Raw genomic sequence first — 72,089 nt, 5'->3', positions numbered from 1 at the left:
TGACCTACTGGTCACATCTGATTTATTCATCCTCAGTGCTCCTTCTCTGTGACATTTTTTCAGATATTCCCTTGTATTATTTGCTGCCTTTTCTTTTCAAACTAATGTTCTTATCTGTTGTTAATTATTCTGGATACTTATACAGCTCATTATTTTTAGTTAAAAGAGAGTGTGCAGTAAATTGAAAGCTAGGAACAATTTCTTTTAGACCTACTGCTGCTCTCTTGTAATGATAATGACATCACAGAGTTTTCATTTCTCACTGGGTTTAACTGCTGGGTGGTGTTGTCATGGCTCTGACCCAAAGGTTTGCTCCTCTGCAGTGCAGCACTAAACATCAGTTGAGTCGGTTTGTGCTCTGAAACATGGACCTATGACTTTCTAACTCTTTTGCTACTAACTGAACCACTGCTGATGTATATTTAAAAAAAAATGTTTTGGTATCTGAAATATTTATGTTCATTGGGTTTTGATTACCAGAGAAATTACCAAAGGCCTATTTGTGCAATGTTAAAAATGGCTTTAAAAATTCAATATTGTTTGGATAACACAAGGCTTAGCTGCAGCACGGTAAGAAGCATTGTACAATATATTTTGCATTTTGCCCATGCACTTATGGAGTTTCATCCCTAAAACAGATTAATGATATATAGTGAAGTCATTGTACATTGAACAAGGTCAGAATTGACCCACAAATGGGATTGATTAACTCTAGAAAATTTGTTCTAAGCATTTTGTATTCATTATGCTGCATGCAGAATTCCATAACCTACTATGTACATTTGAGAAATATGTAATAAAAATGAAGTGCCCATATTTCATATTTGCTGCCCTCAAGCCCATGGCTGTGTTTGTCCTGTACCTCTCTTATGGAAGTGTTTAGTCTGGTGCTTCTACATTTTACTAGAGAAACTTATTCCTAGGAATTGAGGCGGTGGCAATCAGAATGCTGTCATAACTTCACCACACCATTTATTTCTGCAAGTGGGAAGGGTTTTCTGCACTGCTCAGAAATTAAAAGTATAGTACTAGATGAAGGAATAGGAGGGAAATCAATCACTAGGTTCCTTCTCATGCTATAATTTCCAGGATCTTGATGCACCTTTCATCTCTTAACTAGAAAGTCAGACACTGCTATAATAGCATTAGTTGGGGCTGTAAAATATGCCTCCTGGTGCGATTAGTTCTTCCCGATGCATTGCTAAGAAAGGGTTAAATTAGATCAGAAGCTAGCCTTAGACATCTGCAATTGCACCAGTTTCCTGCCTCTCTTTAGTCTCGTACATTGTGGCTCATTCAATATTTGATCTTGTATGAGGTCTTTACTGCCACATCAATGGAAGAACCCAGCTACCAAATGCCAATGGAGCCTTCCTCCTTATTCTATCCAACTTTTAAGCTTGTCCCAAACCCCTTCCTTGTTCTTATATTTTCCCAATATTTCTGCCACCAATATAAAAAGCACAGATTTTATCAACCCCTTCCCCTCCCCTTAGCCATAGACTCCTTGCACTTCCATCACATACTACTGGGATTGCCAATGCTTCTAAACAATCTGACTGTAAAGTTTGCTTCTATAACTTCCACCACTCTGCTAACAACCCTATGCCATTGGACTTTCACTATTTAAAAAGATGACCAATTGCTTACAGATGCTTGTATTGAGGAAGAGCTTCAGAGAAATGCTGTTCAGTCTTTGGCTCTCTGTACAGTTTCAGAAGTTAACAGGGAGTGGTGTGCTGAAGTTAGAATAATAATCTTCCCCTGAATACTTTAACTAAATGTGGCTGCTGCTAGACCATGGGGTAGATGAAGGCCATCTCCCTTGGTCTTAAGCAAATGTAGGGCCACCTACTCGCAACATGAGGAGATGAAGCAGGAGAAGGGTTCTCCACAAGCCTTATTTACCAAGGACGTATGTACATTCCAAGAAGTTCCGCGGCTTGGGCTGTGTTTCTGGGATCTTGCTTTCAAGAGAGAGAGAAATCTTAAAGTTAGGGAACACCTAAGTTTTCCTGGTGACTCCTGGAAGGGATTTCTGTTTGTTATAGTACAATAAAGAAATCAAAAAATCTTACCATCATCTGAACTGAATTCTACAACAGAATATCATCGTCTTTCACTTATGTTTCAAGTAAAGATTGATGAAGGTATGGTAGTAGACCTTGTCTGTATGGACTTCAGTAAGGCATTTGTCAAAGTCCTGCATGTTAAGTTGGTCCAGAAGGTTAAGGCACATGGGATCCAGGGTGAGCTGGTTAATTAGATCCAAAATCGGCTTGGTGATAGGAGGCAGAAGGGAGTGGTGAAAGGTTGCTTTTCTGATTGCAAGTCTGTGGCCAGTGGTGTACCTTGAGATTGGAGCTAGGGCCCTTGTTGCTTATGATATATACTAACAACTTGGATGTGCACGTAGGAGGAAAGATTAGTGACATGAAAATTGATTTTGTTAGTGTTACGGACTCAGTGAAAGTCCCTTTAAGATAGAGAGTGTGTGTATGTGTGTGTGGGGTGTGCTTACGTCAATAGAAGATAAAGGACGTAATGACGTTGTTGAAGAAGGAAGAAGAAGAAGGAGAGAGAGAGAAGGGAGAGAGACACCAGCCTGCTTGTTTTCTCTATCGATGGATGAGAAACAATAACTGTGTTTGCCACTGAAATCCATGTATGGAAGTTGGAAGTAATCCGGTGGAGTTCACTTTGTTGCTGACCTGTAGAAGGAAACAGGTATTTGTATGTGGACGACCACGGTTCGGATGCTTTTCGGGGTGAGGAAGTCACTACCGAGTAAACACTGAAGTGTCGTTTGGGTTCCATCGTGGAACATTTGGATTTCGTATGTACTCTCTCTAAGTTTTTCTACATCTACATCTTATCTTCAGACAACGGTGGTTGTTGAAGAAGCCCTTGCTCATGTTTCACCTTATGGCTTGCGGAACTGAACTTTAAGAACCATTCAGGAACTGGGAGTTTTGGACTTTGTCACACACACACACGAAGAGTTTAGTTTTGGGGTTAACGTTCGAGGTTTAACATTCTTGAATTCTAACATACTAACATTTTTACTTTTATTTTACGTATTATCAATAGTAGTGATTAATAAAATAGTTTTTAACACTGAATCATGCTCAGTGTGTTTCTTTTGTTGCTGGTTTGTGACAAAATTGGGGGCTCGTCCGGGATAGTTCCCAAGGTTAACGAGTGTCGTCTGGGATTGTACCCCAGATTGACGAGATTTGTTCGAGATTCAATCCAAAGATTTTTGAGGGAGCTCTGATAAATTCTTTTTAATTGGCTTGTGTGTGTGGAAACCAGCAGCAATGGATATTAAGGCATTTTTGGAGTCACCAACCCAAAAGGGATTGGAGGTGGCGAAAAAGGATGATCTGATAAAGATTGCTACAAGGCTAAACCTTACAGAAGTAAAGCAGTCTATGAGAAAGGCAGATATTCAGAGACTGATAGCTGGCCATTATGTGGAAAAGAAGGTGTTTGAGAAGGAAGTGTTAAAACAGTTTCCTGGCAGTGAAATAGCAATTTCTGAGGCACAGGTGCAGCTGGCAAAGATAGAAGCTGAACGAGAACAAACCCAGTTAAAGATAGAGGCTGAACGAGAACAAAAGAAATTAGAGGCCGAACGAGAGGAAAAGAGATTAGAGGCCGAACAAAAGCAAACTCAGATGAAGATAGAGGCTGATCTAGCAATGAAGCAGATGGAATTGAAGAGGATGGAGCTGGATAACGAGGAGAAAAAGAGGCAGCATGAGTTACAAATGAAGCGTAGGAGTTCGGAATCTGATTCTGATGATGGTTTTTCAGCCAGCAGGGAGGTTCGATTAGTCCCTCCGTTTGAAGAAGATCAGGTTGATCAGTATTTCCAACATTTTGAAAAGGTTGCTGTGAGTTCAAACTGGCCAAGGAAAGGATGGGCTCTTATGGTACAGAGTGTGATTAAAGGTAAAGCTCAAAAAGCTTATTCTGCTTTGTCTGTTGAGGATGCAGCTGATTATACCAAGGTAAAACAAGCTATATTGAAGGCCTATGAATTGGTCCCTGAGGCTTATAGACAAAAATTCAGAGACTTGAGGAAATCTGCAGATCAGACTTATATGGAATTTGCCAATGGAAAGAGAATATGTTTTGAACGATGGTGCCTGGCTAAAAATGTAGATGGGGATTACGATAAATTGACAGAATTGATACTGGTGGAAGACTTTAAAAGATGTGTTCCAGCTGAATTAACAACATATTTAAATGAAAAGGCAGTGGAAACTTTACAAGAAACTGCTAGGTTGGCAGATGATTATGCTTTAACCCATAAATCCAAATGGGGACAACCTAAAACCTTTCAAAGGAGTTACAAAGACAATCCAGGGAAACCGGAGATTAAATTGGGAGGTAATCAAAAAGGAAAAGATGAAAAGAAGCCAGGGCTGGAGAAACCTGTTGAGCGTACTTGTTATTACTGTAGGAAACCTGGCCACGTGATATCTAATTGTGCCCTTTTGAAGAAAAAGAAGGAAGCTGGGCCCAATGCTTGCTTTCAGGCAATTAAAAATCAAAAAGGTTCAGGAGATGCTGTTAAAGATCAGTCCTTGCAAGAGGGAAAAGCGGAAAAGTTGGAGGAGGTGAGAAAAGAATTCCGTTCGTATGTATCAGAGGGTTTTGTTTCACTGAATGATGAGTCACCCCAGGTGCCAGTGAAAATTCTTAGAGATACTGGGGCTAGTCAATCTCTCTTGCTGGACAGTGTTTTAAATTTTGGTGAAGAAAGTGACACTGGTGAAGTAAATCTAGTACGAGGCGTTACAGGTGAGACCATGTCTGTCCCTTTTCACAGGGTGATTTTAAAGTCAAAGTTCGTAGAAGGACCAGTCGAGATAGGGATAAGACCTAGTTTGCCAGTGGAAGGAGTTTCTTTGTTATTGGGAAATGACCTTGCAAATGGAGAAAGTGATCCTGTGGTACGGTTAACAACCAAACCAAGGATTGATGAGTCTGAGGATGATTCAGATGTTTACCCATCATGTGCGGTGACTCGAGCTAGAGCTAAAGAATTAGCCAAGACAGACAGTCCGGTGCAGTCTGATGTAGTTCCTTGTGACAGTCCTAAACAGGAAGAAAATTTTGATGCCTTATCTGAGACTTTTCTGTCTTCACTGGAGGATCAACATCCTTACAGTGAGCCTGAATTTAAAGATTTGTCTTTGTCGAGGAAGGATTTTATGGTGGAACAGACAAAGGACCCTGAGTTGACAGAATTGAAAGAAAAAGCACTCTCATGTGAGGAGATTGAGAAAGTGCCAACTGGATACTATGTCAAAAATGGAGTGTTAATGAGGAAATGGAGACCTCCTCATGTTCCTGTTACTGAGGAATGGGAAGTTATTCATCAGGTTGTTGTTCCAAAAGTTTATAGGGATGAGATTTTAAACCTGGCCCATAGTATGCCTTTGGGTGGTCATTTTGGTGTGAATAAAACTGTAGGGAAGATCTTGAAACAATTCTATTGGCCTGGTTTGAGAAAAGATGTGGTGATGTTTTGTCGAACCTGCCACACATGTCAGATGGTAGGTAAACCAAATCAAAAACCCCCTGTGGCTCCTTTGAAACCAATTCCTGCTTTTGGTGAACCCTTTTCGAAGGTGATTGTGGACTGTGTTGGCCCCTTACCAAAGTCTAAGACTGGAAATCAGTATTTGTTAACCATCATGTGTGCCACTTCTAGATTTCCAGAGGCAATACCCCTTAGAAATATTAAGGCCAAGACGGTGTCAAAGGCTCTTGTAAAATTTTTTACCTTGTTTGGTTTGCCAAAAGAAATCCAATCTGATCAAGGTAGTAATTTTATGTCAAAAATTTTTCAACAAATAGTCTATGAGCTGGGAGCAAAGCAGATTGTATCATCTGCATATCACCCAGAATCTCAAGGAGCTCTGGAGAGATTTCATTCTACTCTCAAAAATATGCTGAAGACTTATTGCTTTGAAAACACCAAGGATTGGGACGAAGGTATCCATTTACTTTTGTTTGCCGTTAGAGAATCGATCCAGGAGTCAATCGGATTTAGTCCGTTTGAGCTTGTGTTTGGACATAGGGTGAGAGGACCTTTGGAGTTGTTAAGAGAGCAATGGGTTAATGAGGAAGTGCACTTGAGTCTGTTGGACTATGTCCAAAAATTTAAAACTCGGTTGGAGAGAGTCTGCCAGCTAGCGAGAGAGAATCTGAAAACAAGCCAGATAAGAATGAAGACATATTTTGATAGACGTGCTCGGCCTAGGACATTCGCAGTGGGGCAAAAGGTGTTGGTATTTTTCCCTAGCCAAAATAATCCCTTGCAAGCTCGTTTTTCTGGACCCTATGTTATTGAATCTCGAGTGACTGATCTAACATATATAATCAAAACACCAGATAGACGCAAGAAAACACAACTCTGTCATGTAAACATGCTAAAACCTTATTATGAGAGGGATTCAGTTGTGGCCTTGGTGGATGGTGAAAAGGTTGTTTCTAGAATGCCTGATGTTGATGTTGAGGAAGGCCAATTTAGACCAAATATTGTTCCATCGAAACTGAAAAACCAAAATATCATGGAGAACCTTGAAACGAAGTTGGACCATTTACAAGTTTCACAAAAACAACAGATGAGAGAATTAATTTTAAAATTTAAAAATCTGTTCCCAGATGTTCCAAACAGAACATCGATAATTACCCATGATGTTGATGTTGTGGATGCAAAACCAATCAAACAACACCCATATCGAATGAATGTGGAAAAAAGTAAACTTGTTGATCAGGAAATCAAATACATGTTGGAAAATGATATTATTAGACATTCTACTTCAAATTGGAGTTCGCCCTGTGTTATTGTACCTAAACCTGATGGAACTGTTAGATTTTGCACAGATTACAGGAAAGTGAATGCTGTAACAAAGTCAGATGCTTACCCTATTCCTAGAGTGGATGATTGCATAGACAGAGTGGGAAAGGCAAAATTTCTTACAAAGATTGACCTATTAAAAGGGTACTGGTGTGTTCCATTAACAGATAGAGGAAGGGAGATTTCAGCCTTTGTAACCCCTTCTGGATTGTATGAATACAATGTTTTGCCATTTGGAATGAAAAATGCTCCGGCAACATTTCAAAGAATGATTAATTCAGTGATTCATGGGTTAAAACATACAGATGCCTACATTGACGACTTAGTGACTGGGAATGATACTTGGGAAGATCACATCTCTGCGTTAGAAAGGTTGTTTGAAAGACTTTCCAAGGCTAACCTTACAGTTAACTTGGCTAAAAGTGAATTTGGCCATGCCACTGTGACGTATCTTGGTTATGTTGTAGGTCAAGGCAAGCAAGCTCCTGTTCAGGCAAAAGTTCAAGCAATATCTGAGTTCCCTATTCCCACAGGTACGAGGACTGTTAGAAGATTTTTGGGAATGGTTGGATATTATCGAAAATTTTGTAAAAATTTTGCTGATATTGCTCTTCCCCTAACTAATCTTCAGAAGAAGGGAGTAAAGTTTGTTTGGACAGATTCTTGTCAAGAAGCATTTGAGAAGCTGAAAGCCATTTTATGCTACCATCCTGTGCTCAGAACACCTGACTTTGAAAAGCCATTTTCATTAGCAGTAGATGCCAGTGATGAAGCTGCAGGAGCTGTGTTGTTGCAGAAGGGTGACCTTGATGATATTGACCATCCTGTAGCTTACTTTTCAAAGAAATTTAATGAGCATCAAAAGAATTATTCCACCATAGAGAAAGAATTACTGTCGCTTGTTTTAGCCTTGCAACATTTCAGTGTATATGTTTGCACCGCTCAGAAACCATTGACTGTGTATACAGATCATAACCCATTGGTGTTTCTGAGCCGAGTCAAAAACAAGAACAGAAGGCTGTTAAACTGGAGTTTAATTTTGCAAGAGTTTGATCTCATGATAACTCACATTAAAGGCAAAGATAATGTGATTGCTGATTGTCTTTCCCGATGTTAAATGGGAAACATGTATCTGTACTAATCTGATAGTCTGTAGTTGTGTAGCATGATAATTATTAACATTATTAACTGTATGCGCGGTTAAAATTTTCTTGGAAAAATTTTTTTTTTAGGTGGGAGGTGTTACGGACTCAGTGAAAGTCCCTTTAAGATAGAGAGTGTGTGTATGTGTGTGTGGGGTGTGCTTACGTCAATAGAAGATAAAGGACGTAATGACGTTGTTGAAGAAGGAAGAAGAAGAAGGAGAGAGAGAGAAGGGAGAGAGACACCAGCCTGCTTGTTTTCTCTATCGATGGATGAGAAACAATAACTGTGTTTGCCACTGAAATCCATGTATGGAAGTTGGAAGTAATCCGGTGGAGTTCACTTTGTTGCTGACCTGTAGAAGGAAACAGGTATTTGTATGTGGACGACCACGGTTCGGATGCTTTTCGGGGTGAGGAAGTCACTACCGAGTAAACACTGAAGTGTCGTTTGGGTTCCATCGTGGAACATTTGGATTTCGTATGTACTCTCTCTAAGTTTTTCTACATCTACATCTTATCTTCAGACAACGGTGGTTGTTGAAGAAGCCCTTGCTCATGTTTCACCTTATGGCTTGCGGAACTGAACTTTAAGAACCATTCAGGAACTGGGAGTTTTGGACTTTGTCACACACACACACGAAGAGTTTAGTTTTGGGGTTAACGTTCGAGGTTTAACATTCTTGAATTCTAACATACTAACATTTTTACTTTTATTTTACGTATTATCAATAGTAGTGATTAATAAAATAGTTTTTAACACTGAATCATGCTCAGTGTGTTTCTTTTGTTGCTGGTTTGTGACAGTTAGTGCCAAGGACCTGTTGCCCTGCTGTATAGTTCTATGACTCTGTGATGGTGTTACGGATAGTGAGGAAGGTTACCTAAGGCCTCAGCAGGATATAGGTCCTGATAAAGGGTCTCGACCTGAAATGCCGACTGCTTATTTCTCTCCACAGATGCTGCCTGACCTGCTGAGTTCCTCCAGCATTTTGGATGTGAGGGCACAAAGGAATGTTGATGAAGAGAGGGACCTTGGGGTTCAAACCCATAGTTTCCTGAAAGCAGCAATACGGGTAGATAAGGTGGTGAAGAAGGCCTGTGGCATGTTTGCCTTCATAGGTTGGGGCACGGAATATAAAAGCTGGGATGTTATGTGAGTCTATGGAATGAGCTGAGAGAGGAAGTGGTTGAGGGAGGTACAACGGTGTCATTTAAGAAGCACTTGGATAGGTACATTCAGGGGCAGGGCTTAGAGGGATATGGGCCGAACGCAGGAAATTGGGACTAGCTGGGTGGGCAACTTGGTTGGCATAGACTCATTGAGCCGAAGGGCCTGTATCCATGCTGTATTGCTCTATGACGCTATGTTGCAACATTACAAAACACTTGTTAGGCCACACTTGCAGTATTGTGTGCAGTTCTGGTCACTACAGGGAGAATGTGATTGCGCCGGGGAGAGAACAGTGTTGGTTCAGCAGGATGTTGCCAGAATTTCAGGACTTGTTCTGGGGAGAGATTGGATATATTGGGCTTGCTTTTCTGGAGCAAAGGAAGCTGAAGGGTGACCTGATAGAGGTGTATAAAATTATAAGAAGAATAGATTGGTAGATAGTCAGATATTTTTTTCTCATGGTAGGGGGTCAAAAGCAAGAGGGCATAGGTTTAAGCTGAGGGGAAGGAGTTTTAAAGAGGGGATCTTTATTTTACACACAGAGAGTGGTCAATAACTGGAACTTGCTGCCAGAGGAGGAGATGGAGACACTTAGAAAGGCACTTGAATAGACAAGGCATAGAAGGATGTGAACTTAATACAGACAATAGGATTAGTGTAGATGGGCAAAAAGGTTGGCATAGACATGGTGGGCCAAGGGACCTGTTTCTGTGCTGTACACCTCTAAATGGAAACTTTCTCTATGGTAGTCTATCATCAATTGTACCACAGACATAGCAGAAATAATGATACAAGATAACCAGGTGACTCTGTCTTTTAAGATAGCAAGAACTTAGCAAATTTAAGGTAGCAGTTTCTTTCATAATTAACAGATACAGTATATACCACACTTTTTTTTTCGGGCTCTTCGTACCTGATCTCATCTGATTTGCTTCAAAACTGTGATGATGGTAATTGGTGGGAGGCAGTGGGGATGGGCTTTTGGGTTTCTGTAAATTATGGCTGTTTCTCCACTCACACTACACACACAAATTTATCGGGTCCTGATGAAGCACAAGTAATGGGAAATCCTATTGGCTTTTGGGGAGGCCGGTTAAATTTGCAGATAGATGAAGTCTCACAGTTTTAGGAAAGCAAGTAAATTGGTACGTTTTATTACGTAGTTACTAGTTTCTGTCAAGAATAGATAGTTTAAAGAGTGCATTTGGGAACATGGTATGCTGATGTGATAAAGATTACTTCTCACATGGAGAAGAATCACAAACATGCACTGGTTAGTCTTAACAGCTTGATTTCCTTGTCTAATTTGTATATAATTCCCTGGTAAATTCAGATTCTCAGTATAAGGCAGTGCTTTGAGCAGAGCCGATGAAAACTATCAGCAGGAGTCCAGAGTGAACCCCGAAGCACTAAAGAGATTGACGTACAGGGATAGCAACACCACACTTCTGTTCCAGCACTTGCAGTGTGCTGTTGAATGAAATATCCAACTAGGATAACTTAACCATCATTCCTGCCACACATTAAAAAAATAGTCAAAATAATGTGGATCAGATCGGAAGATAAGGTTCTTCCTTCAAGTGGATATGGGGAGGCAGCCATCATCCCTCAACTCTATTTAAAAAAGTCTGGTCAGACGTTTTACTCCATAAGTGTCTCCTTAACCGGTCAACAACAAAGAGTAATTCAAAGGAAAATATAGCTCTTCATGTCAGTATTGCACAACCCCTCTCAAAGCCCTGATCTAGCCCTGCTCTGTCATTTTCCTAATTATCCAACAATTTGATATTTCACGTCAACAGGTATATGCTGGCAACCTTCTTGTGGTAAAGGTTTAGGGTTTATTAGAGGATGTTTGACTATTCCAAAATCATTTCGACATTACATTGTTAGAACAACCACACTTAACGGGACACAAAATGGTATCCTGGGATAGTAAAACACTGCAGTTATGTGAAGGGTCAATGAGTCCAAGTCGAAATTGCCCAGGGAGGAAGATTCATTAAAAACGTCCAGATAAAAAAAAGCCAGATAGACCTATCTTTCACCACCAATGAAATTCCTGTTAATACCTTTAAAGCCCAATTGTTTAAAGTTAGCAACAATTTGATATAAGGAGGGACTATGAAACAAGAGATGCTATTTTCAATGTTACTGTTTTGGTAAGAACATAGTAAATTTTATAATGGGTGCTCCACTGTACCAGGATCCCACTCAAATAATAACATTACCACCTGTTAGCCACCCTAATGGATTTGCAGTAATTGCAACTAAGAAATGAAAATGAGAGCTTTTGCCATATTTTAATCCAATTTTAAAGGCAATGGAATTTACAGGGTTTCATCATGAGGCAGTAACTATTTTGCAATCATAGGTTAAAGGCAATATTATGCTGAGATTCTGTGTTTTAGCCTCCTACGGTATGAGAGAGTTTTGACTGTAATGTTCTGAAGTAGATTGACGTCAATTCATTTCACCATAGCGTGGTCTCAGAACTCTTGGGATAAACAGAATATATAATGTTCACAAGTTATTCCCAATAGCAGGTCAGATCTGATCCACAAAAGATTACTGAGCTAAAAATGGCTTCATTTACAGAATATTTAATAGTTATGACAGAAAACTTTCTGTGATGAGTGAAGCATGGCATTTAGTGACATAGACATGGTGTAGCATAACCCAATCATCCAAATTGAAATTAGTTTTGGTTGATAACCTCCTCAGGCCCGCAGGAGTCTTTTGATTAATTTATGCAAGAACGTGACATGGTGATAATTGAGAAAACTATTCAAGAAACTTTTGAGTTCTTTTAACAGAAGACTAACTTAATGAATTGGGGAATGTAAATGAAACTCTTCTCTCCTTGAATGAGGCGATGGAGTTTTCATGTCACTGGAACAAGGCAACAACATGTCATCGTAACTTCTCATCTGAGAGTTAGTTAGTATCATCGACAACATAGTCCTCCTCCAGTATAACAATCCTTCAGCCTGGATTGTATGCTCCTCAATGTAATCATAAAAATCTAATATCAAGTATTAAGAACATGATAAGGGCTATAACAAGTTGAAGTCAGCAAAAGAAAGTCATGCCAATGAAAGTCATTACTTTTCCCGGATGCTGCTGTAATCACGTGAGCAAATGAAAATATCACATCGCTCTTTCTCCAATAATCCCAGACAAGCACAGTGGCACAGCTAGTAGAACTGCTGCCTTATGGCTCAAGTGACCTGGGTTCAATCCAGACGTCCGGCATGTCTGCGTGGAGTTTGCACATTCTCCCTGTGGCCTCATGGGTTTCCTATGGGAGCTGTAGTTTCATCCCACAATCCAAAAATATACTGGTTGCTAAGTTAACTGGACACTGCCCAGTGTATGCAAATTGCCCCATGTATGTAAGTTGGTAGAATCTGTTGGGGGGTAGGCGGCAGGGGAATTGATGGGGATGTGGGGAGAATGAAATGTAATTAGTGTAAACTAGTGTTGTTTGGTCGGCATGGTCTTAGAGGGCCAAAGAGTCTGTTTCTGTAGCAACACACAAGGAGCTGGAGGAACTCAGTGGGTCAAGCAGCATCTATGGAGGGAAGTGGATAGTCAACACTTCAGGTCGAGACCCTTCATCTGGACTGCTTCATCCAGACTTCACCCAGATGAAGGGTCTCAATCCAAAACATTGACTGTCCATTTCTCTTCACAGATGCTGCAGAAAGAAAAGGGGAGATGGCCAGTATAAAAAAGTGGGAGGAGGGGGAGGGGGAGTAGCAAGAGCTAACAGGTGATAGGTGGATCCATGTGAGTGAGGTGATAGGCAGGTGAGGGAGGGAGGAGAGTGGGAATAATATAAGAAGCTGGGAGGCGATAGGTGGAAGTGACAAAGGGCTGAAGAAGATGGAGTCTGATAGGAGAGGACAGTGGACCATGGAATAAAGGGAAGGAGGTGAGGAGGGGATCCAGTGGGAGGGAGGTGTGGGTGATGGGGAGATCTAGAGGGTGGGGGAGGGAAAAGAGATAGGATGATGGGGGCCAGTGGGATCAAGAAAAAAAGGGAAGGGACAGAGGGGAGTGGTTACCAGAAGTTAGAGCAACTGATGTTCATATCGTCAGGTTGGAGACTACCAAGGCGGAATATGAGGTGCTGTTCCTCTAATCTGTGTCTAGCCTCAACTCGGCAGTGGACAGACATGTCAGTGTGGGAAAGGGAAGTGGAATTAAAATAGCCGGCCACTGGGAGATCCGAGCTGGTATGGAGGATGGAGCAAAGGTGCTCGACGAAGTGGTCCCCCAATCTGCGCCAGGTCTCAGCGATGTAGAGGCCACCACACCTGATGCAATAAATAACACTGATGCATTCACATGTGAAGGAGCCAGTGGGTTTGTAGAAGATATCAGTGGATAATCTGTCTCCTGAGATGGAGGCAGAGATCAAGAAAGGGAAGAGAAGTGTCAGACATCTGATTCTGGTCAGATGTCTGTTTCTGTGCAGTATGTATGATTCTATGATTAAACCAGGCAAGTGTAAGCAGAATATTCCAACAAAAATATCCAGGCTGGATCATTAATATGAAGTGTCTTCCTTTTGTGTCGGTGGTTGTTTCACTGACAAAGGAAGAAAGTGAGGAAGGATAATTTCTGTATAAAACTGGAAATAGGGCATTTTTGGTTAGCGTAACGCTTTACAGCGCCAGTGACCTGGGTTCAATTCTGGCCACTGCCTGTAAGGAGTTTGTACATTCTCCCCGTGTCTGCGTGGGTTTCCTCCAGGTGCTCCAGTTTCCTCCCACATGCCAAAGACGTATGGGTTAGGAAGTTGTGGGCGTGCTATGTTGGCGCCGGAAGTATGGCGAAACTTGCGGGCTGCTCCCAGAACACTCTATGCAAAAGATGCATTTCACTGTGTGTTTCGATGTACACGTGACTAATAAAGATATCTTATCTTACTGCTCTTCCTGCTGCCTCACATACGTTTTATATTTAGTGACTCTGGCCCTCAAGAAAGTCAAAGGATGCAATGTGCCCTTGGAAACATTTTATTTCTTTGTGTGTGTGTGGAGGCTACCTACATCATTAAAGGGATGCTTTCTATACTTTGGCAAGGGCAGAATTTTGCAGGACTTGGCAATGGTTTGTCCCTTGCAGTCCTCTACTTAAGATGTGATATTACAGGAAAACTAATGGGAGAATGAGATTGCTCAGATGAACTGGCAGAGATTCAATGGGCTGAAGTAACCACCTTCCATGTTGTAAGCAAACATGGAAAAAATATGGTGGCTCTGGGGCAGTTCACAATGCAGAATAATTGTCACCCATGAGAAAGTGAAAGGAACAAGTGATAGATGGAAAAGAAGAAAGTTCTTATGGCAGATGGAATTGTAAAACAAAAATGAGGTGACACTGTGGCTCCTATTCGCCTTCTGGTAAAGTTATCGATACATTTTCTCAGAGCTTTGCAATCAGTGCTGCTGGCATTAAAATTGCGTACATCCTATTGGCCCAATTGTTGCGGTGACCCTAGAGCTACACTTGGAAATTGCATGTTTCTCTAAAGATTCATTTCATACCAACAGCTCAGCTAACTACCAATGAAACAGTGTCAGTCGTGTGCACTAACCCAAACACTACACGGACACTTCTATGCATGGGCCCATAAGTACAGGAGTTGATCTTTGGACTATTTGATGTTTGGATGCAGACTGTCCTTAGATCATTAACTGGATATTTAATATAAGCCTCACTCTGGCATACAAGATAGATACTTTAGCTGTGTGAAATTGCAGTAGAATATATTCAAATTATTAGAATGAAAGAATTCAATTTGATCATTGACCTTTGGGGATGGTTTCCACAGACAATAATAAAACATAGGTCAATGAAATAGAAACCTTCTGGACTGAAACCCCTTACTAATAACAACCATTAAGCTTCTAAATCATTTTTTTCCCCAATTTCTGCTTTATGCCAGCACAGCTATCAGCGCTGACAACTGGTTTATTCCAAGTGTGCATTCAACTAAGGTACACAGTTAACCCAAATTCCAACGACTTCACATGACATAATGGCCCAGAACTTACTACTGACCTACTGGATATGAAAATGGTTACTTTTTAGAGATTTGCCAGTGTCCACTTGCTGGCTCGTGGCATCGTGATTTTAACTGATGAGGTCCCCAGTGGTGGCAAGCTGTTGCAAACTGTAAAGCTGTCATACTAGCGATTCCGGGGAATAGGGTTGGTGGTGCAGGGAGCTAGAAGTGAGGTGATAATTGGGTGTGCCTTGGTGGGGAGGAGAGCACAGAACAAGTTCCACCAATGATATAGCTGAAACAAAATTTACAGTGACTAATCTTTTAGATTAGCCAGCTGTCAAAACCTGTCAAAGATCATGATTATTTCTGAATGCCCAAAAAGTTCAGAACATTAACAAACTATCAAAATCCACAAAACAATTAAACAATAAAAAGTCCTTTTTTTAAAATTTGAAATATTTAAACACTTTTAAAAACATTAAAACAATGAAGGTATTCAGCTGTTAATTTAAAGGTATCAATCAATTAATAATCACTCATCTGTCATTACATAAGTGCTGGGAAATTGCAGAATGTGAGGATTACCATGTGAGGGTACAGTCAAGAAGTCTCTTAACAATACGTTTGAACAGTAATCCTGAACTTCTAGGTACTTACACAGAACAATACCAATAGTTTAGTATCAAGCATGTTCTGGCTCTTTGACCTCACTTGAAAATTGATGTATTACACAAATATTGCATTCATGATATTAATAAAACAATTTTAAGTTGCTTTAATATTAATTTAAATTAGCAGTTAGGAAGCAATGTGTTAACAGTTGTAACACCTAAATTGATTGTATCCTTTCTTCATTTCATTGTAATATTGGGAGGGATGAAATCATGTTCTGAACCCACAGTTCACAGTTGTGCAGCTTTACTTTTAACACTGCATTTGCTGAGGAAAAACATGGCCCACTTTGATGATTAATCCTAATACCTTCTGTGTCCAAGTAATATTATTTTTCTCTATTATTTTAATTACTTTTTAAGTGGTTTCTAGATTCATTGATGTACTATTATTTGAAAAGTTAATTGCTCATTTGTGTTGTGTTTACTTGCAGCTTTTTCTTCAGGCAGTGTTGTACTGAAGGCCCTGTTCATTCTCCTATGCTTCCTCTTTGTTCATGATCGGACTATTTGACTAATGGGTTTCATGTTATTAATTTCCCTTTTCAGCATTCCGAGTGAACCGATGCAATGTCTTGCCACGTACCTCACCACTTCCTAATATTCCAGGTCCCAATCATTATTTCCAGGTATCGGTACTTCCTTCAATTGAGTAAATGGTAATTGCTGTCCATGATACGGCCTCCTCTAAGCTGAGGTCAATGAACCCAGACTGAGTGACTGCTCTGTGGAACACCTCCATTCAGTCTGGAAGTGAGACCCCAAGCTTCTGGTAGTCTGTCCCAATTGTTAATTGGGAGTTGAAATCTGGATTTCATTGTGGCATTATTAAAGGTCTGAAAATTCATCCCACACCTACCCCATTAAGGCATAATTGTCAGAATCAATACATTGATGACTTTTGATGCTTTACCTGCCAAAGCATATGAGGTTAGGAGAAGGTTATCTTTTTTAATATTTTCTGCCTGCCACCTGTGCCACAGAAAGTAGATCTCAATAGTCAGCAAAGGAAGGGGCCCAAAACCATGATGGATAGGGCATTACTGGTATCTTAGAACAATTATGGAAGTGTGCACATTGATTAAGGCAGTTTTTGGAGACCTGGCCAATTTCTACATCTCGACCAAAACAGATAATGCTGGAAGCACTCAACAGGTGAAATAAACTCAGTGGTGAAAGAAACAGATTCCATGTTCCGTTAAGGACCCTGCATCAGAACTGAAAAAGTGAGAAGACAAGCATGTTTTATGTTGCAGAGGGAAATGATGGAGAGAGCAAGGGAATGACTGTGATTGGGGGACAGACTAAGATAATAAATACTTCAAAACGTTGCTGTTCTCAAAGTAATTGTCACCTTGACAACTTTGTTCTGCCCCCTAGTACAGATATATATGGAGAGGAAGGACAAAATTAGAACACTGGAAGAATCCAAAGCATCGATTTACACCTTTTGCCTCCACAGATTTTGCTTGACCCACTGAGTGTTTCCAGCATTCTGTTTTTGTTCTAGATCCCAGCATCTGCGGTCTCATTTGTCTAGTTAGAGGAAGAATGTGCTTGCACTGGGGGCAGTGCAGAGAAGGTTCACTTAGTTGATTCCTGGGATACAGGGGTTAATGTATCAAGAAAGGTTGAAATGGTTGGTCCAATAGTCATTGGAGTTTAGAAGAATGAGAGGTATTCTTACTGAAACGTTAAAGATTCTGAGGTATTGACAGGGTGGAGGCCATATACATGTTTCCCTTGTGGGAGTTAGCTAGATAGAGGATGCAGAATTTCAGGATAAGGAATTATCCATTAAGGCGGAGGTGAGTAGGAATTTCTTTTCTGAGAGTCATGATTCCTTGAAAATTCCTACCTCAGAGGCAAAGTTATGGAATATATTGGAGGCGGAGACTGACTGACATTTAAAGTACAAAGAAGTCAAAAGGTATGGGGCTGGAATGAGAAAATGGCGGTTGGATCAGCCATGATTCCATTGAATGGAATTGCAAGCTCGAGGAGCTAATTAAATTGTTATGAATTCCAGGTCCCCGTCATCCTCTGGGTGAAAAGTACTCACTGACACGCTTTTCCTCTCCTGCAGGACAAGGAGACGTTTATGTGCAGGCAACAACAACTAACTGGCGAAGGACAATGTGGCTGCATCACTTAACACCTGTGTAGGAGCAAGTACCCTCTACAATTGTCATGTCTATAATGGAATTAAGGCCAGCAGTAGTCTGAACCTATGCAAAATGAGAGTCTTTCTCACAATCCACTCTTTCCTTATCCTGGAATTGCTTTTGATTTACAAAGTGCAGATGGAGACAGTGTTTGCACACGCTTCTCACTTTCGGCTCTGACCACTCTTGCCACCACCACCACCACCTCCCATTTGCCATAAAACTAACCTTGTGCCTTTCTTCTTTCAGAGAGCCAAGCAACCTGACCAGACACCAGCAGAAAAGTGAAGATGAAGACATACTGTCACTTGACTTAACCTCCCAGCCACCAGCTCATACAACATCACTTTGTCTTATGTAACAGTTGGCTTAGCAATATGACTTGTGGTGTAATACAGGCATGGTGGTGTAGCAGTTAGCGTAATGCTATTACAGTGCCAGCGACCTGGGTTCAATTCCACCACTGTCTGTAAGGAGTTTGTACATTCTCCCCGTGTCTGCATGGGTTTCCTCCGGGTGCTCCAGTTTCCTCCCACATTCTAAAGACGTACTGGTTAAGAGTTGTGGGCATGCTGTGTTGGCGCTGGAAGCATGGTGACACTTGCAGGCTGCCCCCAGAACACTCTATGCAAAAGATGTATTTCACTGTGTGTTTCAATGTACGTGTGACTAATAAAGATATCTTATCTCTTACTGTACAGGAGAAATGGTATTGCTAGATCTTAGCAGGCCAGATTTGTACACGAGTATTGATCCAGAGGACAGATGAGAACATGGATGGGGCTGTCTACAGATGAAGGTTGATATATGCAAAGTACGTTGGCAGACTTACCAGAAAGTTTACTGAAACCAAATACTAGGGGTAGTACAAGTTATTTCTATAGTATTCATTTAGTATTAACAATCAAAGATAACTATCTCCCTTTCTCTTAGCTCTTCCTTTCTCTCTTCCAATCATATGTCTATTTGAGCAACTTAATGTGTCTTTATCTTTGGCATAGTTCTCATGCCTTTGGAAAATCCAGATGAATTATATCTCATGTACTTCTTTTGTCTAATGGGCCAGATCTCAAGACATTGCACAAGGCCAGATCTGGTGCAGGATCTTATGATACATTGAACTCCATGGGAGTTCTCAATCTGCAGATTAGAAGGCAGGAGAGAAGGTAAGTAATTTTATGTCATTGTTTTCATTTGACATTTTAAATTAGTTATGAGGGTTAAAATAGTTCAATGAATTTTTTTATAGATTTTAAATGTCCTTGAATGGCAGGGATATTTAAAAAAAAATAAAGCTTTCAGATCTGGAACCCACCCCCCCCCCCAGCTGCTGTGAAAGCCTATTAGGATGTTTCAGGCCTTCAATTCCACTACTCATTGTCTTCTCTCTGTTTGGATCATACTCTGGACTCAAGGTCAGTGAGATACCTGAAACAGAGGTAGAGGGCCTAAGAGCATTTGTATGGGTATTTTTACCTGGACATTTGCCACTGAATTGGGAGCTCTGAACGTGCAATATGTTAAAGTTGTTGTTGTGTTGTACTCCGTTTTCAAAAGCAGGCACCATGCAGCACAATCCAACCCAAACTATTATTTCTACAAATAATTCTGTAAGGTTGTTCAATGAAAATTTGTGTTTGAGTAATCCATGCTGATTGGCTTGGATTAGCTCCAGGTTTCTCCAAGCATTTGGTAAATTCGAAAACATCATGTTTATTGTTTTCATTCCCAACAATTTTTAAAAAGATATAGTCAGATTCTCCTCTTTTCCTTCCCTAGCTTCCGATGAACTGGAAGTAAAACCCTCAGGTCATGATTTATTTCTAGCTGGCTCATGAAGATTAAAATCAGAGCATGCCTTCACACTCCAGAATATTTGCTTAGTTAATTTTCATTTATCAAATATGACTTTAATTACCTGTATAAATATCACTTAATATTGCCTACCATAATGAATCAGTACAGCATCTCCAGTGGAAAATGGCTCCAGTATTAAGAAATTAAGTATTTTTACCTCAATTTGGCACTGAATTTGGAACACTAAACATGCAATGTATTAAAGTTGTTGTTTTGCATTGTACTTCATTTTCAAAATGTGGTTCCATTGATGGAACTGAATTTGGGAAATAGAATGCTTTGTAGATCACTGCTGATCTGAGGTTCTCTTATACTTTAAACATTGCATACACTTTGAGTTTAGATGAAGACTGCAAAGGCCACCTTTTAAAATCTGTATTAGCAGCTTGACCCAGTTCTAAATCAAATATACTGGAAATAAAGATGAGAAAGATATCAAATATTTATTGTCAGAAGTCTTTAAAGCTATTCATGATATTGATTATACTGAGCACAAATTAAAATTGATTTCTCTTTACATGAATCTTTCCATAGATCTACATTTACTTTTATTTGTCTACTTGTGTCTGATCTCAAAATTGGCTTGAAAGATCAGAGCCCATGCTGGAAATCACAGAATCACAATGCTTTAACCAGCCCTCAAGCTGTACGAAGAAGTTCACAACAGCTGGGGTAATGTGTGTTCCCAGGGTGAAATGATTATACCTTAGCTCTGTTACATTTCAGTTTTCATCAGCATGCATTTGTTTCCAGTTTCTAGAATGAATTAATTGGACTGGAGCAACTTGCCTCTGGAAACGGGATATTCAGTTTACTTTCTGAATGTCAACCTCCTGTAGTTAAATCAGAGAGCAACTGTAATAACATTAAGGGAAAATCATGAATGTTGGGAATTTACAATCAAAATGAAACATATCAAAATTATACAGTATTAGAACATAGAACAGTACAGCACAATACAGGCCCTTCGGCCCACAATGTTGTGCCAACCTTTAAACCTTGCCTAAGACTATCTAACCCCTACCTCCCACATATCCCCCTATTTTAAATTCCTCCATATGCTTATCTAGCAATCTCTTGAATTTGACCAATGTACTTGCCTCCACCACTGCGCCAGGCAGCGCATTCCATGCCCCAACCACTCTCTGGGTAAAAAAACCTTCCTCTGATATCTCCCTTGAACTTCCCACCCAATACTTTAAAGCCACACCCTCTTGAATTGAGCATTGGTGCCCTGGGAAAGAGGCATTGGCTGTCTAGTCTACCTATTCCTCTTAACATTTTGTACACCTCTATCATGTCTCCTCTCATCCTCCTTCTCTCCAAAGAGTAAAGCCCTAGCTCCCTTAGTCTCTCCTCATAATGCATACTCTCTAAACCAGGCAGCATCCTGGTAAATCTCCTCTGCACCCTTTCCAATGCTTCCACATCCTTCCTATAATGAGGCAACCAGAACTGGACACAGTACTCTAAGTGTGGTCTAACCATAGTTTTGTAGAGCTGCATCATTACCTCGCGGCTCTTAAACTCGATCCCACGACATATGAAAGCTAACACCCCATAAGCTTTCCTAACTACCCTATCCACCTGTGAGGGAACTTTCAGGGATCTGTGGATATGAACCCCCAGATCCCTCTGCTCCTCCACACTACCCAGAATCCTGCCATTAACTTTGTACTCTGCCTTGGAGTTTGTCCTTCCAAAGTGTACCACCTCACACTTCTCCAGATTGAACCCCATCTGCCTGTAAGTGCAAGATACTTCATCCATAAATGCAAATTTAGAATGCAAAGAAGCTAACCACCTACTCAATGGGCAACTGGAGGTGGTTGTGCTAGAAGTTCCCACACCTTGAAAAATAAATAATTCAAGACTAAAGATGCAAGAGACAGCAGATGCAGAATCTGGAGCAAAAAACCAAACTGCTGGAGGAACCCAGCAGGTCAGGCAGCATCTGCGGAGGGAAAGGAACGATTGACATTTCAGGTCGAGACCCCGCACCAGGACTCATGATGTAGGGTCTTGACCCGAAACATCGACTGTCCCTCTGCCCCCACAGATGCCGTTCGACCCACTGAGTTCCTCCAGCAGTCCGTTGTTAATTGAAAAGTAAGGTGGAGCAGTAGTTCTGACTCAATTGCAAAACATTTAAAAGATAAAAAGCAAAGAATGGCTTTAAGTAAGGCATAAGTTATGGATCTATATATAGAACTTTTCACATCCCCTACAAAATTTCCTAAAGATTTTTTATAGTGAATGAAATGCAGTCATTCTTGTAAAGCAGGAGACGCAAGGGCCAATTTGCATGCACCCAGGTCCCACAAGCAGTAAGTAGCATGATAATAACCAGATGAGAAATGTTGACATGAAATCTTCCTCCTTCGAGAGCACATTTGGCCTTAGTTTAATGTCTCAGCTGAAAGACAACCTTAACACCAACAGTAGGGTAATCACTCAGTGCTGTCCTAGAAGGTCAGCCGAAACTTCTGGGCTCCTATCTCTGATTTGGGACTTACTATGAACGTTTAGCAGCTCACGTCTGGTATTTAGAACATTCATTCAAACAACATCTGAAATAAAAGTGGTTAACATTCCTGAGTGTGACCATTCAATAGAAATATTAATCTGTTTTTATTTTCAAATGCTAGTCAACTTGGTATGTATTGAGTACAGTTTCGCAGCAGAATATAACCTGTATATGCAAAATTAAACAGACCAGGGAATGTCCAAAGATTTAACCTGCCATAAGGCAAACAAGTTGCTCAACAATTTAAACATAACTAGCATATCCTAATTGGAAGGTTCAGAATACTAACTGAATATGACACTTTGGAGAAAATACAAGATGTGACAGTACATAATAAATATTCATATCATAATTAACAAATATAATGTGAAATTACATACTCAACTGCTGGGATAAAATCACATTGCCAACCAAAGTGCCATTTATGATTAAGGTGTTGGATTAAGTTGCAGACACAATATCACCCAAGCATCCATCAGTAAAAGAAAGTATTTAACTCTGCTACCTCTGTGACATGCATTCTAGAGCCCTCAGCAAAGGTAGAAGACTGCCATTGCTCTTATTGGAACCCCCAAGATGCTTGTGACACGTGGTTTCTGAGAGCATCAGACTTTGAGGGCCTGGCTCCTGACTACTATCTGGCAGTTAAGATCAACTAACTTTCTGGGACCATAGTTGATATTGGCTGAAAGAGTGTAGGAATAGGCACTGAAATGTGTATTGTTTTCTTTGTGGAGCTGTCACCATGGGAATGGATCTGAGGATCTTCACATCCAATGATCTGCAGACCAGACTGCAGAGGGTAAGTGAATTCTTGAAATCTCTTATCTACTTGCCCCATCAATCTGTGCAAAGTGGAGCTGAGCCTTCATGACAACTGTTGGAGCTTCCACCAAAGATGAAAAATGAGAATGCATTAACTCAGTTTGTGAGCACTAGCTGTGTCCCTGCTGAAAGTAGTCATGGCTCCTGAAATGAAGAGTGCTTGGCGTTCAAGATAACACCACACAAACTTCTACACTATGATGCAAAAACAACTGGGCAAACGCACCACTACCTGTTAATAACTACCTGTGAGAAATAAGTTTTCTATTCAAATTTTCAATTCATAGCTGGAGACCTGAAGTCCACAGGCAAGGTTACACAAGCACTTCTAGCACTACGTGAAAGATCTTAATCAGAAAACTCTTCATTAAATGCAATTGGCAACTCAATGCAGACATGGGAATTAGTGGTAATAATAGTTCCATGCATAAGATGAGGGCTTAGGGGTGCATATCACAATCACTGTACAGCTTGAATGATATTGCTGTTGCAATAATCTAGCTCAAATATCCACTACAGAAATGGTGAGGCCTTAAACACAAGAGCAATTCTTCACTAAGAAGTGAAGACTATTTCCTAATGAGTTAAAAAGCTCATGCCTGCCTGAGCCACTGTCATGGAGTCCGGCAGTGGGATGATGCTTTGAATTCAAAGGGAAGTCCCCAATGTCTCCATCTCCCAGTTTTTTTCCAGAAAAGGGCCATGACATTGACAATCCATGCCCACCTTTGACAGTACAATGTCCTTTCATCTGTTGGGGATATATGATTCCAGTCTCTATCATCCACACACAACAACATTAACCTGCCTCAGAACAGCCCATTGATGGAAGTAAGAACCAGACTTTAAGAATTCCTGCCATTGGAAGAGATTGTGCTGCAAAGTTCATGCTGAAGCAAAATGTAAAGAATAAAGAAATGTTAGGTGGTAACAAGATAGACAGGGTAGTGCAGGCAAATTCACTGGGGGCTTTTAAGAGGGGCTTGGATGGACACATGAATGAGAGGAAAATAGAGGGATATGGGCATTCTGTAGGTAGGAGGGGTTAGCTATGTTGGCACAACATTGTGGACTGAAGGGCCTGTTCTGTGCTGTACTGTTCTATGTTCTAGACAGAGAGAGAGAGAGAGAGATAGCACAGAAACAGGCACCTTGGCCCACCAATCCAATACCAAATATCTTCTACTTATTTACACCAAACGTACATTAATCCCATTTTGTTATTTTCCCCACATTCTCATCAACTCCCCTCAGATACTACCACTTTCCTAAGGGAAATTTACAGTGGCCATTTAACTTACCAACCTGCACATCTTTGGGATGTGGGAGGGAACTGGAGTACCTGGGGGACACCCATGCATGACAGGGAGAATGTGCAAGCTCCACACATATCGCACCCGAGGTCAGGAATGAACCTGGGTTTCTGGCGCTGAGAGGTAGCTGCTCTACTAGCTGTTCCAATGTGCCACCCTACACAAGATCTTGGCCATTGGTAAATAACATTTTTTTCTGATGTGGGCACTGCTGGGAAGACCAACATTAAATGCCTATCGCTATTTGTCATTGAAAAAGTGGTGGTGAGTTACTTTCATAAAGCTTCAGTCCTTGTAGTGAACATACATGTATGATGCTGTTGGCGAGGGAACTTCCAAAATTTGCCTCAGGAAAAATAAGGAATATATTTCCACATCAAGAAAGCAAGAAAGGAACTTGCAGATGGTGGTGTTACCATGAACCAACTGTGCTTCTCTTTCTGGATGGAAGAAATTGCTCTTTTAGGAAGTTCTGTCAAAAAAAAACCTTGTGTATTTTGCAGATGGTATTCAGTGTTGCCATGGTATGGTGGTGCTGGAGGTAGTGAATAGTGAATGGGATGACGATCAATAACTTTCTTGAGCGTAGCTGGAGCTGCAGTCATCCAGCCAATAGAGAATGCTTCATTGCTCTCCTGGATTGTGCCTTGGAGATGGAGGAACGACTTTGGAGAAATCAAGAAGTGAGTCAATCAATTTAGTTCACAACATACCATGTGTTGTCAAAGCATGTTGAATAATTGATGAGGTTAATAAGAAGTTATAACTAATAAGCAGACATGCTCCCCAGCTTCATAGTCCCCATATTCTTATAGTTTTATCTGGGTTATTAATCTTATGATTCAATTTTGGAGTATTTGATATCGTATATCTCTGCTGACCTTGCTCCTTCCCTTGTAGTTATGCTGTGTTGTCCTACAGAACTATAGGATGTGAATTACTGAATAGCTACTGTAAACTAAGTTGAAGGGGTTTACACATATTATATCTGGGTAAAGTCCCAGTAGGAAGACATTGGGAGGGGATGAATGTACATCCGAGTTTGTAGAATAGGGTGAAGGAGTGCTTGGAAGAGGTGGCAGTTAAGTGAGGTAAGTGACATGATAAATGAGTGCTGTTAGAAATGGATCAAAAAGGTAAGTGGCTTTTGAGTGAGAGAGAAGTTAGAATGGTCTTCCATTGTTTGCTGAAGGATGTGAGGGAGGAAAGGAAATTGTAATGGGAGTGCGGAGGGGACAGTGGTGGTGAAAGTGTTGTTGGGTGTTATAGAGTCACTCAGCACAGAAACAGGCTCTTCAGCCCTACTCATCCATGCCGACCAAGGTGTTTTCCTGAGCTAGACCCATTTGCCTGTATTTGGCCTATTTCCCTCTAAACCTTTCCAATCCATGTCCCTGTCCAAATGTCTTTTAAACAATATAATTGCACCTGCCACTACCACTTCCTCTTGGAGAAATAGCAGTGCTTCCTCTTGTTACTGTTGAAATTATTGAAGCACTTTCTATATTAAACTGGGTGCTGGAGGTGATACAGTCAAGACAGACATTCTCAGCTACTCTGTTCAGATCTTTCAGATAGTTAGCCCCGGTGTTGCTGGGAAATAATCCTTGCCCTCACCTCCATCACCTAGACCTACAAGTAGACATCTGAAAACCTTAGGTGGCCTGAAACTTTTTTTTCTCAGAATCTCCGCCTTGAAGTAGCATGAGAACAAAATCTGAAAACAGGAAATACAACCTCTCACATGAGCAAAACAACTTGCATTTATGTAGCATCTTTAATATGGTAAAATGGCCTAAATTGCTCCATAGGAACAATGTGAAACATTATTCAATTTTGTTTGGTAAAGAACATATTAGAACAGAAACATATAAAGGAGAGAGAGGTAGAAAGATGGAGATACATTGAGGAAATTGTTTAGTTTAGAACATATCCAGCTGAAGGCATGACTAACAGTGGAACAGTTAGAATAACAGATGGACAAGGAGGTTAGAATTAGAGGGTTGTAGAAATCTCAGTGAGTAGGAAGGCTGGAGGACTTGGCTGTTAAAATTAACCTTATCCTGCCAGTCAGGATCATGTGTCTCTTAACCAACTCAGTCACCATTCCAAATTAAAACAGTATCTATAAAATTACACGATTGGTGCTTTGCTACTTCTGTGAGGTAAACAGTAAAATACCTTACCAAATTCCAAATCATATATATAATCAAAGGGCAATTACTTTTACAAAAGCAATCTGTTTTGAATGCCTAAAGGCTGTTGGAATTGAATTGTATCCATTTTGCCCAAGGACAACAGATCTCTGTGCATGTTTATCAGCTGAAAAATACCTGTTCGATTTTAATACTTGGAGATAGCTCTCAAGTAAAAAAAAAATTTTAAAAGGACTCATTGAACATGTGAGTCTAAGAAACTGCACTGTATTTGAATCAACAACCTATGTACTTTTCCATTTAATTTGAAATCAATTGGGTTGGAAGGTGATTCAGTAGCCTAAAATTAAACACATTATGATCATTTAGTGATAGGTGGTGTATCAAAAACTGCACCTGCATGCTTCATAAGTTACTTAACACAAGATAACATTCATTTTAACTGTAACAAGAGCATCTCTAACATCTTTCTATGACAGTTTTATTAAAAAATACTTTTGAACAGTAAATTGGCTAAGCTGAGTAAGCATATTATTTGAGCACTGCACTATTGCAGCTCCACTTGAAAGGAATACAAATTTTTTGGTGCATTCAGGAGATTCTTAATAGTTTTATCACATCCTTAATTCTATCACTACACTCTAGGGTTTTCAACAAAAAATAAAAGTTTGTTGCTCTTTGTGTACCAATTCTATCTTCAGTGCAAGATTTTCACACATACAGTAGGTATACCACATATATATACATTGTGTAGAAATATTTCATTCCATTTTGTTTGGATATTATTTTTAAAAAGAGACTTTTTGTTATATTGTATCCCAATTTTTGTTTAATAGTTTAGGAGAAGCATGCAAAAACATGAGTATTTCCACTATCATGAAGTGCTTTGAGAGGCTGGTCATGGCACACATTAACTCCAGCCTCCCAGACAACCTTGACCCATTGCAATTCGCCTACCACCGAAACAGGTCTACAGTGGATGCCATCTCCCTAGCCCTACACTCAGCTCTGGAGCAACTGGGCAGTAAAGACACCTACGTTAGACTATTGTTTATTGACTACAGCTCTGTTTTCAACACTATAATTCCAAGCAAACTCATCACCAAACTACAAGACCTAGGACTCAACACATCCCTCTGTAACTGGATCCTTGACTTTCTGACCAACAGCCTGCAATCAGTGAGGATAGGCAGCAATACATCCAGCATGATTATTCTCAACATTGGTGCCCCACAAGGCTCTGTCCTCAGCCCTCTACTCTACTCCCTATATACTCATGACTGCGTGGCCAGATTCTGCTCTAATTCCACCTACAAGTTTGCAGACGATACCACCGTAGTAGGCTATATCTCAAATAACGATGAGTCGAACATAGAGAGCTTGGTGACATGGTGTCATGACAACAAACTTTCCCTCAATGTCAGCAAAACAAAAGAGCTGGTCATTGACTTCAGGAAAGGGAGCAGTGTACATGCACCTGTCTACATCAATGGTGTTGAGGTCAAGAGGGTTCAGAGCTTCAAGTTCCTTGAAGTGAACATCACCAATAGCCTGTCCTGGTCCAACCACATAGACGCCAAAGCCAGGAAAGCTCACCAGTGCTTCTACTTCCTCAGGAGGCTAAAGAAATTTGGCATGTCCCCTTTGACATTCACCAACTTTTATCGATGCACCATAGAAAGCATCCTATCTGGATGTATCACGGCTTGGTGTGGCAACTGCTCTGCCCGGGACCGCAAGTAACTGCAGAGAGTTGTGGACACAGCCCAGCACATCACAGAAGCCAGCCTCCCCTCCATTGACTCTGTCTATACCCCTTGCTGCCTTGGTGAAGCAGCCAGCATAATCGAAGACCCAACACACCCGGGTCTTTCTTCTCTTATCAGGCAGAAGATACGGGAGCCTAAGGGCACATACCACCAGGCTCAAGGACAGCTTCTATCCCACTGTGTTAAGACTATTGAACGGTTCCCTTATATGAAGAGGTGGACTCTTGACCTCACAATCTACCTTGTTATGACCTTGCACCATATTGTCTACCTGCAATGCACTTCCCCGTAGCTGTGACACTTTACTCTGTATTCTGTTATTGTTTTTACCCTGTACTACTTCAATGCACTGTGTAATGAATTGATCTGTACGAGCGAAATACAAGACAAGTTGTTCACTGTACCTCAGTACAAGTGACAATAATAAACCAATACCAATAATTACACTCAACAAAGTGCATGATAGCATAAATGGTTGTAGGCAGCTCAGCATTTACAATGCCTCACACCAGTTTTCTAACCAATTTTTTACTTGTTTGTCACAATCACAGCTTAAAGTAGGGTTTCATTTATTTCATTTACCTTGCAACAGTTACTTTACGGATCTTTGTTTTAGCTTGGTGGTATAATTCTTAAACCAGGGTGGTCTAAAATTAAGTAAGAAAATACTGAAAATATTCAGGTTAGGTAGCATCTGTAGAGAGAGGAGGCATGGCACTGCTGGCATAACTCTGTATATCAAAGATTTGGTTGAGATCATCTCTCATAACTGATCTGCATGAGATGGATAGTGCTCGTATGGGCGTATGGGCTGATGATTCCATGGAAAAACCATTGGTAGCTTCTCTTCTGCAAGTCATCTTATCTCGAATGCATAAGAAGCACTTTGCTTTGTGAAGTCAGAGAAAAGCTGATGCACCTGACCTTCTGCTCCACTGCTGGACTCAGCACCACGTCCAGGGCAGGGCTCAGTCACACTGAGCCGAATGGCTGGATGCACTTCATTTGAATTGTTTTACCAACTTCAAGTAAAATGGCCAGTGTAGGTTTGTGGTTTGTTTATTTTTATTTATTATCCTTTACTTTTTAAAAATTGATTTCTCATACATAAAGGTGTTTTTAATTAGTTCTAGTATTTTATAATCATTTTAATGAACTTTATTTTTATCAATTATATGTCAATTTAAACTACTTTTAAATGTCTCTGATTCAAAGACTTTTGACAAGTACAAGCTGTCAAAAAATCATCACATTCTAGGGGTGGAGTCTCAGGATCCTGAGACCTTGTGACTCCAGGTAGAGAGTCAGCTCACCCAGCCCTCTGTATTCCTGTCAGGTGTGGCTGACTTCAGGGAGCAAGTTGGCCCCAGGGCATCCTGGCCCCATGTCCAATTTACTCTCTTACCAATGTATTATGTTGTGGGAGGTACAGAGAAAAGCATCCAAGAGCGCCATTCTATATTAGTTTAGGAGCTGACATGCCTAGCCAAGCTTAATAGCAATTCTTGGCACCCCCTGTGAAAACATGAAAATCTAAAATACATTTCATCTGTCTTTCAAAAATGGCCATCCTCAAGTAAGCAGAATATAGGCAGACTACCAGCTGAAGTATTGGATTAGAAAGGAACATTATTTAATGGGAGAGAATGAGACCTTTACAGAAAATCCCTTCCTTTCGCATAGGAGTTTCCTTATCATTGTTTTCCTTTTTTTTCATCTCTCCATTTTAAAAATCTCTTTCTTTTTGCAGTTTTGATGAAAATTTCTTGACCTGAAGTGTAAACAGATGGTGGAAAACAAGTATTTCCAGCATTGCATTTCAGATTTCTAGCATCTCATCATATGATGCATGTTCATGTAAAAATACATCATAATGACAACTAGCTTTCTTATCTTTAAGAAAGCCATGCTGGCTTTCTCTAATCCAAATTCATCCAAGTAACTGCTAATGCTGGCTCTGCTTATTACTTCTGGCACTTTCTTCACCATCTAGTTTAAATTGATGGTCTATGGATATTCATTTTATCCCCACATGCTTTTTTTGAACAAAGGTCCAACGTTTGCAATTTTTCAATCCTACTCGTTTGGTGAAGGCTGAAGTAATATATTTATTTCATACCTCAGCAATGCCCTCTGCTCTAAAGTAATGGAAGATTGACGGAGTTCTAAATATGATAATCCCAACAATATGTGACCATCCTGGTACACACCTGGTCTAACTTGGTTTAATCTGCAGTCCCCTTACGAAGAGGGTAACTTTGGCACTTCTAACCCCTTTGGGGGAGGGGCATTGCTGAACTCTTCCCAGAGTGTTTCCTCTGTTACAGTGCTGTCAAGTATTCTTGCATCCATCTATACTGGGCACCCACCTTGCTTCCATTGTGGTGAGCATAGCTGTTGTTGGGAAGTCACACAGGAAATTCCTATCATGTAAACAGCAGGGATATCTCAATCATTACACTAGAATTATCAGACCCAATTGTTTTAAATTAATCTATAATTCCTAAGGAGAATAACATCAGCAATTGCTCATGTCAGACATCATAATTAGTTTAACACAGTGGAATTATATATATTATTAAACAGTTGTTTTACCCTAGTCCCGACGAATCCTACTTTCTTCATAATAATTGAGTGGGTGTGTAATTAATTTTATTTACATTTTATATTGAAAATGAACAGTCACCTAAGTTACAATACAATAGAAAAAGGATTACTAGGCACAAGTTTTAACTTGCTTTTGGGTGCATGTGGGGTAGCACCAAATATTAAATTGCTTCAATTAAAAGTTAAATGCCTCTCAGAATTTTAAAATTAAAATTATAAAATACAATTGAAAGAGTCTACTTGAGAATTAGCTGGTGGCTATATTCTCAAGCAATTACTTGTTGTATGTGAGAAACTTTCCAGATTGCAGTGATATTTTTAGGAATAGAATTCCATTAACTAACGACATTTAAGTAACTGCGTGGTTCTCAAACTATATTCCGCAAGAACATGACAAGCCATGGTTAAATATATTGGAAAGAAACACAGAAAATGCTTGGAATACTCAGTTAGTTAGGCAGCATCCATGGAAAGAGAAACAACTCTTGGGCCAAATCATGCTTGACCCTGCCAATGCTTTAGTTCACCTGCCATGGAGTGCTGATGGTCACAGTTACAATTGGTGACAGTGCAGCTCCCGATGTCCTTAAGACTATGCCGCTATGGCTTATTCTGTGAATGATGTTTGACCTCAGTTGACAGAAACTGAGGCCCTACTCCTGAACTGCCCTTCTCCCCTCTTGACAGCTCATGTTGCCAGAGGTATTTATATCTTTTCCCTCTCTCTCCAGCGATGCTACCTGAACTGCTGAGTATCTCAAGTATTTTCTGTGTTATTTCACCTTTCTAGCATCTGCAGTACTTTATATTTATTTTGTGGTCTTACATACATAACCTAGGAAAAAATTATGGTATCCTGCCAGACATAGTTAACCTAAAAATAATAGTTATGCTATGCTACAATCAGATTTACAATATAAATCCAGATTCTGAGGCTTCAAGAGATTATTGGTAATGACTAATATTGAATGAAATTTAACACGTAAACTAAGTTAGGAGGAACTATCAGTGATTTCTAGTAGGTAATGTCATTTTAGTACTGTATTTGGAGTTTTAGATGGTTTAGATGGTATCACTAACTTGCTAAAACAGTGAAACAGCAGTATTCTGGGGATTGTGAATTGGTTTGCAGTAAATAGGTTATTATATGCCCCTCCAAATTTTTGTTTCCACTGACCTAAATGGAAATTGTATAACATGTGTTTTTATAGTCTGTTTTAAATTAATTTCCATGTGTACCTCTGAATGATATTTTAGTTTGGAAATTGCAATGATTACGCCAAGGGAACAACTTGAAATTACTCAGATACCAATGTCCATTTTACACCCACAGACTTAGGGTCACCAGGAAGACAATCAGTGGTATTGTCTTGTAACTCATTTAGGATTTCCATTTAAAAATATAGAACCACTCTTTGTTTTGGCAGCAGCTTCAATCAATTCTTGTCATCACTGAGGATAAGAAAACATGGAAACACTGTAACATTTGATCTTAGCCACTAAGCATATTAGTGGGCACTAATAGATAAAAAGTTTTGATGTATGACCACGAAGGGAGTTATCCACACACTAGTATTCATAGTAATGTTCTGTTAACTCACATTTTGTATTTCCTTCCAAATTCGTTGCCATAATAGATGAATATTACAATTTTCTCAGGAAGTGTGAAATATGCTACCATGGTAACCACAGGCCTTCCAGCAGTAAAACCTACAAAGAAATATTGCAGTGGTACAAATTCTGCAATTTTCATTACCTTTCTTTTGTTATTGGAATAAGAGATGCACTGAGACCAGCCCTGGATTAATAGTCTGTGTAGTGTCAGATTGCTTTCTGATTATATCTTTCAAAAGAATTGAAGTTTTGAAAGGAGAATTAGATTGACATTCATCATTTACATTTTGCAATCTATTGAATTATTTGGATTGGGAGTCTTCTGATATAAACAGAGATGTTTAAGGGATCTGCCAAATCATTCAGCATTGCATTGCACAGTATTGGTAATACTCAGCAGATTGGAGGGGTGGGGGGGTGGGGGGTGGGGGGAGAGACGGGGAGGGGGAGGGGAGGGGGGGGAGAGAGTGGGGGGAGAGGGGGGGGAGAGTGGGGGGGGGAGAGAGGGGGAGAGTGGGGGGGGAGAGAGGGGGGATAGAGGGGGGAGAGAGGGGGGATAGAGGGGGGGGAGGGGGAGAGAGGGGGGGGGAGGGGGAGGGAGGGGGGGAGAGGGGGGAGAGGGGGGAGAGGGGGGAGGGGGGAGAGGGGGGTGAGAGAGGGTGAGAGAGGGGGGAGAGAGGGGGGGAGAGAGGGGGGAGAGAGGGGGGAGAGAGGGGGGAGAGAGGGGGGAGAGGGGGGAGGAGAGGGGGAGAGGGAGGGGGAGAGGGAGGGGGGGAGGGAGGGGGGAGAGGGAGGGGGGAGAGGGAGGAAGGGGAGGGAACTAGAAAAAAAAGTTGGAAAAAACCAGTATTATAAGATGTGGAAGGGGGGAGAGAACATTAACATTTATCTACGATTGGGTTTATGCAAGAGAATTTGTAACACAAAAGGGATGGCACGTAGTGAAAGCAAGCGGTTTGAAAAGATGAATCCAGAGGAAGTGAAGATGGGAATAGCAGAACTATTATGTGGAATTGCTAAACTCAGCATTGAGTCCAGAACACTTTAATGTGCCGTGTTTCTCCAGCTCTTAGACAGGCACATGAATGTGGGGGAAATGGTAGAATATGGACATTGTGTAGGCAGAAGGAATTAGTTTAGTTTGGTATTTTATTACTAATGTAATTGGTTCAGCACAACATTCTGGGCTGAAGGGCCTGTTCCTGTGCTGTACTGTTCTATGTTCTGTTCTGAGCTTCATTGGAAGCTAGATCGTCCACAGTCTCCAACACTGTTCCCAGGTGAAGCAGTCATCTCCTGTGTGTTTTAGTTTAATGGTCTGAACAGAGAAAACCAAAGGTAAATTGAGTCCATTCTTTATTGAATACCCCTGCTCAGTTTGTGTCACCCTAAGCCTCCAGTCACCAGTTACCTTGATTCTCTGTTCATTTCCCACATTGATCTCCTTGTCCTCCACAACATTCCAATGAACTCTATGCGCGTTTTGAACAAAAGGGAAGTGGATTGTCACCATCCACCCTGATAGCCACCAATGCAGCTGAACCTGTGATCACAGTGGAGGACGTAAAATCAGTCTTCCGGAGAGTGAACGCGAGGAAAGCACCTGGCCCAGATGGTGTCCCGGGCCGCATGCTCAGATCTTGTGCTGATCAGCTGGCAGAAGTATTTGCTGACATATTCAACCTCTCTCTGCTTCAATCTCAGGTTCCCTCCTGTTTTAAGAAGACCACTATCATCCCGGTACCAAAGAAAAGCAAGGTAACATGTCTCAATGACTACCGACCAGTGGCTCTGACATCCACCATCATGAAGTGCTTTGAGAGGCTAGTCATGGCACGCATCAACTCCAGCCTCCCAGACAACCTCGACCCACTGCAATTTGCCTATCAGCGAAACAGGTCTACAGTGGATGCCACCTCCCCAGCCCTACACTCAGCTCTGGAGCATCTGGACAGTAAAGACACATATGTTAGACTATTGTTTATTGACTACAGCTCTGCCTTCAATACAATAATTCCAAGCAAGCTTGTCACCAAACTCCGAGACCTAGGACTCAACACCTCTCTCTGTAACTGGATCCTTGACTTTCTAATCAACAGACCACAATCAGTGAGGATAGGCAGCGATACCTCCGACATGATTATTCTCAACACTGGTGCCCCACAAGGCTCTGTCCTCAGCCCTCTACTCTACTCCCTATACACTCATGACTGTGTGGCCAGATTCTGCTCTAACTCCATCTACAAGTTTGCAGTTGATACCACTGTTGTAGGCTGTATCTCAAACAGCGATGAGTCGGAGTACAGGAAGGAGATAGAGAGCTTAGTGGAATGGTGTCATGACAACAACCTTTCCCTCAATGTCAACAAAACAAAAGAGCTGGTCATTGACTTCAGGAAAGGGGGTGGTGTACATGTACCTGTCTACATCAATGGTGCTGAGGTCGAGAGGGTTGAGAGCTTCAAGTTCCTGGGAGTGAACATCACCAACAGCCTGTCCTGGTCAAATCACGTAGATGCCACAGGCAAGAAAGCTCACCAGCGCCTCTACTTCCTCAGGAGGCTAAAGAAATTTGGTTTGCCCCTTTGACTCTCACCAACTTTTACCGATGCACCATAAAAAGCATCCTATCTGGATGCGTCATGGCTTGGTAGGGCAACTGCTCTGCCCAGGACCGCAAAAAGCTACAGAGAGTTGTGGACACAGCCCAGCGCATCACAGACACCAGCCTCCCCTCCTTGGACTCTATCTTTACCTCTCATTGTCTTGGTGTAGCAGCCAGCATAATCAAAGACCCCACCCACCCGGGACATTCTCTCTTCTCTCCTCTTCCATCAGGTAGAAGATATAGGAGCTTGAAGGCACATACCACCAGACTTAAGGACAACTTCTACCTCACTGTGATAAGACTATTGAACGGTTCCCTTATACAATGAGATGGACTATGACCTCATGATCTACCTGGTTGTGACCTTGCACCTTATGGCACTGCACTTTCTCTGTAGCTGTGACACTTTACTCTGTACTGTTATTGTTTTTACCTGTACTACATCAATGCACTCTGTACTAACTCAATGTAACTGCACTGTGTAATGAATTGACCTGTACGATCAGTTTGTAGGACAAGTTTTTCACTGTATTTCGGTACAAGTGACAGTAATAAACCAATACCAATAATAGCTCCTCATTTGGTTCTCCTATTTCTGTTTCCATCTTCTCAAGACCCATCATTTGTTTCTTCGAGCACCTTTGCTCCAGCGGTATAACAGCCAGGATCTCGTGGTGGCCAGCCATTTTAATTCCACTTCCCATTCCCACACCAACATGTCTGTCCTTAGCTTCCTCTACTGCCAAACTGAGGCTGGATGCAGATTAGAGGTATAGTACCTCATATTCCGCCTTGGCAATCTCTAACCTGACTGCATGAACATCAATTTCTCTAGCTTCCAATAACCACTCCCCTCTGTCCCCCTTTTTTTCCCCTTATCCTACCGGCCCCATCACTCATCTTTCCCCACCCCACCCTCTCGATCTGCTCATCACCCACACATTCCTCCCTCCAGTTCCCCTCCTCACATCCTTCCCTGTACTCTGTAGTCAATTGTCCTCTCCTATCATATTCCATCTTCTTCAGCCCTTTTGCACTTTCACCTGTCACTTCCTAACTTCCTACATCATTCCCACTCTCTTCACCACCCCCCCCCCCCCCAGCTCACCTGGATCCACCTATCACTCCACCCCTTCCCCCTACCTTTAATACTGGCTATCCCCTTCTTTCTTTCCAGTGAAGATGAAGGGTCATGACCCAAAATGCTGATTGTCCATTTCCCTCCATAGATGCTGCCTGACCCGCTGAGTTCCTCCAGCATTTTGTGTGTTGCTTTTGTTTCTTTGCATGTACATCACCACCTCCTAGTAACTTGCAGCATTCTCCCTTTTGCAAATTAACCTCTCCAGCCACCTACCCCATCACAACTCTTTTTTTATGCCTTCCCCACAGTCTTTCACCTTAACAAAATATTAAACTCTAACTTTTCCAGCTCTTGCTGAAAGGACATTAACCCAACCAAAACATTAGTTGGTGTATTTTGAGGTTTAATTTCAGACTTTCAATATCTGAAGTATTTGGCTTTTAACTAGATTTACAAGTTGTAATAGATCTCAAGAACATACACAAAACACCACATACCATTCACACAGCAAACTTCCACTCACTTTGTAACTAAAGTTATTACCTTATATATAGTTCAAAGTTTGTGAATAATGAAATATAATATTGGAACAAAGCTTCCTTAATATGAATTAAACTGTTGTCAAAATGGATATATTATTTTGTGCAGGATCTTATAAAGGTTCTCCTATTTTCTCAAACAACTGCATAACAAATCAATTATTTTACATTAAAGGATGTCTATGTTGTGTGAAAATGATTAAACAAAACTACTGCAGGGGAGTGAGCTTAAGAAAAAAGTCTGCTTGGAATTTCATTCAACCCTAGTGTTTTATCCAATTACTTATGGATGACTGTACTTTCAACTCTTGCTGTGTTTTGGAAATAATTGTCACTGTTTGGAAATAATAGTTTCTTATGCATGTGGCAATGGGACTGTAACATACCATACACATAGTGCAGTGGGGTGACCTTGTGAAAGCTTTAAATAAACTGAACAAGGTCCTTAAATACATTAGCTCAAAAATAGATTGTCTTCATGCATTTACCCAGCTACTGAGAACTGGAAGAAATGTGATCACTTAAAGGTAGGTTGCTACTGAGAGGATTAGAAAATATAGACCAGTTCACAGAAAAGGGGAGAAAGGACCTTGACCACCAACGGCCCCTTCCTACTCTTCCTGCCTTCTGTAACAAGAATTAGAAAGTCCCCAAATCTGTTACAATAGGGGCTATAATGGGATCAACCATAATTTTATTAAATGGCAGAGCAGGCTTAAGGGGCAGAGTTGCCTACTCCTGATCTTAATTTGTATAATTGTAATCACAGATCCACAGTGGAAAATAAACCACTCCTAAGCCATAACATCAAGTCAATCCAATAAGAAGCAAATTTGATAATAAAGATCACTGAGCATTGAAAATTCACTAGCAGGCAGCAGCTGTTTTCCTTAGTTGTCTGAAATGAGAGGACAGTGAGGCTACTAAAACAGTTCCTCTGCATCTCTTCCACATGTATACATAACATTGGTATGAGATGAAAAACAAATGCACATACACACGGACAGCAGTTTGAGGGATATCCAGGGTGCAGCAATTTGCTAATTCACTGGATTAACAGAGCAAATGAGTTTATGTCCTTCAAATAACAAAGATTTAGGCATTCAAAGGCTTGAAACTGTGAATGTGGAGAATAGAATGTCCTTGACCTGTGTTACCAAAAGTCATTCATTTATTACTGTTCAAAAGAATCCATTGCACCAACGTATCTGATGTTGATTCATGTTGTTCCGCCACATGTGCACACTGCATACTTTTCAAGTCCAAAGCAAATCAGAATCTGAAACAGGCTAAAATAAATCAACAATATATTTGTTTTTGTTCCCTAAATGGCCAATTTCATGCTATTGTCTTGATCAGCCAGTCCCTCTACAAGAATCACTATCGCAATGGAAACAATACAATCTTAGTTAATTTCCTCTGTGTTCATTGACCCACATGTTAAACATCTCAGATTTAAAATTTTCAAATGGTCAGATTTCATTATTATTTCACCCCTTCTGATGCCTGTAATCTCCTCCTTTTTTATTATCCCTGAGATGTTAATGGTCCTCTAATATTGATTGTTTCATTGAATTTAAACATACTCCCACTTCAGTCATGCTTACAGCTGATAAAGCAATAAACCCTGGAATTCTCTCTTAAATATTTGTTTCTCTACCTCCTTTTCCAATCTACACTCCATAAAACCTTTGGAACAAGCTTTGGCCATCTGCCGTTATACATCCTGAAGTGTGTTGGAGTTGGTTTTTGTTTGATACAATTCCTGTAAAGTGCCTTGGACATTTTGCTATGTTAATAACCCTGCATGACCAGTGGTTGCTTTTATTGCAAGTAATCCAACACTTGGAAGTCAAGTACTTGTTTTATAGAGTGAATAATGCAAATGATAGAAGTGCTCAAAGAACGAGGGGCTGGAAATGTTGGCCTGGTGGGAGATACAGGATATTGGGGGCGGGGGTGTGAGGCAATTTGAACTGAAATCTGGGGCCTCTCAGCCCTGTGTGTTTGTTTGGGTGCAATAATGGGGGACTTCTTAGGATTAATCGTAGCAGTAGTGGGGCATAAATTGCCTTCATTATATTTGCATGTATATACAGTACATGTATCTGCCCAGTAATGACTTTATAGCAGATTCATGCTCAACTGGTTGACAGTGAAATAATTCAGACCGTCAAACACATTTGACACAACACAATGAAAACCACATGAACAGGAGGGAGATGGTTTTCTAAGTAATTGGAGTTTTTTAGTGGTTGGATATAATTTCTAACAGCTCCCCTAATTGCCATGCAGTGACTGAACTTTTTTTCTTGATTCTTAGAGAATGCATATGCATCTGAAACACATGTTTATGCACCAAGAAGAACATTAATGATATCACAGTACAATTTTGGTGGCTGATTAGCAAGATATATTTGAGGATGAGATTCTTCTTTTCCTTCTTGATCTTTCTAATAAAAATCTGAACCAATGTCATATTGATATTGATGCTGTAAATATGTCAGAACCAGTAGGGTTTTTCTTAAGCCTTTAGTTTATTGTTCCTCCTCTTGTGCAGTGTAGCTGACATGCACAATGAAACAAAACTGCTCGGCTGTATGGAAGCTCATTGGCACACATCTATCTCCAACTAGAACTAAGGCTTGATGGGGACACCAAGATCATGATATGTGGCCCTTACTGAAGTCTTTATAAAAAGTTCAAAATTAGCTTAACAGGAGTAGAGTAACGTTATCAAGTGGAAAGGAATATAAACAGAAATTGAAAGGGAAGATTTTCCAAGCAGGCATTGGTGAAATAGTATTCTATAAACATTCACTAACTGTAGTGTACTGAACCTACCTTATTGTATCAAGGCAAAATCCATGTTGTCATATAGATTACATGGATGAGCTACCAGGATTTCCGAGATCTATCAGAAGCTTACTGAAGACAAGAGTGGGAAATTGTCAGTGAGCAGTCTTTAAAAGGCAGTTAACAGTAGGTGGTAGGTGACCTTCTGATGATGGGGCATAGACTTGAAATGCTAACTCTGTTTCTCTTGTTACAGATGCTACCTAACCAGCTGAATGTTTACTGCATTGTCTGATTTCATTCTCGTTTTCCAACATTCAACATTTTTTCTCTATTACATAGATCGTAACTTTAATATGTGTGTCACTTCAAGTTAAGTATCAGTAGTTGGTAAGTAAAACAATCTTGGAGCTGTTAAAATAGCTTTTCTTTCTGTTTGGTATTGGGATTGGTTTATTATTGTCACTTGTACCGAGGTACAGTGAAAAGCTTGTCTTGCAAACCAATCGTATAGGTCAATTCATTACACAGTGCAGTTACATTGAGTTAGTACAGAGTGCATTGATGTAGTACAGGTAAAAATAATAACAGTACAGAGTAAAGTGTCACAGCTACAGAGAAAGTGCAGTGCAATAAGGTGCAAGGTCACAACAAGGTAGATCATGAGGTCATAGTCCATCTCATTGTATAAGGGAACTGTTCAATAGTCTAATCACAGTGGGGTAGAAGCTGTCCTTAAGTCTGGTGGTACGTGCCCTCAGGCTCCTGTATCTTCTACCTGATGGAAGAGGAGAGAAGAGAGAATATACTGGGTGGGTGGGGTCTTTGATTATGCTGGCTGCTTCACCGAGAGAGAGAGAGAGGTAAAGACAGAATCCAAGGAGGGGAGGCTGGTGTCTGTGATGCACTGGGCTGTGTCCACAACTCTCTGCAGTTTCTTGCGGTTTTGGGCAGAGCAGTTGCTGTACCAAGCCGTGATACATCCAGATAGGATGCTTTCTATGGTGCATCAGTAAAAGTTGGTGAGAGTCAAAGGGGACAATCCAAATTTCTTTAGCCTCCTGAGGAAGTAGAGGTGCTGGTGAGCTTTCTTGGCTGTGGCATCTACATAATTTGACCAGGACAGGCTGTTGGTGATGTTCACTCCCAGGAACTTGAAGCTCTCAACCCTCTCGACCTCAGCACCATTGATGTAGACAGGTGCATGCACGCCCCCTTTCCTGAAGTCAATGACCAGCTCTTTTGTTTTGTTGACATTGAGGGAAAGGTTGTTGTCATGACACCATTCCACTAAGCTCTCTATCTCCTTCCTGTACTCCGACTCATCGTTGTTTGAGATACAGCCTACAACGGTGGTATCATCTGTAAACTTGTAGATGGAGTTAGAGCAGAATCTGGCCACACAGTCATGAGTGTATAGGGAGTAGAGTAGAGGGCTGAGGACAGAGCCTTGTGGGGCACCAGTGTTGAGAATAATCATGTCGGAGGTATCGCTGCCTAACCTCACTGATTGCGGTCTGTTGGTTAGAAAGTCAAGGATCCAGTTACAGAGAGAGGTGTTGAGTCCTAGGTCTCGGAGTTTGGTGACAAGCTTGCTTGGAATTATTGTATTGAAGGCAGAGCTGTAGTCAATAAACAATAGTCTAACGTATGTGTCTTTACTGTCCAGATGCTCCAGAGCTGAGTGTAGGGCCAGGGAGATGGCATCCGCTGTAGACCTGTTTCACTGATTGGCGAATTGCAATGGGTCGAGGTTGTCTGGTAGGCTGGAGTTGATGCGTGCCATGACCAACCGCTCAAAGCACTTCATGATGGTGGATGTCAGAGCCACTGGTCTAAATGCACAGAACCCACCTGCCGTGGAAGACAGCCCAATGATCCATGTATCTGAAGTCCTCCCACCTGCACCAGCTCTTTAATCACATCATCAACTGTTCTATATTCCTATTTCTTGCCTTGCAAGCATATGGCATAGGGAGTAATCCCAAGATTACAACCCCAGAGGTCCTGCTTTTTAACTTTCTACCTAACTCCCTAAATTTCAACTTGTATTATTTCAAACTATTAGTTATTAGAGAGGCAGGATTGGCAGTCAGTGGTGTGGTATGCTCCTCCTGTGAGATGTGGGAGATGAGGCAGTGTTCAAGTATCCCTGATGACTATGTCTGCAGGAAGTGTGTCCAGCTGCAGCTCATCTCAGACTGCATGGATCAGTTGGAGTGGCAGTGAACTCACTGAGGAGCACACAGGAGGCAGAGAGTGCTATAGATAAGAGCTTCATCGATGTTGGCGCACAAAAGGGTCACCAGTTAGATTGGTGACTGCCAGGAGGGGCAGACAGGTAGTGCAGTAGTTTCTAGTGGCTGTCCCCCTCTGGAAGGGGTATATTGTTTTGGATATTGTTGGGGAGATGGCCTCTCAGGAGAAAATGACAACAACAGTCAGATCAGTGGTATCACAACTGCAGGGAAGTTCAAAGTCCAGGTGAGGGATTATGGTAGGGGACTCTTTAGTCAGGGGCACAAAGAAACTTTTCTGTGGCCACGAGTGAGACTCCAGGATGGTGCATCAGCGTCAAGGATGCCTCTGACAGGGCAGAGAACATACTGAAAGGGGAGGTGAACAGTCAGAGGTCATGGTCCATATTGGCACTAATGACACAGGCAGGAAGAAATACAAGGTTCTCCAAATGGAATTTAGGGAGTTAGGTAGAAACATAGAACATAGAAAAGCTATAGCACAATTCAGGCCTTTCGGCCCACAAAGCTGTGCCGAACATGTCCCTACCCTAGAAATTACTAGGCTTACCCATAGCCCTCTATTTTACTCAGCTCCATGTACCTATCTAACAGTCTCTTAAAAGACCCTATCGTATCCCCCTCCACCACCATTTCCGGCAGCCCATTCCACACACTCACCACTCTGAGTAAAAAACTTACCTCTGACATCTCCTCTATATCACTCCCCAGCACCTTAAACCTATGTCCTCTTGTGGCCACCAATTCAGCCCTGGGGAAAAGCCTCTGACTATCTACCCTATCAATACCTCTCATTATCTTATATACCTCTATCAGGTCCCCCCTCATCCTCCATCTCTCCAAGGAGAAAAGGCCAAGTTCCCTCAACGTGCTTTCATAAGGCATGCTCTGCATTCCAGGCAGTGTCCTTGTAAATCTCCTCTGCACCCTCTCTATGGCTTCCACATCTTTCCTGTAGTGAGGCGACCAGAACTGAGCACAGTACTCCAAGTGGGGTCTGATCAGGGACCTATATAGCTGCAACAATATCTCACGGTTCCTAAATTCAATCCCCTGATTGATGAAGGACAATACACCATATGCCTTCTTAACCACAGAGTCAACTTGCGCAGTCGCTTTGAGAGTCCTATGGACTCAGACCCCAAGATCCCTCTGATCCTTCACACTGCCAAGAGTCCTACCATTAATACTATATTCCGCCAACATATTTGACCTACCAAAATGAACCACTTCACACTTATCTGGATTGAACTGCATCTGCCACTTCTCAGCCCAACTCTGCATCCTATCTATGTCCCTCTGTAACCTCTGACAGCCCTCCAAACTATCCACAGCACCCCCAACCTTTGTGTCATCCGCAAACTTACTAACCCACCCCTCCCCTTCCTCATCCAGGTCGTTTATAAAAATCACAAAGAGTAAGGGTCCCAGTACAGATCCCTGAGGTACACCACTGGTCACCGACCTCCACTAAGAATACGTCCCTTCAACAACCACTCTTTGCCTTCTGTGGGCCAGCCAGTTTTGGATCCACATTGCAATGTCCCCTTGGATCCCATGCCTCCTTACCTTCTCCATAAGCCTCACATGGGGTACCTTATCAAATGCCTTGCTGAAATCCATATACACTACATCTACTGCTTTCCCTTCATTGATGTGCTTAGTCACATCCACAAAAAATTCAATCAGGCTCGTAAGACAGGACCTACCTTTGACAAAGCCATGCTGACTGTTCCTAATCATATTATACCTCTCCAAATGTTCATAAATCCTGCCTCTCAGGATCTTCTCCATCAGCTTACCAACCACTGAGGTAAGACTCACAGGTCTATAATTTTCTGGGCTATCCCTACTCCCCTTCTTGAATAAGGGAACAACATCTGCAACCCTCCAATCTTCCGGAACCCCTCCCATCTCCATTGACGATGCAAAGATCATCGTCAGAGGTTCCGCAATCTCCTCCCTCCCCTCCCACAGCAACCTAGGGTGCATCTCATCCGGTCCTTGCGACTTATCTAACGTGATGCTTTCCAAAAGTTTCAGCACCACCTCTTTTCTAATATCTACATGCTCAAGCTTTTCAGGCCACTGCAAGTCCCCACTACAATCCCCCAGATCTTTTACTGTGGTGAATACTGACGTAAAGTATTCATTAAGTACCTCCGCTATTTCTTCCGGATACACTCTTTCCCACTGCTGCACTTGATAGGCCCTATCCTTTCACATCTCATCCTCTTACTTTTCACATACTTGTAGAACGCCTTGGGGTTTTCCTTAATCCTGCCCGCCAAGGCCTTCTCATGTCCCCTTCTGGCTTTTCTAATCTCCTTCTTAAGTTCCTTCCTTTTAGCCTTGTACTCCTCCAGATCTAACATTACCTAGCTCTTTGTACCTTTTGTTTGCTTTTCTTTTCCTTTTAACTAGATTTATTGTAGCCTTCATACACCATGGTTCCTGTGTCCTATCATGACTCCCTTGTCTCATCGGAAAGTTAAAAAGCAGGACCTCTGGGGTTGTAATCTTGGGATTACTCCCTATGCCGTATGCTTGCAAGGCAAGAAATAGGAATATAGAACAGTTGATGATGTGATTAAAGAGCTGGTGCAGGAATGAGGACGTCAGATACATGGATCATTGGGCTCTCTTCCACGGGAGATGAGTTCTGTACAAGATGGATAGGTTGCATCTAAACTGGAGGGGCACAAATATCATCGCAGAAATGTTTGCTTGTGTTACTCAGGAACGTTTAAACCAGCGTGGCAAGGAGTGGGACCCAGAGCAGTGGGTAAGCATATGGAGGGATTGAGGGGAAGGTAGAGGTGAGGTCAAGTAAGTGTAAAAGGAATATCAGGCAGGACTGGTGGTCGGAAGTACGTTTATCTCATTGCAAGTAGTATTACGGGCAAGGCAGATGAACATAGGGCCTGGATTAGAACATGGAACTATGATGTTGAAGCCATTACAGAAACTTGGTTGAGAGAAGGGCAAGACAGGCAGCTCAATGTTCCAGGGTTTTAAAGTTTCAGACATGATAGAGGGATGTAGAAGAAGTGGGGAGGTTGCACTACTGATCGGAGAGAGTATCACTGTCGCACCTAGAAAGGACACCCTGGATGGCTCATCCAGTGAAGCTATATGGGTTGAGCTCAGGATCAGAGCTTAATCACCATGATGGGGTTATATTATAGGCTTCCCAAAAGCCACCAAGAGATAGAGCAGATATGCACGGAAAGATGTAATAACAATAGCATTGTGGTAATGGAAGATTTTAAATGTTCCTAATATTGATAGGCACTCAGTGCCAGCAGCTTAGATTGAGCAGAATTTGTCAGGTACATGCCGGAGCATTTCTCGTCACACTTTGCAGATAGCCCAATTAGGGAAGGGGCCATATTAGACCTTGTGTTGGGGAATGAGCCTGGCCAGGTGATTGAACTTTCAGTAGGAGAGCATTTTCGGAACAGCTATCATAACTCCATAAGTTTCAAGATAGTTATGGATAAGGATAAAACTGGACTTTAAGGAAAGTTCTAGACTGGGCAAGGGCTAGTTACAACAGTATTAGGCAGGAGCTGGGGAGAGTAGATTGGGAGCAGCTGTAATAAGGTACGTCCACATCTGACATGTGGAATCTTTTAAAGACCAGCTGGTTAGAGTGTAGGAGCAACATGTTCTTGTAAAGATAAAAGATAGGAATGGCAAGGTTTGGGAACCTTGATTGACAAAAGATGTTACAATTTTAGTCAACAAGGAAAAAGGAAGCATATGCAAGGTTTAGCAAACTGAAATCAGCCAAGGCTCATGAGGAATATAAAGGAAGCAGGAAAGAACTTAAGCAAGGAATCAGAAAGGGTAAAAGGGTCATGGAATGTTGTTGGCAAGTAGGATTAAGGAAAATCAAGGCATTTTGTACATTATAAACAAGAGGCTAGCTAGGGAAAGGGTAAGTCCACTCCAGGACAAAGGAGGGAATTTACGCCTGGAGCCAGAAGAAGTGGGCGAGATACTAAATGAATACATCATGTTGGTATTCCCCAAGAAGGACATGGATGATAGTGAGATCAGAGAGGGTCTACTGATATTCTAAGGCATGTTCATATCGAGGAGGAGGTGGTGTTGGGTCTCTTGAAAAACATTAAGACGTTCAAGACCTCAGGACCTGATGGGATCTATCCCGGATACTGAGGGAGGCAAGGCTGGAGATACACATCTTTGTATCTGTGTTTAGCCATGGGCAAGGTCCCAGAAGACTAGAGAATAGCCAATGTTGTTTCTTTGTTTAAGAAATTTAATTGGGATAATCCAGAAAATTATAGGCTGGTGAGCCCTAAAGTATGGATTTATTAAGTATAGTCAGCATGGCTTTGTGTGGGGAAGGTCATGTCTCACAAACTTGATTGAGTCTTTTGAGGAGGTAATAAAGATGATTGAAGGTAGGGCATTAGATGTTGTCCACATGGACTTTAGTAAACTATCTGACAAGGTCCCTCATGGTATGCTGGTCCAGAAGATCAAATCACATGGGATCCATGGTGAATTGGTACATTGGATTCAATCTTTCTGGCTTCTGCCCTCTTTCTTTCCAGTCCTGATGAAGGGTCTCGGCCAGAAACATCAACTGTTTGTTTCCCTCCATAGATGTTGCCTGATCTGCTGAGTTTCTCCAGCATTTTATGTGTGTTGCTGCATTGAATTCAAAGTTGGCTTGGTCATAGATGACAAAGAGTAGTGGTGAATGGTTGTTATTCTGAATGGAGATCTGTGACCAGTGGTGTTCTGCAGAGTTCAGTGCTGGGACCTCTGTTTGTAATATATATTAATGATTTGGACAAAAATGGCAGAGTTATGGACAATGAGAAAGGTTGTCAAAGGATACAGCAATATAGGTCAGTTGAAATTTGGGTGGAGAAATGGCAGATGGAGTTAATCCAGACAAATGTGAGGTGGTGCATTTTGGGAGGTCAAGTGTAAGACGAAGATGTACAGTGAAGAACAGAATCCTTAGGAGCATTGATGTACAGAGAGATCTTGGGGTGCAAGATCTTTGAAAGTGGCAACACAGGTGTATAGGATGGCAAAGAAGGTTGAAGGCATGCTTGCACCGAGAGGAAGCCAACAAGGTCACAGGCAGAACAGGCAAACACAACATAGACAATGCTGGATGTCAAGATTGAACCCAGATCACTGGAGCTGTGTGGCAGTGTCTCCACTAGCTGCACCACTGTGCCACATATACACGTATGCTTTTAATACATGCTGAATCTGTCCTTCTAAAAGAGGTCAGATTTAGAATCTGAGGCATGAACTAGACTTTATGTACAGTATATTTCAGTTTTTGCATATACTGTTTGAACAAAATAAGGAAAATCTAGAAAAATCATTGTGCTGCTACGGTGGCATAATGCTAGCAAAATAATGTTGATCTGTTTTGTCCTAATGGCTCAATAAATACAGAAGAGTTGTCACAAAGCCTCCTGACTACTTGCTTGGAGACAGTTGAAGTGACTGGCATCTGAGCCCTTTTCTTGCCCCATTTTTGGATTGTCCTCATGAAGCTCCTCAGGGTGTGTGAACAGCCTATTGTTGAAATTAAAACAGCAACTGGAGAATATCCAAGGAAATTCCAGCTGTGTGTTTTATACTGTTGTCTGAAGTAACTTTCTTGTTGGTTTTCATGACAATATTTTGTCTTCTTTATTTTCAAATTGCTTGTTGGTTTTCCTGATGGTGTAGCAATGTAATTAAGAAAATAAGTGAACCAAATCGCATCCAGTTAGTAATCAGAAAGTTGCTTGTACTTGGAACATTTCCAAGGCTTTAATAACACAAAAGAAAGAAAAAGTAGACATTTATAAAAGAAACCCTTGGAATACAGATCTTCATAGATGTTCCAGACACTTTCTATCTGGATAGTGATAATCCATCACTATTAATGATAATCTATCATTACCAGTTACATTCAATTGGCTAAATTGGTTCCACATGTTGATCATGTGCTTGATACTCTCTATTTTGAGCTCTGTCATGGGAAGCAATGACCAGGAGGATAGAGAAAAGATTCAAGGATGCTTTCAAAGCCTCCTTGAAGAAGTGCCACACTTCTGCTAACTCTTGAGAATCTCTGGTCCATCACTGTTCAAAATGGAGGAGGAGCATTCAGTATGGTATTGAAATTCCTGAGTATATGCATTAGGAGCACACAGACGTGGTGGAAGGAAAGCGCCACCTCACAAACTACCCACTCATCTGCCCTGTCAGGCAAATTCTGCCAAATGTGTAGGAGAGACTGCAGTTCACACGTAGGCCTCGTCACCCATCTCCTCAGAACCCACAAGAGAGGAAGCACGTTAACCTGTGTCCTGAGGGACTGTATAGGAAGAAGAAAAGAAGACAATTTATAGCTTCGGAGCACAATGGTGATGGGCAAAAGCCTGGGGTCAGTTCGGAAATTAAAATTCAAAAATTTGGAGCAGGAAATAAACCATTAGCTTTCTATTTTAATAGAGATGGGACAAAGAATAGATGACTAATTACACATTGGATGAGTTGATGTAAAATATAAAAAGAGATTGCATACATTAATTCTAAAAGGAACTCACAATGGCTGAATTTCCCCACTCTTGGGAAAACCTGCAGTGGAAAGAGGATGAGAAAGTCTGTATCTTACCTTTACAACACTGCCAAGGCCCTGGTAGAACTTAAGTTCTTCCCTCCCCAACAAACTAGCCAGTAAACGTCCAACCAATTTTACACCCTTGCATTACCATCATGTTCTCCTCATGACCAACACTGGATGTTCCCAGCCACTACTGGAGCTTTTCATCTACTGTTGGACACCCCGAACACCATTTGACTCCTCTGTTGGGCCACTGACTACTGACCAAATTCCTACAACCACTGCAAGATTATTTCCTGCCTGCTCCCCCAATCACCATTGGAGCCCACAATTCCCAACCTCAATCACTACTGAGGTTCCTGAACGTCATCACATTCTTCTGGCCACCACTGGACTACTTAAATCACCAGTGGATACTTCAATCATCACCAGATGAAGTTTGGAGATTTCCCACCCCCACACCTGATCAGGGCACTATGAGTTGTACTGCTATCCCTCTGATCCTACTTATTTTCCAAGGCTGTGGGCTAGTGCCACAAAGTTCCACTTTTAGCATGTCAATCAGGCCACCTGTCTGAGAGAAACTGGCAGAACAACATTTAATGGGAACCAGCGTTCTTGTCCATTTGGGAAACTTGGAAGAAAGTAGCTTTCCTGGCCTCAAAGTAGGCCCTAGATAAAAATTTAGGCCAGATTAATGGTGAAGTATCTTGGTGAAGCAAACTGCTTTTCTGTGTTTGATGGATCACTTGGAAACGTTTGCTACTTTCTTGACTGCTCGCACTGTTCCTACGATCCTGCATCAGTTTCTGCATCTGTACTTATTTAGCTAATGGCATTGCTTCTTTTAATACTATTCTATTCCCTACTTGCTCATCAATGATGAAGGCTCAGCAGGGCTCGGACATGTATGAGTGTGGAGCTGGGAGAGGGCACAGGGAGAAAGAGAGTGTGCTTCTACCTGATATCCAAGCTGTGCTGTAGTTGATCTGAGAGAAAATCGTTTCATGCTCCAATAATTATATCCCTTGATGAACACAAAAGAAATTGCAATGCATGGGATCGCCTAAATGGCTGTATTACTGGAAATGGACCAGATGTACTACCAGTTATACAAATGCTCAAGGCTCATTTTCTGTTTGGCATACTTACAAAATCTTCATTGCCATATACAGTACATGGATAAATCGTAAGCATTCCCTTAGTCTCTTTCCTGCAAACTTTAATGCCATTGGGTAAAAACTGGGTGTATAAGAAGAGAGCATGTCACCGGGGAGGGAGCCTCAAACCTATCCCTCTTCTCAATGGGCAAAGAAGTATATTTGATTGGCACCCAGTGTTCCAGACTAAACATTCATCCCCTTCACATCCAGAGCATCACAGCTGCAATGTGTTAATCTACAAAATGGACTGCAGCAACTTGTCAATGTTTCCTAGACAGCGCTTACTAAACCCATGACCTTTACCACCTAAAGGGACAAGGGCAGCGGCTGCAGGGGAATATCACCAACTGCAGGTTCTCCTCCAAGTTAGGCATCATCCTGACTTGGAAATACTTCACTCTACCTTCTTCGTTACTGATTCTAAATCCTGGGACCACCCCCAGCAGCACTGCAAGGACTGCAACTGTGCAAGAAGGTGGCTCACCATGACATGAGGCCAGTTAGAGATAAGCAATAAATGTTAGCCTTGCCACATCTGTAAACAAATGATGGGTACTAAGTTAAAATGTAGGCGAGTAACTTAATTCAATGTGCAATTAGCTGCATATCTACAAGACTTAAGTGGTGTAATGAGTTACCATTAAAATAAAGAGTACATACACATACAAGTAGCAGAAGTACAGATGAATAATTTAGGGCCAATTTTCCTCTGGGCTCTGTGCCTAAGAGTTGGACAACTCTCCCAATGTGCCTGAGAGGCCTGTAGTGGTGGCAATGATGGGTTCTGTTTGGGCCTCGTGCCCACCAACAATGTCACTATTAAGAAAGCCACAAATGCCTTTCCTGCATTTGTCTTCTCTAAGGTTCAGCCGGGCCCACTGCAATCAAAACAATTTGGGACTCAGTCTAAAACTCTCTCTTTCTGACTGCCAGATAAAACTGCCAGAAAGCATCTCATGTCACCTTACCAACATAGCTGCTCATGGTCCACATTTAAATAGGTTCAGGCTGCATAGAGCTATACAGCATGGACACAGGCCCGTCAACTCATCCACGTTGATCAAAATATCTTCCTAAGTGGTCCCATTTTCCTGCATTTGGCTTATATCCCTTTGAACATTTCCTGTTCGTGTTCCTGTCCATCCTTGCATCCTGGAAGTCCTAGAATTTTTCAGAAGGATGAGGGGGGACCTCATTGAAACCTATCGAATACTGAAATGTCTGGATAGAGTGCAAGTGGAGAGGATGTTTCCATTAGGAGAGTCCAGGATCCAAGGGCATGGCCTCAGAACAAAGGGACATCCCTTTAAAACTGAGATGAGGAGGAATTTCTTCAGCCAGAGGGTGGTGAATCTATTGCGTCAGAGGGCTGTGGAGGCCAAGTCATTGGGTACAGTATATTTAAGGCACAAGTTGATAGGTTCTTAATTGGTATAGGTTAAGGGTTATGGGGAAAGCAGGGGAATAGGGTTGAAAAAGAAACAGCCATGATTTAACGGTGGAGCAAAATTGATGGGCTGAATGGCCTAATTCTGCTCCTATATCTTATGGTCTTATAGTCTAAATCACAGAACAATTTAGTCTTTGGCCTTGAAATTCTCTTAACGCCATGATTTTGAAGTTACTTGCACAAAATTTATTTATGCTTCTGTGGGTCATAGGTGGGATAGGTCACTCAGTTAGGAGCAGGCCTTGACAAGAAAGTAGAGGGGTGCTTCTGCCCTACTAAAAGAAGTTTAGTCTTACTTGGTCTGAAAGAGTTTACTTTGATGCATAAATATTTGGCAAGTAGCTCTGCTTTAAATGTTTACTTACGGTTTGATCCCATTCACCACATCGATGTGAAGTGAATTCAGAATCCACTAACCTTACATCCACTATAGACTACCTGTTCATCATGTCACTGACCTCCCTTCCCAAACTGGATTGTGCCCTTGATCTTCTAATCCTGAGCCCCACTCTGGAGTCCAACATTTCTTACAGTCATCTAGCACCCCAATTCCCCTCCCAGCACCACCACCCCCCCCCCAAACACAACACACACACACACACATATACATACATACTTGCCTCCAAGCCACCTGCAACCACAATGGTAGAATGAGTGAAGGAAAAGTCTGTGCACATAATGTCTTTGAATGCAGTCAAGGTAAAATATTGTGGGAATGCTGCAAATGAAGCAGGCTCTTGCCTCATAAGCATTGTTACTTTAACACACTTTCTGAAGTACTGACAATTTTTTAGGCCAAAGGAAATCCAGCAGAATGGTTGCTCCTGGCAGTGACCTCTGCATCAGTGAATCATCATTCTACACCTGCTTACTGATGAAAAATCATCTATTTGTACTTATTGTGTATTCTTGGTGCAATGATTTAAAGATGGTGACAAAATTCACTCTGAAACCCATGCAGACTAAATGAAATCTAAACATTCATTTTGACCGATCACTGCTACTGTTTGTTCATTTTAAATGTGGCCCCAGCCAGATGTCAGGAATGGTTGCTAGGTACTAAAAAGTAACAAAAAGTAGCAACAAAAAGTACCTAGGTACATACTTTTATGATTATCCTAAATTCTCTCAGACAAACATTCACCCGATACAGAAGAACACCCATGATTTGACAGTGTATTTAGAATTGCGCTGATCACAGACCATGAACAGTAACAATAAAATGGTGCAAGTTGTTCATGATGATGATGCAAATAAAACGTGAAGTAGCTTCACAATTACAGCAGCATGAAATTACAATTAGTTTAGTACATATTGCAGCATACGTATTTTGTCTTTGCTGTTGTATACAGATTACAACTGTTAATATCATTATGGTAAGAATAATCTTTTGTAAGAGCTCTTTGGTTAAAAGATTTATTCCCTTCTTCTAGCATGGTATTTCTTTAAAAGATTGAACTCAGTTAATAAAGGAGGAGAAATGATGCGGAGAGGGAAAAATAAAACTGTCTCCAACCTGTCAATCTACTGCGATCACTGGAAGTCTTAATGAGATCTGTGTGAAAATGAGGGAAGGTTTAAATGAATTTGCCCCAAGAAGTGATGCTGATGTGTGCTGAAGCTGGTTGGAATCTTCTTAATGAGGTCCTGCAAATGGCAGCTGACATGTGCAGAGTGGGCAGCTTAACTCATCATGTCAGCAGCCTGGTGTGCTAGTTTATATAAGACTGCACTAGCTTTGAGCCTGATACATGAAGAAATGTGAAAAAATCTCAGGGGCTTTCCCAAGACAATTAAAAATAGAATCCAAGCCAAAAATTTTCCATTATTCTAGGAAATGCATTGATTTTCTCAAATGCCCTAAGCATCATTGATTACCTCCCAGCAGAGTAATTTTTTTTTGCAGCCTGACTAATGACTTGCAAATATAAATCAAAGCAATACTTCCTGACAGCATGTGGACCTGGAGGTATTTGTACCCCATCATGACTGCTCTTTTGATCACTTCATATTTAATAAAAATAGCTGACTGTATTCACCAATCCTTAAAGAAACATTACAATAATGGCTTATAAGCTTCAGCGGAAATCAAAGATGTAAGAGATTGCATGCTATTAAAACTGTACCAGTTCTTCAAAACAAAAATCATATTAAGTGCAAATGGAATCACAATGTGATTGTTTGACAAGTCATTGAGGCTAAGTCAATCATTTTGTGAAAAATAAAAGTGGCTGCAAGTAAGTTTGACACATCATGCTCCAGTACAAGAAAGCTTGTTTTCTATACAAGGAAACAGAAATAGCCATCAGCATTGTGCGACTTCACAAGTAACAGTTCCTACTTGATTTTGTTGATTTAATTGCAGTAACTGAGTTCCCTGCAGTGCAGCAAGAGTATTAAATTAATGTTCCCAGGTTACTTTTACAGTTAAGTATTCATCAGTACATGATTATCAAGTAACCGTAACAAAATCCTTGCAATATGGGTAACTTAGAAGCACAAAGACGTGGAAATAGACACATAATTGAATTTATTCTGCCACCTTCTTGAACATTTCAATAACCCCTTATAACTTCCTTGAGTATTAATGATGCCGCCACCTACTTAAGTATCAAGTTTGTCCTTACCCCTAGCCCAACCATCAAAATCATTAAATTTACACAAATATAAGCAGTAATAGAATAGGATCCTATGGGATCCTCTTCCCGCTTCCAGCATTCTAAGATATTGCCCTTAATCTCATTTCCTCCCACCTAACTAGATTTTAATCCAATTTGCTATCTTTCCCTAAACACACATCTCTTAATCTTCTCCTTAGTCTTCTGAATGAAAAGGTGTGTAAAATCATGACTGTTAGGTCCCAATGGAGGCAACTCTAACTTACTGTAGTTGTGAATTTGCAACATAGCAATCAGACAAGACATCATCCCTTAAAGGCACAATCCCCATGGAAACCAGATGACAGTATAACATATTACAGCTGTTATGGAGGAAAGAGCAGAAGGTTCTTTGAGAGAGACAATGAGTACTGGTGACTATGTTGCATGCTAGGAGGAAGAACCCAAGTAACAATGCTGGTAGGATATTTCAATTTTCCTGGTATTGACTGGGCTACCCAGAGTGCAAAAGGGCTGGATGGGGCGGAATTTGTGCAGTGCATTCAAAACAGTTTCCTCATGCAATATATAGAGGAACCTACTCGGGAAGGAGCAATAGCGGACCTCCTCTTTGGGAATGAGCTGGGCCAAGTAAATGAAGTGGCAGTTGGAACATAGAACAGTACAGCACAGTATGGGCCCTTCAGCCCACGATGTTGTGCCGATTTATATAAACCTGATCCACATTCTATCTTTCCCCCTCTCTACTTCACCTCCCATAACCCTCTATTTTTCTTTCATCCATGTGCCTATCTAAGAGTCTCTTAAATGACCCTATCGTAGCAGCCCCTACCACCACCACCCCCGCCCCCAGCAGTGCATTCCAGGCACCCACCACTCTCTGTGTGAAAAAAAAACCTACCTCTGACATCCCCCCTGAACTTTCCTCCATGCACCTTAAACGGGTGACCTCTAGTATTGGCCATTACCACCCTGGGGAAAACATACTGGCTGTCCACTCTGTCTATGCCTCTCATAATCTTATACACTTCTATCGTCTCCTCTCATCCTCCGTCTCTCCAAGGAGATAAGCCCTAACTTACTCACCCTCTCCTCATAAGACGTGTTCTCCAATCCAGGCAGCACTCTTGTAAGTCTCCTCTGCACCCTCTGCAAAGCTTCCACATCCTTCCTATAGTGTGGTGACCAGAACTGAACACAATATTCCAGATGTGGTCCAACCAGGGTCTTATAGAGCTGCAACATCACCTCTCTGCTCTTGAACTCAACCCCCCAGCTAATGAAGGCCAGCACACCATACGCCTTTTTAACCACCCTATCAACTTGCGCGGCAACTTTGAGGGATCTATGTACTAGAACCCCAAGATCCCTCTGTTCCTCCACACTGCTAAGAATCCTGTCATTAACCATGTACTTTGCCTTTAAGTTAGATCTTCCAAAGTGTATCACTTCACATTTCTCCGGATTGAACTCTATCTGCCACTTCTCTGCCCAGCTCTGCATCCTGTCAATATCCCATTGCAACCTACGACAACCCTCTGCACTATCCACAACACCACCAACCTTTGTGTCATCTTCAAACTTACCACCCCACCCCTCCACTTTTTCATCCAAGTTATTTATAAAAAAAAATCACAAAGAGCAGGGGTCACAGAACAGATCACTGTGGAACACCACTAGTCATTGACCTCCAGGTCGAATACTACCCTTCAACAACCACCCTCTGCCTTCTGTGGGCAAGCCAATTATGAATCCACTCAGCCAATTTTCCATGGATCCCATATCTCATGACCTTCTGGATGAGCCTACCATGGGGAACCTTGTTAACTGCCTTGCTAAAATCCATTTATACCACATCCACTGCACTACCTTCATCAATTTGTCTTGTTACTTCCTCAAAAAAACTGTATTAGACTCGTGAGGCCCTTCACAAAGCCATGTTGACTATCTCTTTTAAAACCATGCATCTCCAAATGCTCATAAATCTTGTCCCTCAGTATCCTCTCCAATAGCTTGCCCACCACTGACGTAAGACTAACTGGTCTATAATTCCCAGGATTATCCCTTTTACCTTTCTTGAACAATGGAACAGCATTTACCATCCTCCAATCCCACTCCTGTGGCCAGGGAGGACTCAAAGATCATTGTTAATGCTCCAGCAATCGCTTCCCATAGTACTCTGAGGTATATCTCATCCGACCCCAGGGACTTATCTATCCTAATGCTTTTTTAGTAGCTCCAACACTGCTTCTTTCTTAACCTCAGCATGATCCAACACATTTGCCTGTTCTACATGAACCTCCCCTTTGTCTAATTCCCTCTCCTCGGTAAACACTGAAGCAAAGTATTCATTTAGGACCTCCCCTACCTCCTTCTCCTCCAGACACATTCCCCGCCCCCCCATCCCTGAGCAGCCATACCCTCACCCTAGTCTTCCTCTTATTCCTCACATATGTGCAGAGCAAATTTGTAGTTGGGAGCACTTTGACCACAATTCTATTAGTTCTAAAATAGTTATGGAAAAAGATAGAACAGGTCCACAGGTTAAAGTCCTGAACTGGAGCAGGGCCAACTTTGAAGGCATTAGGCAGGATCTAGCTGGGGTCAACTGCACAACCCTCTTTAAAAGCAAAGGAACAGTTGGGAAGTGGGAGGCTTTTAAAGCAGTCATATCAAGAGTCCAGGGGCAGCATGTTCCTGTTTGGGTGAAGGGTAGACATACCAAGTTCAGGGAACCCTGGCTGACGAGAGATATCAAGGCTCTGGTCAGGAAAAAGAAGGAAGCATACATTGCCTTTAGACAGCTGGGTACAAATGAACCCCTCAATGAATATAAAAAGTTTAAGACCAGGCTTAAGAGGGAAGTCAGGAGGGCAAAGAGAGTATGAGATGGATTTGGCAGGCGGGGTTAAAGATAATCCCAAGAGGTTCTTCAGTTATATTAACAGTTACAGGGTGACTAGGGAGAGACTAGGTCCTCTTAAAGACCATCAGAGCTGCCGATGTGTGGGGCCCCAGGAGATGGCTAAGATTTTTAATATCTATTTCTCCTTGATGTTTTCTAAGGATGCCAAAGAAATAAGGGTAATAAGTAGTGAGGTCTTGGATCATATGCTTATTACAAGGAAGGAGGTTCTTGCAGCTTTGAAGCACATTAAAGTGGGCAAATCCGCAGGCCCTGACCAAGTGCACCCCGCGGAACTTATGGGAGGCCAGGAAAGAAATTGCAGAGGCCCTTGCAGAGATATTTGCTTCATTGTTAGCCATTGATGTAGTTCCAGAAGACTGGAGGGTGGCTAATGTTGTTCTATCGTTCAAGGGTAGCAAGGACAGGCCAGGGAACTATAGGCTGGTGAGCCTGACTTCAGTTGTAGGAAGTTACTGGAGGGAATTCTAAGGGACAAGGTCTACCATCACTTGGATAGTCAAGGCCTGATCAGGAATAGTCAGCACGGTTTTGTGCGTGGGAGCTTGTGTCTGACAAACCTTATGGAGTTTTTTTTTTGAAGAGGTAGCTAAGGATGGATGAAGGTAGGGCAGTGGATATTTTCTATATGGACTTTAGTAAAGCCTTTGACAAGGACCTGCATGGCAGGCTGGTCTGGAGGGTTAGGTCACATGGGATTCAGGGGGAGCTTGCAAGGTCTATTCAGAATTGGCTCGATGATAGAAAGCAGAGGGCGATGGTTGAAGGTCGATTCTCCAACTGGAGGCCTGTGACTAGTGGGGTCCCAAGGAATCAGTGTTGGAACCTCTGTTGTTTATTATGTATGTAAATGGTCTGGATAGGAATGCATATGGTACAAATAGCAAGTTTGCTGATGATACTAAATTAGGGGGCTTGTTGCTCATGAAACAGGTTATCATGAATTGCAAAGAGACCTTGATCAATTAGGGAGATGGGCTGAGGAATGGCAAATGGATTTCAACTAAGGTAAGTGTGAGGTGATGCATTTTGGACATTCAAACCAGGGTAGGACTTGTACAGTGAATGGCAGGGCACTGACAAGTGTTGTGGAACAGGGGGACTTGGGATTACAAGAACACAGTTCGCTGAAAGTGGCTGTGCAAGTAGACAGGGTGGTGAAGAAGGCACTTAGCATGCTGGCCTTCATCAGTCAGGGCATCGAGTTTATGTGTAGGAACATTATGTTGCAGTTATATAAGTTATTGGTGAGGCCGCACTTGGAGTATCATGTACAGTTTTGGTCACCCTGTAATAGGAAAGACATTGTCAAGCTGGAGAGAGTGCAGAAGAGATTTATGAGGATGCTGCCTGGACTAGAGGGCCTGAGTTATAGGGAGAGGTTGGCCATGCTGGATCTTTATTCCTTGGAGTGCAAGAGAATGAGGGGTGACCTCATAGAAGTTTATAAAATCATGAAGGGTATGGATAGGGTGGATGGTCATAATCTTTTCCAGAGGGTTGGGGAGTCCAAAACTAGAGGGCACAGATGCAAGAGAAGAGGGGAGAGAGTTAAAAGAGACCTGAGAGGTAACTTCTTTACACAGAGGGTAGTGAGTACCTGGAATGAGTTGCCAGAGGAAATGGTCGAGGCAGGTACAATTGCAATATTTAAGAGGCATTCGGATAGGTTCATGGAGGGAAGGAGCTTGGAGGGATATGGGCCGAATGCAGGCAACTGGGACTAGCAGGGAGGATGCTGTGGTCAGCATGGACCAGTTGGGCCGAAGGGCCCATTTCCATGCTGTATTCCTCTATGACTCTTTAATATACTTTTTACAACACCAGAAAAAATATCGTGACTGTGCTCGGAATATCAAGGTGACGTAAGCAGCTCTAAAGTATAGCTTTTTACTACTGACACATATACCACACCCCATTCCCTACCATCTCCCACATCTTCTCACCCACAGTTACACACCACAACCCTCCCCTCTTCTTCACACACACCGAACCTATAACTTTGGAATGGAAAGGTTTTTTGTATCGTAATCTCAATAGGAGGGAGGGAGCCTAGAAGGGAGACGATGCCTCTTGGACACAGCACCTCACATGACTGGAGAAGAGGTGCCTGGGAAATGACCTCCTCAGCAGTTAAGTTCAATTTGCCAGTTTGAGCATAGTCTGAGCACTTTGAAGTGTGCGACCAATCTCCACTGAGTTCTGGAGCTGCCTTGTAAAGGGTCCCACTGTGAACCAGGTGGCTCTGCAAATGGCATCTCAGTGTAGAACTTTACGGGTTGGTGTTCTTTTGTTGTTTTGCAATAACAATAATAGTCATTTTCCTAACTGGGAAGCTCTAATTTATGGTGGGAAGGCTTTATTGTTCATGCTAATATGAATCCTGGCTGAACATGCCAGGTCCAATTTCATTATCTAGAAACGATAGCTGTAGTGATATACTCCAGGTTACAGTGATATTGGATTGCACAGTGCTATAAAATAAATTTTTAGACAATATTATTTGTTCCCATTTGATTTTGAGGAAAAAAAAACAATAATTGTCATAATTGCAACAACATTCACAACCCATAGTGTCAGCCAAGTAAAACAAGACTTTCAGATCAGCTTTGCGAGGAAATTTTCTTGTTTGGTCAGTCAGGTATATGATGCTAGCATAAGAGCTTCCAATCCAAGCAAATGAAACATCAGTTCATAATGCACACCCCCTTAAGTTATCAGCAGGAGCAATGTATTAGTATTCTTGTTGTGATTGCTCTGAGTGCCCGGTTAAGCGAGCATTCAGGCCTGTCAGTACATGGTATTACCAGGTAGTCTCCCTAACAATGCTGTAATCTTGTTGCTTGGAGAAACAAATGTTCCACCAAGCAGGCCAAATTCAATGTTGAACTGGTTTGCATCTGCTTGACAAATAAACTATAGGGATATGCTCACATACTCAAGTCCAAGACCTTCATCACAGAAAGGCAATGGTGAGGGATTATGATTATCAATTATGTATATGATGCTGAAATTTAAAAGTGTATATCATACAAACATAGATCATTGATACACATTGCATACTTATGGATAATGATATCAAATTTCATGATTAACTACTGCTAATTGGAAAGATCATCAATCCACACTGACTGGTTTACCCCACTAAGTCCGACTAAGCCAGGAATCATGATCACTGAGACACAAGACTGCAGATGCTGGAATCTGAAGCAAAAAATAAACTGCTGGAGGAACTCAGTGGGTTAAGCAGTATCTATGGAGGCAGAGGGCTAGGTGACATTTTGGATCAAGACCTTACATCAGGACCCGAAATGTTGATTATCCTTCTTCCTCCACAGATACCACTTGACCCACCGAGTTCCTTCAGCACTTTGTTTTTGGATCATGATCATTGATCCTTATCTGAGGCATGAACTGCTGTGCATGACTGGTCATGTGATGGCCAGTTATCCTCCTGGCTGATCAATTTTCTATTGGCAATTGACTCAGCTCTGCACTTCTATCACAATGCATGCCAACCTTTCACGTTATTCAATAGATGGAGAAGAAGATGCTAAGCAGGAGGTGAATCGTTGGTCAAATACGTAGGTTTCTAAGATTCTTTGCACAGGGACAGAAAGGCAAGAATTCTAGAGGACAGTTCATTAGGTACTGAAACATTTGTCACTGTCATTGTCAAAACGAGAGCAGGGTACCAGCTGCAAATTAGACTTAAACAAAGTACCATTGGAGAAGATTACTCAAATAAAGTAGGGCAAGAGATTAAAATGATCTGAAAGACAGGAAGGCCATGAGAACTATTGGAATGAGTGGATAGAGCTGGTTTAGCATCCACCTGAAGGGCATAAAGGAAACAAGGATCATTGCAATAAAGTAATAGAAACATATAATAACGTCCCCAGAATGAATTTGTAATTGGACTGTATTGAAATTGGTGCATGTACTAATGAAAATAAAACAGTGAAATTAATAATTTACATTATTTTTAATTAACATTTTGCTAAGTTTGCAAGTAATTTATTAAAACAGATTGTTTTTCATGGAACACTAAATGCAACATGCTCTGGAACATTAACATGAAGCACACAGTCATTTCAGGTACAAGGTAGACAATGAAGCAAATAGTATTTTATTTTGAAAGTGCAATAAATACACTCTAGAGATTCTGCTGTAATTATAAAACTTAATTAAGGAGTATTTTCAGTTTATTATGCTCAATTATTTTTCTTGCTAATATGAGTTTCCCAACCAAACCAATTAATCCAGGTATGGAGATAAGGGTGTAAGTGATTATTACAGTAACAGGTGAAATTGATTTGATTTGCATAGTCATCAATTTATCAATTAACATTGGTTAAAGAACTTGAGAACTTTAACCTCTGCAAATTCAAATATCTAACTCAGAGAGACAGGATGATAATCTCTTTCAAAGTTTTCAAAACAGCCCAGACACATGGCAATAATTATGGAAAAATTGCTTGGGAAGACTCTTTGGATTCACCACCTGGGATATTAAAAATACATTTTTGCAAGAGAGCTTGAGGCTTATAAACAAAGCAGGTAAAATAAAAGGAAAACCCTTTAACTCCAAATGAAGGGAGTGTGGGTCACAGTCCTGCATCTCTGATCTGCAACATTTTCATGTATGGCCCCAAAGCAAGTTATCTACTGGATTACTAAATTTAACCAACACTTATAGGCAATTCTTCTTTGAAAAAAAAATTATGGAACATATAAACCATCATGTGGATACTGTCTAATATAGCAATTACTTCCCACATTCCATCCTTCAGCATTTCACTTCACCCAAAATATTTAATCTTCAAAATCAAACCCATCCCTATTACACAGCCAAAACAAGTGAACAATTAGAAATTCTCTTTGATTTTAAACCTCAAGAAAAAGCAAACAACTGTCTCAGTCTGGAAAAAGGCTAACTCCAGTATAGCCTCCAAAAAAAAAAGGCTATTGATTAATGACTAATCTGATCATTAATGACCTGTATTTTCTGCTTGACTGTTTTGGTTGACTGTTCCAGATCACAAAGCATTCAGAAGTTAGCATAACAAATAACTGAGATGAAAAAAGGAGAAATCATAATAAATAGGAACCTTAACCATAATCCTTTCCTAGTTTTGCTTTGAAAGCTTGTAATAAAATATTTGGCCGCAACAACTTATTTCATAAGCACATCTGACTCCTCTTTGCAGTTTGGTTTAAATCTGTAAATAGCTAGAACAAGCATTGTGGGCATTATCTTTCAATTTAAATGGAAAATAATTTTGTGAGGGCATGGAAACTCATCTATGATTTTTGTATGCATTCTTTGAATATGGGCAAATTTCCTGTAACACATCTTCTGTCTCTAAGAAGTTTTGAGGTTCTGATCAGTGACAATACTTTCTTTCACCATTCCTCATCTTCCTCTCCACCCACTGTCCCCGATTTGTATGCCATTCCTGTTACCCTTAACTATGCAACATGCTTTTCTCCAGCTCCTTGAAATTCATCTGCTTTTGGTCTTCCATCTGCCATGATGTTCTGGCTTAGTCGATCTACTGAGCCCTCCCTCATCTCCATCATTAATCTTTCTGTCCGCATATTGTCCATATTACATTCCTATCCCATTCCTAACTCCCTTCTACTTAAATACTGATTATTTCAAAATCATTTTGGATGGTTCCACTTCACTAAGACTCATATTTTCAAACTCTATTTCTCTGATCCCACCGGCCTCATCCCAACACCAAATTTAAATTGAAGCAAGTTCGAATGATATCAGCCCTGCTATATCTTCCTTTCTACCTCTATCTGTCCCATTCATTAGCCTATAATCTTTCCCTACCAGCTCAATTTAAACATCCTTTCCATGCAATCCAATAGCTGATCCTTCCGACCTCTCCTCCTCCTCCCCCACATCCACCTATCCTATATCTCTGCACAGCCCTCCGGCCTCCCCCTCCCTCACCTGCCCAGACACCCCTGCTCTACATTACCACTCTCTAGTCCTCCCACCCACCTTCCTCCCCCGGGCCTCCCTTTCTCCAGGCTTCTGTTGCCTCTGCTCTGCTTCTTCCCCCATCTACTTCTAATTCTGCATCCCACCTTGCACCTCCACCAGCCCACTCCCTGCCCCTCTTATCCCCTCCCCCAACCTGACCTCTCCTCCTCCTCCTCCCCCCCTCCCACCTCCTATCCTAAATCTCTCTCGCATCTTCCCGTTGCCAGTCACTTCAACTCCCCCTCCCACACTATCACAGATATACCTCAGCCTCCTCCACTGCCAGGAGAATTTCAAGAGCAAACTGGAGGAACAACACCTCATTTTCCATCTTGGAACCTTGCAGCCTAATGGCACGAACATTGAATTCTCCCACTTTAGGTAATCCCCACCCCCTTCCCCACAAACAACCCCCTCGCCACCTTGCTTCTTTTCTTCTTCCCTTTCCTAGCCTCCTTTTATACTCTCTCTCCTTACCTTCGACCCATCCCCCAGTGGATCTGCTCTCACCTCTTCCACTGCACCTGCCTATCACCACCCTGTGCCCATCCCACCACCCCTCTTTTGTCCACTTATCACTGCTCTGCTTTACCGTCCTATGTATTGGGCTTCCCCTTTTCCTATCTTCAGTCCTGAAGAAGGGTCCTGACCCAAATCGTTGACCGCCTGTTTTTCTCCATGGATGCTGTCTGGCCTGCTGAGTTCCTCCAGCATCATCGTGTTTTTCAGCTGATCACCCAATTATCTCCAACAGGCTGACTGTTAATGGTTCCATTTCCTCACACACCATATCTCTTTCTTTCAAGACCACTGTTGTCATTCTACATCTTAAAATACACATACCATTTGTCCTTTCCTCATCTTGTTACTTTAAACAGGAAAGGAAGTTCAATGCTACTACTCACCTCCATGCTCCTCTCTTCCAAAATTCTTTATTAGTATCCAAGCAATCATCATCACAGAAATGCTTCATTGCAGTCTTTTCTTCCCCCCACTGAAGAAAGAAAATACCGAATTTATATGATAACCATATTGCATTCCAAAGGAATTTACAACAAGGAATTTGATACTTGTAGAGGGTATTTACTATTGTAATGAAGGAAATACAGCAGCCCATTTGATAATGACCAGGTCCCATCATTACCAAGATTATAATATCTAAGTGATGTTGATAAATGGACAAACATTGACCAGGACTTTAGACATTATAATATCAGAGTAAAAGAGATACATCTCCAAGGAGGTCTGACAGGGCCTTGATTCAATGCCTTATGTGAAAGACAACAACTACTCTGCAACCATACTGCACTGGAATATCAGTCTAGATTTTCCAGAAAGGCATCTCGAGTGCCCTTAAATTCACAACCCTCTGATTTAGATAAGTCAGCCATTCTCTCTCCTCAGCTGTTCAATAATTTGCATAATTCCATTCCTATCTATTCATATACAGTAAGTTCATATATCACACTGATTTCACTTCTCTATCCTGTAAAATAACCTTTGGTTCTATCCTTGGCTGCCTCTCATTCCTATTCTGTCTTTTCCCTCTTGAAGTCGTGTAGGAATCCTGGAAAATATGAATTTGGAGTACACCACTCAGTTCCTTGAGCCTACTCTGCCATTTAATAAGAATATAACAGATCTGATTGTAACTTCAACTCTCTGTTCTAGTCTACCCACTAACCTTTTATCTCGTTTATTCAGAATCTATCCACCTCTGCCTTAAAAATATTCAAACACTTTGCTCCTATCTTAGTTTGAGGAAGAGATTACATCAGAAAAAAAAATCATCTCAACTGTCTTTATTGGACAATCCCTTACTTTTAAAGTGTAACCGCTAATTATAAAACATTTCCCACAGATATGCAGTTGATGGTCTATCTGTATTCCTCTTCTTTTAATGCCGGCCAGCCCCATGATATTAGATAGTCTTGCCTGGCTTTGAGTCATAGATGACTCACAATCTCCTAAATGTCGGTATTGATCACAAGTTTTAGATTATGTGCCTACCTCTCATTTCAGATCAAAATGACAGTATAAAACTTCTTTGCACTTTGTGCAAATCTGAGCTGATCTTCGAACTCTCCTCATTAATCATCAATGCTTCCTGTTTCCATCAGAGTAAAACTGCTCATTTCAGTAGCCCGACTAATACTAAAACCTTTTTCCAGCCCTTTGGGTCACCTAAAATCACAATCATTCCAATGTCCTTCTTGCTGTTTCATTGACTCATTTGCAGTAATTGTTCTCAATATAGCTGCCAGTATCCAGACCTCCTCTAAAATCTCTGACACCCCCATAGATCTGTATTAGCATTAATTTACATAGTGCATTAAATTCAAAATTCTCACCTTTACTTTCAAATCTCTTTTAAAGTTGTACTCCACCATACCCCTGTGATCTCCTCTTGCGCACTCAGTTTTCTAGCCAGGTTCCACTCCACTAAGAAGGCATAAGCTTTCATCGGACTAGAGCCTGCTACTTTGGATTGCTTCTCTAAACCTTTCTTTATTCCTTCTAAAAGTCTCTCAAAATCCTTAGTTAAAAACTACATTAGCTTATTGTCATTTTCTTTTGCATATCTATGTTAAATATTAATACAAGTTGTTGTGTGGCAACAAAGTTCTTGACGTGTGTGTATATATATATATCTCTATACACACACGTACATATGCAATAAGAGGTAATATGTTTTCTATTAACAGAATATTTTATGCATAAATATTTTTGAAAACAAACACATTTGCTAATAGCTCATCAACATCTAAAGTCATAAAAAATGGATTTCACCAGGATAATTATTCAGCTCAGTTAATAATCCTAACATGGCATCTGCTAGCATAAACACATTCATTTGTTTGTTCATTGGCTTGGTGCCACCATCAATAGAAAAAAATCATGACTGAAACCAAGTGGCCCTGATGGAAAGCTGATTGTATAATTCAGATAACACTGGTCTCGTTAATGCACACTTAATTAAATTTCACACTGAAGTAGTTTAAATAAGAAATGAAACAAGATAGTGTTTTGCTCACACAAACACTCATTTAACTCATTCACCACACATCTCCAACCACAGCCTAAAATAAGGTTTCCTTGGTCTCTCAAGAATACAATCTGTATTAAACCCAAGGCCAAATGAAGTATTTAAAAGTGAGTGATCTATCACAATATATTGTGGCTGCCAATGTGATATAGTCACTGGTTTTGAACTCAACTAACAATAAGAATATAGCTATACATTGTACAAAGACCAACATATTCCATCAGGTTGTTCTCAAAGCCTCAAATACCATAAACCAGTTTAGCAATGAACATAACTGTGAGGTATGTTCACAGCAGAAAAATGGGCAGGTATCTGGAGGAAGATTTGGGAAGAATTATCATTGGATTGGTGTGTGGTATTTTAATGTAGATGCCTAACAATTAATTAACTTGTGAGATTGACCTTGAATGCAAAGCATTGGGTATAGTGTGAACCCACACAATATTATCTTAATTGGAGTATTAAAGGGCCAATCCATAGAAATAAATTAACAGAGTTGTGAGTTTGGACATAAAGAAGGGATACAAGCATCTTCCACTGAATGATGCACTGCTTGAGGTAGTACGGCAGCAATGAAGAGCTTGAAAGAGAAACCAGCTCCTTTAAGAGACAATGGGTGGTTGCGTGTGGGCAGGGAACAACACAACCATTGCAACATGCTGCTGGATGTAGCAGAGCGAACAGTTTAATGGATTAGCCAGATCAAGAAAGGCAAGTATTATAGCAAATACGTCTACATTCTGTTGTACACATCTCACACAAAGAAAATGGTTGCGGCTGTTGCAACAATATTCTCAGCATTCACAAGCATCAAGCAAAAACAACTGCCTACAAGAAAGAGTCTAACCATGTTCCCTTGATATTCAACAGCATTACCATTGTTAAGTCTCAATCAATATCCTTGATCAGAAACTCAACTGGACCAGTGACATGAATATTACAACGAGAGATTCAGTTTCTGACTACCCTAAGCCTTTCAGCCATCTACAAGGAATGCAAGGACTGTGGTGGAATACTTACTTATATGAGTACAGCTGCAATGGACTCAAAAAGCTTGACACCATCCAGGACAAAGTAGCCTGCTTGACTGGTACCCCATCCTCTACGCTAAACTTTCACTCCCTCCATGACTGACTAATAGATACTGCAGTGTGTCCAGAGTCCAGAACACACTGCTGTTACTCCTTCAGTCTTCAACAGAACTTCTCAAACCTGTCACGCCACCAACCAGAATGACGAGGGTAGCAGGTGTCTGGGAACGCCACCACCTGCAGCTTCCCTCCAAGTCACATAATACCTTGATGTGGAAATATTTATCATCATTCGTTATTTGTCATAGAGTCTAAATCCTTGAATTCCCTACATAAAGGGCCTGTGTAGTATCTTTTCCAGAAGAATTCCAGTGGTAGAAATTGATAGCTTACTACGTCCTTTCAAGGAAATTAGGGATGGACAGTAGATGCCCACATTCCAAAAACTAGTATGAAAAACTCCACACCTTCTGTCTAATTTGCTAAAGTTATTCTGTCACTTTACCTCTCACACTCATTCCTGTTGCAACACAACCATTTCTATGCAAATTCCTCATGTTACTGTCTATCCATACACCACTGCTTGTCACTCCTGTCAATGTACAAACGATAGCAGGAGCTTCCGTGTGATAAATCTTCAAAGGAGTTGAGTTCTTCTGAGGCTGTTCCCCATAGAACTCAAGCTCACTAGGCACCAGCACCTCTGCTTGCACTTGGATGGATCCAACAGGACATCTAAGTGTCCCACTCCATTCTTATCCTCCTTTGACCATGAACAATTTGATTTGCACATGTAGTTCCAGTCTTGGCCATTGCACAATGGGCCAGATCTTCCACTGGGAACTCTACAGATCTGCTGACAGATAAGCAAGTACGACAAGGCTATTACCAAATGTAGGCTGAATTGCAGTCAGCAGACTTATCCTGGGACATCTGCACTGGGTGATTTTGAATATCAAATACATTTACAAACAATTAAGAACAGGTTGATAGCTGATGAAGAAGTGGATAGGGCTTTACCAGCTGTCAAAGCTATTCTTCAGTGCAGCTCATCACATGCTGGGAGAACCCTGCATTACACTGGGCCTGGAAGTCAGGACCATGCTTGAAGAAACAGCATTGTCCAGGGATGACCATCTTAGGGCAGATGAAAATCTGTTCCATTCATTCTGGAGACTCTGCCTGGAAAAGTCTAAAGAGCTGCTGCAGATTAATGCAGATGGCTGAAGACTGATTTTTTGCTCAGTGTCACAACTGTTGGACACTACTGTTCTTTGGCTTGAGTGTTGGGAAAGCTCATCGACCATAATTGGAGGCTGCATCCATTCTCTCCTAGCAGCCAAACACCTTAAATCTGACATGATGTTTAAAGAGGTAGAGATTGGACAGCTGCAGGAGGCAAGTGTGATATCAACACCTTGGGGTTCTGGTGCATGTATGCATAAATCTTGTGGTTGCATTGTAGTTGAGCAATAATAAATGGTTATGATTACTCCTGGTGATCTTAGGGTATGCAGATCTGTATGTGTATACATTTGGTTACAACCTGCATCTGAGAAGCCAACCAGAGATACAGTGCTGAGTGGCTGCTTATTCTGACTGACATCATCAGAGGTGAAGTTGTCATAACATCAGGGCCAAAGGGCCTGTCCTGTGCTGTGCTGTACTGTACTGTTCTATGTTCTAACTGCTGACACTAGCTAATAAGTGATCAATAACCTGACATACACATTTTCTTACAGAAACTTGTCAATTTTAATCACCTTTTCTACCAACTTCAACTCTGCTCTGAAGTTCACTGACACCTCTCTCCCCTTTCTATGTCTTGTTGATGTTGAGAGCTAGGTTGATGTTCTGATAACATGACACAAGGTTGGTGATCTCTTTCTTGTACCTCATCTCATCATTGTTGATTCAGCCCATAACAGTGGTGTCATCAGCGAACTCGAAGATCGAGTTGGTGCTGTATTAGGCCACACAGTCATGGGTATACAGGGAGTAGAGCAGGGGACTGAGCACACAGCCCTGGGGAGCAGCAGTGTTGAGGGTCAGAGTGGATGAAACGTTCTGACCAATTCTAACTGAGGTCTGCCTGTCAGAAAGTCTAGAAGCCAGTTGCAGATGCCCCCCACCCCGCCAAGGCCAAGGTCCAAGGTCCAAGAGTTTAGTGATGAGCTTATTAGGTATTATGGTGTTTGATGCTGAGCATCACTTTTATTGCCTCCACCCCTCTTCCTCCTTTGCAAATTAAAATATTTCACAGCTTTGATGGGAGCTCATTGATCAGAAAGGTTAACTGTATTTTTCACAGATGCTGCCTTTTCAGTATTTTCTGTCTTGTCCCAAACTCAATTCTATCCGCAATTCTGGCACAGCATCTTAGAAAAACTACATCACCTACCACTTGCATATCACAACACAGAGGTGGCCATTTGGTCCATTGGCTCTATGCCACCTCCCAACAGAGCAATTCCATAAGACCCATTTCCCCCTCCTTATTTCCCAGTAGCCCTACAACTTATTTTCCCTTACATGTTCATTAATTCCTCTGATTCTTTTAACACTTACCTATGTTTCAGGGGGTAATTATACAGTAGCCAATTAACCTACCAGCATGGCCTTGTGGAGGGAAATCCACACGGTCACAGGAAAGCATATACATTCTATACAGATAGCACCTGTGGTCGGGATTGAACCCAGGTCCCTGGAGCTGTGAAGCAATAGTGTTAACTGTTTATGAACAGTGGCAATTATTTGACTAATTATCCTTATAGCACAGATTTACCAAGATACCCAAATTACTTAAGAAATCAGGAGTAGGCCATCTGGCCCGTCGAGCCTGCTCTGCCATTCAATAAGATCATGGCTGATCCAGCCGTGGACTCAGATCCACCTGCCTGCCTTTTCCCCATAACTCTTAATTCCCCTACTGTGTCTTAAGTATATTTAATGAGATTCACTACTCTCTGGGAAAAGCAGTTCCTTCTCATCTCCATCCTAAATCTATTCCCCTGAACCTTGAGGATATGTCCCATGGTTCAAGTCTCACCTACCAGTGGAAACAACCTTCCTGCCTCTATCTTATCCATTCCTTTCATAATTTTATGTTTCTAGAAGATCCCCTCTTATTCTATTGAATTCCAGTGAGTATAGTCCCAGGTGACTCAGTCTCTCATCATAGGCTAATCCCCTCATCTCTGGAATCAACCTGGTGAACCTCCTCTGTACCACCTCCAAAGCCAGTATATCCTTCTTCAAGTAATGACACCAGAACTGCACGCAGTACTCCAGGTGTGGCCTCACCAGTACCCGATACAGTTGCAGCATAACCTCCCTGCTCTTAAAGTCAATCCCTCTAGCAATGAAAGCCGACATTCCATTTGCCTTCTCGATAACCTGTTACACCTGCAAACCAACTTTTTGCGATTCATGCACAAGCACTCCCAAGTCCCTCTGCACAACAGCACGCTGCAATCTTTCACCATTTAAATAATAATCTGATCTTCTATTTTCACATCCAAAGTGGATGACCTCACATTTACCAACATTGTACTCCATCTGCCAGACACTTGTCCACTCATTTAACCTATATCTCTCTGCAGACTCTCCGCATCCTCTGAACAATTTGCTTTTCCACTCAATTTAATGTCATCAGCAAAATGAGATACACTACACTCAGTCCCCTCTTCCAAATCTTTAATGTATATCGTGAACAGTTGTGGGCCCAGCATCAACCCCTGCGGCACCCCACTCACCACTGATTGCCAACCAGAGCAACACCCATTTATCCCAACTCTCTGCCTTCTATTGGTTAACCAATCCTCTATCCATGCTGATACATTACCCCCAACTCCATCCATCCTTATCTTATGGATGTCTTTTATGCAGCACCTTATTGAACACCTTCTGGAAACCCAAGTATACAACATCCACCTGTTCCCCTCTATCCACTGCGCTCATTATATCCTCAAAGAACTCCAGTAAGTGTGTCAAACAGGACCTGCCCTTCCTGAATCAATGCTGAGCCTGCCTAATGGAACCACTTCTATCCAGATGTCTCACTATTTCTTCCTTATTGAAAGATATAATTTATAAACTAAGATCGTGTTCCTTTGGATTTAAAAGGTGAAGAGATGAGATTATAGAAAAATTCAATATTGAGCAGACTGATAGGGCAGATAGGGTAAAATTACTTTCACAATTAGGGTAGTCCGTGACTAGTGGGTATACCTTAGAAATTAGTCAGACCCTTCAGGAGCACAGTTAAGAAACACTTCTATATGCAAGTGATGATTGAAGTTTGGAGCTCTTTTCTACAAACTGAAACACTGATGGACCATGATGCTGTCTCCAGTAGTCCAGGTCCCCTTCTTATTTTCCATTCTTTGACTAATTGACTAAAATTGTGTATAGATCCTTTACCATTTGCTGATATGTAAATGGCAATTTTTGCCATTTGGATTGCTGCCTCCTATCCAACCCCATGAGCCTGTTACACAATTGCTGGACTTTTCTACCTCTGCCGTTGCTAACTTGCCCTAACTAGATTCCCTAACCCACACCCTCCCATCCCCCAGTCTTGCACAACAGTGCCCTTGTTGGTCATTGCCACAATACCAGAGAAATATTTTGCACTTAAGGAGTGAAGCTGTTTCATCCTGCATACCAGTTCTTTTTTTTATACAGTATAAGATATCTTTATTAGTCACATGTACGTCAAAACACACAGTGAAATGCATCTTTCGTGTAAAGTGTTCTGGGGGCAGCCTGCAAGTGTCGCCACTCTTCCGGCGCCAAGATGGCATGTCCAGAACTTCCTAACCTGTACGTCTTTGGAATGTGGGAGGAAACCAGAGCACCCGGAGGAAACCCAGGATCTCTGACCTGAAGCATTGACTCTATTTCACTTCCCATAGATGCAGACTAACCTGCTGAGTATTTCCAGCATTTTCTGATTTTGGTTTCACTTTGCACGCCTATTGCCTGGATTCTTAGTAACCTTGTATTTTATTAATTTTTCTCGGTATTGCTTTAATTAATTAACAAGTTGTTTTCTTGCTCTCTCAGAACTGAATAAGGAAGTTGTTAATTCAAACCCTATGTTAGGGCATAGAATCTTAGGACAAAACAAAATAAAGCCTGTCAACCTGGAGCCATACAATTAATTTCATTTCTCTGCTCTATTACCAAAGTTCTTAAAATGTTTACTCCTCATCCAATTCCCATTTGAA

This window comes from Pristis pectinata, chromosome 1 (assembly GCF_009764475.1).
Source record: "Pristis pectinata isolate sPriPec2 chromosome 1, sPriPec2.1.pri, whole genome shotgun sequence".
Lineage (NCBI taxonomy): Eukaryota > Metazoa > Chordata > Chondrichthyes > Rhinopristiformes > Pristidae > Pristis > Pristis pectinata.
Note: the sequence above shows the minus strand (reverse complement) of the source record.